Source organism: Protopterus annectens, chromosome 1.part1, assembly GCF_019279795.1.
Source record: "Protopterus annectens isolate FY-2018-M chromosome 1.part1, PAN1.0, whole genome shotgun sequence".
Taxonomy (NCBI): Eukaryota; Metazoa; Chordata; order Ceratodontiformes; family Protopteridae; genus Protopterus; species Protopterus annectens.
In genome coordinates, this window is record NC_056726.1 from 557238470 (window position 1) to 557310558 (window position 72089).

The following is a 72089-nucleotide window of genomic DNA, read 5'->3' on the forward strand; positions in this document are numbered from 1 at the left end:
ATAGTACCACTACACCTCTTTTAACCTTCACTGAGAAGTTAATAAAACAAGAGATAGAGGTTATTTTGTCTCAACCATCTTCCTTGATCTCGATAAACCTTTTGATATTGTCTCTCAGTCCAAACTCTTATCATAACATTCTCTCCTTGGCTCTACCGACAATACTATAATTTTATGATTCTCCATTTATTTATCCAATAGACACCAATATGTTAAATGGGATGCCACTCAATCCCCTTATTTACCTGTCAGCACTGGTGTTCCACAGGGCTTGACTAGGCTCTCTCATTTAACATTTTTATAAACAATCTTGCATTTGCATCCAAACATACTACTCTTATACAATATGCTGACAACTCTACTCTTATCTGCTCCTCTAACAGCCTCTACTTGACTACAAATCTTAACAGAATACATCTTCAACTCCATCAAGAACTGTCTTACCAACAACCAACTCTTACTAAATCCCAAGAAGACAAAATTCCTTCTATTTTTTTTCCTAAACAACATTCTCTATACAAGTTAAACTTTAAAATAACATCATTAAACAATACAAAAATCAAAGTTGTTCCTCTTTCTATACTATTAGGTGTCACAATAGACAACAATCTCAAATCTGATCTGCACATAAATAATACCATCAAACTAACCCATCAAAAACTAGGCATGTTATATAGGGCCAAACTAACTCTTCTAAAACTAAACTTGCTGCAGCTTACCTCTTACCTTCCCTTCTTTATGCCTCCCCTATTCCAACTGAACTAAATTCCTCCCTTATAAACAAATTAAGTCAGTGTTTCACAAAATTGCAAAATTTGTTACGGAACAACCTTGCAAGGCAAACCACTGCCTATCCATTGAAAACTAAACTGGCTTGAATTTCCCCACCAAATTATCATGAATCAACTACTACTAAATCACAAGTTATTTTACAACCCTTTAGTCTCCCTGGCCACCTCTACTCTACTACAACACTGTATTCCCTAGCAAGAACTTTGCTCTTCTGACAAACCACTTTTATACAAAGCACTAAGGTCAAACGACACTCCCTCTTCTCATACTGTGTAGCTAAGACCTGGAATAGCCTGCCAGTGTCTGTCACTCAAGTCTCTCATTACCAAATCTTCAAGACCCTCCTTAAGGAACATCTCTCTAAATCCTGGATATGCTTGGGTTCTTCCCCCACCTAGTCTTTTGTCACTTATTCCTCTAACTATAGTTCAACTACTCCAAAACCTATCTTTAACCTTATTCCCTTTCCTCTTAACTACTACCTTAGTTCTTTAATCTATTTCCAGCTAGCACCTTCCACCTAACAAAATGTATATATATTGTGTTACTTAATTATAACGTTTTACCTTGATGTAAATACTTTACCACTTTTTGTATTTTTCTCTGACATGTTAACTTATCCTTAATTGTAACTTTTGTATGTTTTGTGGTTTTCTGTCTTATTGTTGAGCTTTTCTTCCCCAGGCTTCCTCTGAAAATGGGCAATCTCTGACCAGTCAGACTATCATGGTTACCAAATGTGAAATTAAGTAAATAAATGTTCGAACTGGCACTCCAGCTTCGATCTGACCCTGGATATGCATCACTCTCCCACTGCTGTATGCAGTAAGTCCAGAAATATTGTGATGTCATCTTAATCTGTTGGCTGCATGAAGAATCATGTCTAAGCAGCATAATTTACAGGCATCATGGGATCAGTTGTAACCTCCAACTGCAGTTATCATGTTGATGAGTTCAGTCCAGATTTTATGACTCCAAAGTGTATTGTCAGAATGGCCAAGGAGTATATGTCCATGTTGCTGGAGAGCATCAATTATGATTTAATTTTCCTGGGGGGAGAATCTGTCAACCCTAGGATAGTTGGCTATCTGAAAGACAGTGGTATGCACATGATAGTATTCCTGTGAGCCCATTTATCCAGTTGAGTCTGTGGACAGCATATGTCAACATAAACAGTATGCATTCCTGTGCAATACAAACGTCTTTATGACACTGTGACAAATATTAACATGACATATACAAAGTAACAACAATGTCTTCATGCATAACATTTGTAAAATGAACACAACTTGTAATATCTTTACAGGTCATGAGTGGGATTAGAACCCTTACACTACATATAAGTAGAAAGGAGGTCCAATGGCAACAGCATCATGCCACAGGAGTCTAAAAAAGACTGGCAAGAAAATACTAAAGAAGGTAACAATTGAACAACTTACAGAAAGCATAGGTAAACCTCAGGATCCATTGAAAGGCCACAGACAGTATGGATCTGTTAATATTGAGCCTGTAGTGAGAACACCTTTGTTTAGAAGCATCATTGAAAAAACATTGGTAACAACAACAGCATATATTTTAACAGTTTTGTTAAGAAACATAAATTAAGAAATATCCATAATATCAACATAACATAGTATATACGGATAGTTTCTAAATCCATAGGTTTCCAAAGTTACACAACAGATTGCAAGGAATTACCAGTAAGAATTGCAGATTATCCGTAAATCTGCTATTAAATACTGTTCACATTTGCAGTGTAAATTTGTTTATACAACTGCATATGGGACTGAAATTAATTATTAAAATAGTAACACCTGTATGCATACATTTCAATCAAACATAAGTCCAGTAACTTCTGTTAAAGGCCACATTTTGAATAAAAATTAACTTAAATGGGTATCTTTGGAAATGACTGAATGGAACAGATGTAATAATCACCAAAACAGAAATGCTACCTGTGATGCCCCACCACTGGCCCAGTAATCATGGAGCCCCAATCCTCCCAACTATTACCAGTGGGGGACACACATTGGGAGGATGAGAGGTACAAACACAATATTTCCAGATGCAGCTTTCTGCATCAACTGCAACTTCCCTTAAGAGCACATAGAGACCACAGTCAGTCTGGGGCTGGTTTCTCCCTCTTTCTCCAGCTACCTAATAGGACTCCCCACTGGCACAGATATAGATTTGAGATCTCAGCTGAGTAGCCAAGCCAAGACCCCCAGCACCCTTTCTGTCCAACCAGTGCTTCATTTCCCCTGCCCAAGTAGCTGATGCACACACTCTCTGAGGTTTGATTTATAAACATACACAAACACACACACATACACGTGGGAAAGGCTGGCACAGGTTTAATAGCTATGCCCCCTTTTGCCCAGACTATAAGGAAGTTATAACTGCCTCCAGCCAGCTCTTTATCAGCTACTTTAAGGCCCTTAACAAAGGGTGTCCAATCTTACTGTGTAATTTTACTATCAATACAAATGGTAATCTGACCAAGAGAAAGGCTATTATGACTGGCCTACACAGTATCACCAAATAAATATGCAAGTACTCTCAGAACTTAAATATCTCTAGATAGACCAGCCACAATGAAAGTTTTAAATATATCTAATAATAAATAATAAATGAACCAGACCATACTAAATATATATATATATATATATATATATATATATATATATATATATATTAAAACAACAGAGCTCAAAATCACAGGCAATATTTAAAACAACATTGCAGGACAGTCTCAAATAAAGAAAAACATCTAAATTAAGCTTTTTTCTATTCCTGACTATATCTAAGAGAATTACTATACCCTAGTACACTTACTTAATTAGAGCAGCAAGGCAGATGTGCGATGAATGGATCTTGTCTGGTCCAAGACAGAATACAGAATGCAGAGTCTCTCTCTCTCTCTCTCTCTCTCTCAGAGACCTCTCAAATTAATATCTCAAGTATTACTGCTGGGATAGCTTACAAAATGACATAATTTATTGTCATCTGAGTCTATCCCAGGTATAACCCCACTGCTGAAAGCTAGCAGTATTTAGCATCTACCTCTTAAAATACATACACAAGGGCTTTTCCTCAGATCTTGGTAGTTGATGGAAGTCATAAAACAGTAAAACACTTCCAAGACAATACAGAGAGTTCCATAATTCTAGACATTGTGTCTGTTACTGCACTGAATCTAAAAGATAATGGGAGAATTCAATAAAGCCTGGATGGATTAATTTTTCATGTAGGCAAAGTGGCACAGAGCATACATGGAAGTACGCAGCCATGTGATCCAGTAAGTGGAGCTGAGGGGTGTGTACGATTGTGCTAACACAGGAGTGTCCATGACAAGTAAATCACCTCATATACAGGTGAATTGCATGCAAATGAGGGTATTGGAGTGATCCAGTAAGCAGACAGGTAGTCCTGCAGACTCCATGTTGGTGTCTGAAGTGTACATGGAAAAATTCTGTGTACATGAGATAAAAAAGTGTATAGGGGCTGTAAAAGCCCAGTTAGAAGGACAAAAATAGAATAGCAGACAGAAATATGTGCAAAATTATGCCCTGTGTGCCCAAAAAGTAATGGAAAATAATTTTAAATAATTATTTTTTTAATACTCATATTATGTTTCTGAGGTGCTCAGCAGTGTACAAACATGCTATTATGCAGCAAACATGCTGTTATGCAAAAATAAAATATTTAACAGTGTAAAAAATGAAAAAAAAAAAACAAAATGTGACAATAATGCATTATAGGGCCTTGCATGGAGTATGTACAATAGTAGATGTTTGTGGTTGCTAAGGAGGCAGGGTCTGGAATAGTGTAGTTTCCTGGTTGTGTGCACAGATCTGTATGCAAATGAGCTGGGGTTACTGAATAGCAAAAAGAGGTATCCATGCCTGCAGATCACATCTGTGTAGCCCCAGAACCATGTTGCTGTCCACAGAAGAGGTAGCTGGCATCTAAAGGGGGTGTGTCAGTAATTCTTTAAGCACATTGGAGCTCAGTGGTGCCTGTTGGCATGCCACACCACTAAGCTGAGCAGGGGGTGTGTCCAGTGCCTGCTAAGCTTTGTTTAACTTTGGGACATGTGTTTTAGCTAGTTTGAGTCCATTTGTGTAAAACAACACAGTGCTTAGCAGGAAAGGCTGTTTAAAAAAAAATTACTTATGACCCCTGTACCACTTAAACTGGGCCATTAAAATACTGATAATGATGTACTTTGCAAGTGGAAGGCATCATAGGTAGCCACTCACACAGGCTGTAACTACAGCAGAGCATTAAAAAAGTTGCATACAATCTGATTTCACCCACATGCTGTGCACCAGTGGAGTACAAACATGGGATTTTTAACTAAAGCAATGCTAGGGGCTGCTGCAGCTCTGCTACATCTGTATGTGCAAGATGCTGAAATCAGTGGTAACTTTCCAGGAGCTACATGAGCTGGAGGTTGTATAGTGCTACAGGGTGGGCAGGGACATACTACAAAACCTCACTGAGCTCTGCCGCCCTCAACTCAGACCCAGAGCCAACAGAGGGAAATCTAGTCCAGTGGAAACAAAGGTTTATGTAGCCCTTAGGATACTAGCTAGAGGTATTTTCCAAAGACCAGCTGGGGACATGATGGGGTTCTCAGAGGCATCAGCATCCAGGGTACTTCAGTTTCTGGATGGCATGCTAACACATGTCAGTGAGCACATTTATTTACCCCGCACCCTGAGGAGAGGGCTAGCAGTATGCAACTCTTCTACCATGTAGCACCCTACCCTGAGGTACTGGGTGCCATAGACTGTACTCATGTACACATCAAAGCACTGCCCAGTGAGAAGGGTAGAGTTTACTTCAACCACAAGGGGGTATCACTCTATCAACTGCCAGGTCGGGTGCAATGCCCAGGGCATTATCATGAATGTGTGTGCTGGCAGCCCTGTCAGTTATCATGACTCCCTTATCTGGAATGCATCACAGCTGTACCAGATGTTTGCCAGGGGGACATCCCATACAGCTATCTACTGGGGGATGCTGGCTATTCACTGGAACAGTGGATGATGAAACCCATCAGGAATGCACACACACCCACTGAAGAATGCCATTATGAGGCAAACGCACAAACTAGAAACATCATAGAGTGTGTGTTTAGGCTGCTCAAGTCACAGTTCAGTGCCTAGATATATCTGGTGGAGCCCTGCATTATTCTCCAGCCACATGTGCACAGATGTTCACAGTATGTTCCATGTTACACAATATGATCCTGTGGAAAAAAGCTGCTGCAGGATCATCAGCGGGAAGGGATACACAGCCCCCCTCCACCAGTGCCTAGGTCTCCACAGCCACACCCACAAGGGGACTTGGAGGAACACCCCGCTGAGGCTGTCCATGTAAGCAGACATAGGCATGCCCAGTATGCCCTAGCCTTGGCCAACAGATAATGCATAGCACATGCACTGACAACCTAGGGTCCTAGGGACTAACACCTTACTCCGACTCACATACATAGTAAAAAGGAAGCCAGCCAGACCACACAACCTGTACCTAACCATGTATTGGTTGTGTACTGCATGCATCAGAGAGAGTCAGCTCTGCAACACAGATCTCTCAACCACTGTCTTCACAAGGTAAGTCACTATCCTATACAACAAATGTACAGGATACTAGACTATGGTAGCGTATGTATGGACCTGCTGCATGTATGCAAGGGAATAAAATGAGATACTGGGCTATTTGCTGAGAACTAACAGCTACTTGGGACAACAGGCACTCTGTTCAATACTGGGTGCCCCATAATATGCATTAGGCCACATGGCAGGAAACCCCACTGCATTATGCAAGGGAAATGCCAAACAGTGGGATTATAGGACAGATGCACGATTGCCAATGCCAGAGTTTCCTACCCCCAACACACCAGTATTCCCCTACAACAGCAGTAACAGTAGGTTTGCAAGGATATATCATCAAACCACACAATTTCAGGGCTGTCCCAAAGAACCTGGCCACATGTATTTTCCACAAAATGCAGAGGTCACAGCAGGGGTCAAGTGTATGCCTGTATGTTGTTGACAGTGTGAGGAATTAAACCTCACTTTCTGGAAGCTGGTATGGCTCACTGGAAAGGCCATTAGCATGGTTGATGGTGTTGATGGTTCAAAGCTGGCCGCACCTACAACTTTTCCATGTGAGTTACTCATATGGTAGCAGTCCCACGGAGACTGTCATAACACCATAATCTGTTACTGCAAGGAAGCTGGACACAGCCAGAGAAAATGGGGCAACAGAGGTCCAAACCTAGAGATATTATACATGCTCTGAGTAACCTAGAATGTGGTTAATATGACAGCAGGTTGAAACAGATCAGATTAGCCGCAGTATGTAAAGGCCATCGCATAACTGTGTCAGTACTTACAACAATTCAGTGGACTGCATTTTGTAGTATATTACCGGATAAACTAACTGTATGAGGAACAGAGCAGACATATGGAGCAGAATGCTGGACATTCTGCAAAATACAGTGGCAGGTTTGAAGACAACAATTCAGTGGACTACATTTTGCAGTATATTACCAGATAAACACAACTGTATGAGGAACAGAGCAGACATTTGGGGCGGAATGTGGGACATTCTGCAAAATACAGTGAAAGGTTTGAAGACTGCCACCCTGTGTGTGGTGTTACATCATGTATTTGAGTCATATCATACCTCTCAATCTCTTAGATCAGGGACTCTGGACAAAGCCATAAACAATAGTGGGACAAAGGCCCAAATATAAGGAAAAGGATTAACTACTGGCCAGACAAATGTGGAAAGTTAATAGAATAACAGGTCTTGCATTGGCATGAATCCCCTGATGTGTATGGAGTCAGTAACTCAAATGTCTCTCATCATATCCTAAATCAGTCTATAATGTTTTGCCCCTAATATGCCATAGAAATCACAATGCTATGTAAAATGTGCAAAAAATATGATGCAAAACTCTACACATTCCATTATAATCTATACAGTTGATAAGTATGGGTCACATATTGCATTCAGCAAACAGCCGAGGAATGCCTTGGATAAAATATCAGGGAGGTGCTGGACTGTGGAAACAGAGCCAGCAGACAACTGGCTACAGCACACAAAATCCTGGACTAGAGTACAGGTAGGTCTGGCCTGGAGTGTCTGCTGTTCTGCCTTGCCATCCGGTGCTGCTGTACTTCTGCTATATGTCTATAGTTGCACCACTCAGGCTCCCGCGACAAAAACATACACAACTCCATGACACACCTGTTCTTCTGTAACACTACCACCAGTGTGCCATCAGGCAACAAAGATACACAACGATTGATGTGTACTCCTGACATATGCCAGCATACAGTACTTGTTCTGGCTGACGACAACTGCCATGGCATAACACTACTGCACTACACAAACACATGTAAAGTTATATGGTCACCCTGTGCATCAGACACATATATGCAGGTCCCTGCATCAATGGCATGGATGGCATGGATATGACACAGGTATCATCACATGCACAGGGTGTGGTGTGGTGGTAGTGCTGGAAGCCTAGGCTGTGCCAAACATTTGACAACATATGAGTGAGTCAGGAAGAGGTGCTGATGACATGGGTCATGGAGTGGTGCTGTGTCTATCTGTAGGTGTCCTGCATGTGACAGTGGTATTGGAGTGTCTGCATGTACACAGTCAAGCTCAGTGCTAGCCCTACACATGCATATGGTGGACAGCTGTGGACCATACATGGTAGAGTGGACAGTTTACCATCTCCTGTTACAAACATGGGAAATGGCTCATTCATGAGTAGCACAGGCAGCACCATGTCCAAGGTCAGATGCGGTGCTAACACCTGATGGTGACTGCTGCCTGCTGGGCCTGTGCCCCCATAGGACTGCCAAGGACCATGTGCCCATGGCCTGTCATATCATGGTGTGGAGATCACAGATCCCTCTGTAGTGCTGGAGGTGCTGCCACTAGAGGAACGTGAGTGTGCATGGTCACATGGACTACCAGCAGATGGTGTTGTTGGCCTATATTCAAATATCCGATGCCCAACCCCAACCACATGTTCCAGCATAAACAATATGCACTCAAAGACAGACACTGTCTGAGCCCACCATTTGTCCACTACATCAGTGAAACAGTCCATGGCATCACCAATGTAGTGGAGGCAGTCATGGATGTCAGACTGTGCTGTATCCATAACCCTAAGCGTTCATCTGGTGTTGCATTCAGCTTGTGCCCATGCATCCATGACAGCCCGAAACATGTAGTGAGTGACCTGCAGGGAGGTGCTGGACTGTGGAAACAGAGCCAGGACAAGTAGACACCTGCCCCAGGAAGTGGATGGGCAGCAGTCATACTTTGAGCACCCCTGTCAATCTGCCTGTGTGGGACTTCACCAACTGTCTGGCTATGGCCAGTGTCTACACTCACTAACACCATAGTTCTCACACACAGATCCATTATCATCAGAGCAGTACATTACCACCTGCTCTATTATGTATGGTAATCCGTACCACTGCTTCTCATAACTATAAGTGCAAACATGTAATTTTTGTACCCAAAATGGAATATACAATTATTCTACTCTAGATAAACAGAACACTTGTGCAAAAGGCAAAATGGCAGCCTTTCCTGCTCATAGGTCCTGTTCTGTTGGCCAATATTAACAGGGAACACATTGCAGGAACAGATATGTGGATGTCCACTATGTACATAACCTGCACAACCAAATGTTATGTCCTGTGCTGTGTGCTGTGTTGTATGTCTCCACACCCATCATTACAGTCTACTGTGGTGTGTCACCTATGGGCAAAGTCCCATTACTATGTCATACACCCACTGTCGGACAAATAGCTGTGTGCTATTACAACAACTGTATCAGGACAGTCCAGCAACACCAGTGTGCCACAATGACAGATAGCAATGCAGTCCTGCTGTAGTATATCTTGGTTGTTGTCAGAATATAGACAATCTAGCTGTCACATGCCAGACCCTTCAGAAAACACTTATGCTACAGTAATATCTGTTAGCATTTTCATAATCTTACTTTGCATGCTTTACAAATTGACAACTATTTTAATTACTGTCAATATGTCTAACGTACTACAGGCCTACTGTATTTTGACCAGAACCTCTGCTGCAAACAAACAAAACTGTTGTCTGCTAAAGTAGTAAGTAGACCTGTTCCCCATAAGTAAGCCATCAGTTTTTCATTTTGTAGGTAATCATATTAAGGTGTGATTGTATGCACCACCAGTCTGTGGTTCAGACTTGCTAGTTACATCCAAAACAGATTGGTTGCACTTTTATTATTCAATGACATGGCACCACAGTATACAGACTACAGCATTAGACAGAGGATAGTATACTGTCCATTCCATTGTTGAGATTTATAAGGTATGTCCACAATTTTGTATAATATGTTTGGCCATTGTCACATGACATTGTGATAATCTGGCAGTTCAGTGGTAAACATTGTGGGCTGTGGTCTTGTTTGCATCCATCATTATGTGTATGGCTTTCAAAGGCGGTTGCTCTGCAGCAGGGTCCTAGTTGTACACATGTACTCTGCCACTGCTGCCTTAGCAGTTGTGTTTAAAGATGTTGCTGATAAAAGTGCACATTTACATGCTAGCCCAGGCCTCATGTACATCCATTATTATTTATTTGGCTGTGTAGTGGTGTACTTTTTGCATCAGAGTCCCAGGGACACTTCCATGTTTTCCCAGTAGTATTTGTATTTTATTTATATTGTATTTGCAGTCTGTCAGTGGCAATCAGTATATTTTGCTGGAAACACCTACTTAATTAAGAGCTGAGTGGCCTTGTGGGCTAATGCACTATGCTGCAGCTAATAGGGGCTTGGGTTTGAGACATGGCAGGGGTAAATATTTTTTATATGTGCCTAACACTGTGAGAAACACATAAGATCATTAAGGTACATTAAAGCACATTAAGAGGGTTTGAGTGGGTTTGCACGACTAGCAGCATCACAAGACTTGGCAGGGGTGATTATACTGTATATGTGTCTTACACTGTGAGAAACACATAAGATCATTAAGGCACATTAAAGCACTTTTAGGCAGGTTTGAGCATGTTTGCGCGACCTGCCGCATCACACCGCACCTCTTAGCTCTGAGCAAACCTGCGAAAATATTTAAAAAGAAAGGAAAAAAGGGATGATAGGACAGTGGTGAAATGGGGGTAAGCAGGGGGAAACATACTGAAAGGCAAGTAGTGATGTGCAGGACAGGTGTAGGTAAGAACCATAGCTTTCCATTTCTTGTACAGCAACAGCTACAGCTACGCAATTTTACAGATTTTGTGGATGAATTTGGACTCTCAAACGCCAGAAATTGGGGTGAGGACAACATAATTGTGTTGTCAAGCCAATTGGACCAAATTAGTTGTGTCCAGTAGACATGTGTTCAAAATGGAGAGCTATGTATGGGGAGATACTTTTTTTGCAGGACAGGTGCCCTTTTATTAAGAAGAGAGTGGAATGTTGGGGAAGGAATATAAGTACATGCAGGGAGGTAAGTTGGGTAGGAAAGGATGTAATTGCAGACAGACAAGACAGCAGACAGGGGTGGTGTGTGACACATGAGGGGTGTAAATACCTTGGATGAGGAGAGTGCTGTGGAATCTGAGAAGCATGTGCCTCCAGCCAGCAGCAGCAGTGTGACTGAGCTCCCTAACCATGAGCAGTTAGCAATGCTCCTTCACCGCCCCAAAGGTGGCTATGCTGGAGGCTGGGAACCATGTCCAGCAGGCCCCACCAGGTTGTCAAGTGTGCCCTCAATCTAGCGCAGGCATCATTCATAACTCCTATGAACTATCTTGCGCACCATGGCCAGTAGTTGATCTTAGGTAACTGGCGCCCCTCCACCACTGCTCTTGGAGAAGGATGTCCCCTGAGGTGGTTCCACCCGAACGTAGTGCAGGGCAAGTGGAGGGGGCACCACCAGCCTGGGTCCCAGATGCACTGCTACCCGGTGCCATGGCTGGCTGAGGTAGGATAGGCAGATCATCATGAACTGGCCTACCCTGTAGTGCTGTGGTGATATAGCAATGCGTACAGGTTAGATATGAACAACACAATTTGTTAGTAATAACAGCATGCCAGAACATTGGAAATAACCCAATCACATTTCAATGCATATCATATGGAACACAACAATAAATAACATAACAGTCAGTATATTAACAGCATGCCAGTAACAATTTATGGCATAAGGCCAACAACATAGGTATTTAACAAGATAAATTAATATCCAACCATTATAATACATAACAAAAGTAAAACACATGCCCCAAAATAAAGTTTAATGTAACAACAGATGTTAATAGTAAACCACAATCAATGGATAACAATAATAAATGAATGAAAATAAGGGGTGGGGAGAGAGACAAATTAACACTCCATTAATACCATTATAGTCTATTTCATGGAGAACAGTACTGCTATCTACTCTACAGGTCTGTCCTTTATTTATGTTTGCAAGTGGACTATAGCTGCTGTAGCATGTACATGCCTCTCAAGCTATACACATGGAGCAGTATGGGCCAATCCGTAACAATTGCAGATAGTAAACTACACAGAACACTTGCACATTAGGTGGATCTATATAACTACCAAGATGTACTGTGGGCTGATGTAGTGATACATTCCTGCTATGATACTCATGTTGATGGTAAATATGTGACAGATGGATTTAGCACTACTAATTACATTCTGTGACAGCATGACACTTGAGAGACATGTATGTGTACAGTACAAAAACTATGCTATTATCATGCCTTGCTTGACAAGTATGAGGATAGAACCCAATAGCAGTGGCTGCAGAGGACATCTGCTTTGAATGCATTAATTGACTGCAGCAACCTTTAACAGACACCCCAGGCATACAGCCATATCAATGGTTGCACATTTTATTTTTTTTATTTTATTTTATTAGTATTATATTTATTTCCTTTATTTTATGCTGTATATTCACATACCTGATAATGATTTTAATAGCCTGTGACATCTAAGCACACAATTATTTACCCACACTATGGCCTAACCCACCTATTTCCTGCAGTTCCTGTGGAGAGAAAATCTGTAATCATTTTGTGACTGTTACTATAATATATAGTGCTACAGAGCACTGGATTCGAACCCTGAACTGTGTGTGGCAATATATGACCTGGTATTAGTGGTACTGTTTTATAATAGACTGCAGTGATAGTTGAACACACAGGCATGAAATTCAACCATGATAGAGATACTACATAACCTATACATTACTATAGAATGCAGGTGTACACAATATATTGTAAGTGGGTTGAAATATCCGTGAAGTCTACAAACCATATCATATTATTGGGGTTGACTAGTTCACCTGTATACATTTGCAGACAGTATATTTGCAGTCTACAGCTATTACACTATTATACTTGCCTGCAGTACCGTACCTCAGATCCTGAATGTATATTGCTGAAATGCAATGGTTAACAAAAGACATTCCTGATATACACAATATACCTTGGGTGTTATTGCTATTTCTTCATGCGTTATTGCAGAAGAGGTGTCATAATTAATTTTTTTGTAAAGCAGCTATGAATCTACACTTATTGAACAACACGCTTTATTAGATAAACCTTGAGACAGAAACTAGTATTGTTCAATCAATTTCATACAAAACAGCCATAATTCCACAACACGGTTTTATTAGAGGTACCTTCATGCAGTTACTGGTAAAGTTTCATGTTTTTATTGCACAGCAGTTGCTGTAATGCAGGTGTTGCAATACAGATGTAATTCCACAGTTATTGCAGTAGAAACTTTATTTCATTTACTTTAAAATAGTTAATATTTTACTCTTCCCTGTTTATTGCACTACAGCTGGCAGTAGTCACTTATTGAAGTACAGGTTTAAGTCCACATTCATTGCAATACAATCTTTATTGTATATACCTAATGGCAGGTAATGCCTTACTCTTTCTTGCTTATCTGACTATAGATTGCAAAATACAACTGTACTCATCAAACTCACGGTGCAACCTGGCCAAGTGTCGTGCAAGCGCCTCAACATTGTGAGCCCTGTCCTCTGCAGCTGTTGCATACCAGTTTAGCAGACATTCAAGATTAGGTATTTGTGAAACACAGGTAACGGTACTTAAATACATGTGGGACATTCCCAGTCCAGATTTATTGGACCAGGTGTCCAAGAAAGCCTCCTTCCTTCTTTTCAGGTCATCATGGTGGTGACGACACTGCTCATCTGTGCAGAGGTTACCAATTACACTGGTAAGGTCCTTTACCAGCCATTCCCAGTCCTCCGCCTTGCACTCTGAGCCCTGGTAACCTCCCCGCATTAGCCAGCCATCATGGTTATTCACAAGGAGTCCAACCATGACCCTGGACTCCTGAATGCCCCAACCCTGTGCCAGAAAGTGTGAACACTCTCCAATGCCTGCCATATTGTATTCCTCAGAGAAAGAACAGATTATGCTGTATTCCTGTCTGTTGAGCATAATATAGCCTGTTTTCCTGCCCTTACATGCCATAGCGCAATTTTTAAAAGCTTCGCACGTCACTTGGCACTGTACAAACCAACACAACTGAGCTGAGCAGTGCTTAAACTGGCAATGCTTAGCAGTGCTTACCAGTGCTCAAACCAGCTAAGCACAGCCAGCCAGCACAGCAGATCAGGATTGAAAAATAATCAAAGTCATTTGTCTTTGAAAAAATAAATGCTTAACATTCCTTCCATGTATTCAAACCCTGCACCTACTGCACATAAGTCTATGATTCCAACCACTTGGCTAGATGGACATGTGGAGTACTGCTATCCTTTTACATGTACCACTGAGCTAACTTTAACCACTGCTAAGCACAAAGTCGCACCATGAAAACCCGCTAACCGATGCTTAAACTTGACCTTTGAATCACATAAATGCATCCTGTTTCTATTTTTAGATGTCTGGCATGTGTCAATTGCTGTACTCCTTGGCATGCCACACAAACTTAAAAATAAATAAATCAATCAATTAATCAATCAATCAATCAATCAATTAATTAATTAATTAATTAAATAAAAGTAAATTAAATACATTGATATAATGCACTTGGACAGTGCAGGGGGTGTGTTACTCATCTGCAGACACAGTCAGTCACACACTCCCCACACTGATTCAATAACCGTGTTACATGGCTCACCCTCACCAATGCACCATCACTAATATGCATGGCACACTACTGAGGGGGAACCACATACATGGGCATGGTAACTTCTGTGTAGGCTCTACAGTATGCCTACACAAGTTTTATAAAATCCGGGGGAACATCTTTTTATTGTGTGGCTATAAAGTAACTTAATTTCAGCAATGTTTCTGAAGTTAACCTCCTGTATTCCTATTTCCACTGTTAAAATATATACATCTAAACAGTTACAATAGTGCAGGTACATTTCTGTTCTATTCCAGTAGGGCATGCTGTCGTCACATTTTAAGCACTTTCCAAAAACCTTTTCAATACACACTTCTGAACCAGCAGTTTGATATACACCTGACATACAGTTCTAATACATTTGTAACACAAGTATCGTGTATGAATCATGTTGATATTCACAAATGACATATATTTATTTACAAAATTCCTGATAGCTGGGCTGGCAGTATCGCTTTTTGTTACACTTCTATATAAATCATGTTAATATTCACAAATAACATAATTATTTACAGAATTCCAGCTAGCTGCGCTGGCAGTACCTCCTTTGTCACACTACCATTTGCCAATGCACCCCTTCATCCGAGTCACAGAAACAAAGTGCACCTAATGTGCACCTACCTTTAAGTAACGTTTGCAGCATACATAAGTAATGAGGTTCATTAAAATTCAAGTTTTTGAATTGCATTTGTGCATCTCCATGCAAACTGGCTTCATGCACTGTAACACCCAGGTGTACTGTGTAAATATCCAGTAGGTATCGATAAACAGTACCATGTGTGGCACCTGCCCATTATCTGACAATGATCTGATGATATGACATCAGCACCACTTTTAAATACTGACTTGGATACATTTACAGATCAGGCCATTGCTAACTGTAAATTGAGTGGTACCTCAGTGAGCTTTTCTCTGTTTTTGTATTTTTCAGGTTTTTTCCATTTGAAGATTATGATGGCTACTCTGAGGAGGCTGAGACATGTCTGTGTACCCATCTGGACTGACAAAGAGATCACTGAGATGTTGACTGTGTATGCTGGAGTGGAGCAGTGAATGAGGGCCAGGGCCAGGAACTTTGCCGTAACAGATGTATGGAACCGGATTGTGAGGGAGCACTGAAGATGAACTGGGATCTACTGCAATGGAGTGCAGATTCACCACTGCTATGAAGACTAGCATCAGAGGGACACACAGGGGATTTGAAGAGGGGGACCAAGGTGTGGAGGAAGCCCATAGATCCTTACCAATTGAGTGACTATCCTATGTATACCTGAGTATTCCTATAGAACTAATTTATAGATATAGATCTCTGTCCCATATATATCAGATCTATAAGCATAGAGTAGCTGCTGTGAAAATTAGCTAATGGGGATAATTAAGTGGGTATAGTAACTGTTGTCCTTATAAGTGTGTGTTCAATTCCCATGCTATAATTTATTTAATAGTATTTATAATATCCATAAGTATGACCTTTCAAAATGTATGTATGTTTTATAACATATAATAACATTTCATACATTTACCATTCTTCTGCATCACAGACACTTATAGCACATTGGCTGCAGATAACTGCACACTTCATAGTTTTCTGTTATAGTACCACAGTATTGGTTACTGCTTTGTTATATGTCAGAACAAAAACTCATACATAACTTCTTCAGTTCAGTAATCCTGATAAAGTTAACAGTCATGTTTATTTAAGACAAAACAGAATACCTGTCAACCATTTACACATATGTTATACATTATGTGTTGATAGCTGTTATTTCTTTACAATAAACTGTCCAATGTTTGTAGTTTCCATATAGGGTTGCCACCATTTAAGCTGGCCAAAGTGGGACATGGGGGTGTAACCAATATGACAATGGCCACACCCTCTACCATGACATCACCACAGGAGTGCTGAAGGAGATGCTCTTATTTGTACAATGGTTCCCTGCTGGAGTGGCTGGCTAGCTGGCTCGCTGGCTGCTGGAGTAGTTGGCTAGCTGGCTGGCTAGATGCTGGATTGGATGGCTAGCTGGCTGGCTTGCTCCTGGAGTGGCTGGCTAGCTGGCTGCTGGAGTGAATGGCTAGCTGTCTGGCTAGCTGCTGGAATGGCTGGCTAGCTGGCTGGCTGCTGGAGTGGCTAGCTGGTTGGTGGGAGTAGCAGCTGGATGGATGAATCGATGGACGGATGGCTTAATGGCTGGATGGGTGAATGGATGGACAAATGGCTTAATGGCTGGATGGATGGCTTACAATGAGCATCAGAGTGTACTGTGAAATGGCATAACAGGAAAGCTCCACAGAAGAGTGGAGAATGATGATATTACTTTTTTTGATTGATGTGGAGGACTGAAAGCATGATCTCATAGAAACTATGCAGCCATGTGTCTCTGTTACAAGATAACACATATAATTTTCCTGCTGTAGATGAGGGATTGTAAAATGGAAAGCATCTTGAATGAGGCTGGGAATATAAAACATATGCAGGTCTGTGCTGTGTATATTAATCTTGAATTTTTACATTGTCTTAAATCACACAACCTCATAGTCTGTTTACAGACTAATATTCAATTTTTACATTTCTCTTCATACTGTCTTGTAATTGTGGCAATTGTTAAAATGTTTTATCAGATGAAAACAAAATTTTGCTCCTAAGTTATGAATTGAAGCTTAGGTAATTAAATAGAGTAGAATGCTCATCAATTGCATTCAGAAATGCCTTTAAGGTATAAACAAACAAATAAACATAAAAATATATCATTTAATGTTAGCCAGCATTCATTGACTAGTGACAATATTCCATATTGTTCCACTTTTGCATACCTAGAAAGAAACATCAATCACAGACTGCCAGATAGGTCTGTTGAAAGATAACTTGCCAACTCTGCTTTGAATAGCTGTATGTCTTAAAAAAACAAACTTTTGAATAGTGGAATTCTCCACAGCTCTTTATGTAGGAAGAGCCCCCTCCATTTAAACATAACTGAATTCAGAGCAGCTGTACTAGGGTTTGGGTTCTATTTCCATGATTTCATTGTAATAGACACTGAACTGTTTCAGTAGAAAAGAATCATTGAATTGGTTTCATCAAACCCAACAGGGCATCCATCATTCTGTCCAAATAATCAAAGATATATGTGTCAAATCAAATAGCTGAATCATCGTCTAAAGCTACTTGTGATGCAGATACTGATTTTGCTCCAAAGTGGAGTAACCTTGGGATTGATCTTAATATGTCTGATGCTGAAGTGGGCAAGACGTCTGTATAAGGGATATGAATGGGACTGTTACACCCCCAAAAGGAACATACCATCTGCTTTTATCAAAACCCATGTCAGATCCATCCATCCACGGCCTCTTTTCCCATGTTTTGCACATGGGTCAGCATGTCACTTCAACAGTGGCAAGCATCTAGAGCCAAGGTTTACACAGCTGGGTGCCTAGCCATGCCACAGTAATTCTTCCACACAAAGACACGGCCAGTTTAGAGTGTCAAATCTACCTACTGCATGATTTTGGGAGGAAAGCAGAGCACCCGAAGGAAACCAACACAAATGCAAAGAGGACATGCAAACTTCACACAGAAGGAACCACAGCCGAGGATTGAACCAGGGAGCCTCTTGCTGTGAGGCAACAGCACTATCTGCTACACCATTTCAGATATCTTTCCTTTATTCAAGTGCTTTCTGTAAAGGCATCTTTGATGACTAGAATAGGAGCTGTAATAACATAACTTTTAAGATGAGCAAGTAGGTTTCAGCCTGATAAGCATCCATTAGAATAGGCAATTGCTTGTTCTGCTCTAACTTTCTCATGCTCCAAGTTCACCCCTGAAACTAAGTGGATTTGTTTTCCTAATTTGCCTCTTCTAAATAACAAAATAAAAATAATTAATTAAATATGGATAATTCAGTGGGAAATAATGATGCGAGCAGCTCTTTTTAAATACAAGTGCTATTTATCTGGAAATATACCAATGTGAATTTCAGTGTTTGCGGCTGAAACAATTTGATATGACAAGAGTCAGAAATTACATTCCATAAGGCCTGCAGCACATGGAATATGTTTCAGTACATCTAGTCTCTCATTTATGGTGAACATTTAGATTAATTAGTTAAGTGCTGGCAATAAGAGTAAAGTAAAACTTCTCACATCCATATCTAATTTACATTTGGGAAAGTAATTACATAGGAAAAAAGGATTTAGGAGGCAATGGTGATGTTAAACATTTATAATATTATAAATGGATTTTATATCTCTGAACCACCCACGTTTCTGAACACAAGGGGTGGGAAGAAGAGAAAAGCAGACATGCTGTTTAACATGAAAGCCAGATCGATGTCTATAAATTTAATTTGTTCTGTCTGTTTGCAATTATCCAACATCATTCCTGCAGCTCAGCCTAGAGTTTATAACTTCATGATCTGCAAACACACATTAAAGCTGTTTATTTCACAGAGTATTTTGTTTTGCAAAGTACTGTAGTTATGCACCTGCAAAGCAAGTTCAACACCTTGTGGCAAAGGATTTTAATGTGGCAGGGAAACTGCTGACAAATATATTATGTGAGAAAAATATGTGATGTTTAATGAAAGTAACAGAAGTGCTCGTGGATAGATTTGTGGCATTATGTTGCCACCTAGTGGTTAGAAATCCTAGCACAAGTAGCTAAAGAATACAGGCATCACAGGACTTCCTCTACCTTTTTTATGTACTTGGCAGAGCTACAAGGAAAGTGAAATAAATAGCCACTCATTCTTATTTACATTTTAATGAGTTTTTATACTTTACAAAATAAAAGTAAGAGGCATTCACTGCAAATAAAAGCAATACAATTTTGTTTTAAACCATATCAATTTAAGTTTCTTTGAAGTTTTTAATAAAAATAAAATGCAATCTACAACAAAGCTGTTAATTTTATCACATTAAGTGACTAGCTATCTTGCAATAGTTCTCTGAGTGCATTACTACAAGACATTGCAGAAATATGGTAGGTAGTTGGTGCACAGGACTAAAGTAAGCTCTGAGCTGTTAATGACCTTCCTGCGTCCAGGATAGAGAGTTTGTTTCCTCCCACTTTCACTTGCCTGTTGTGAGCAAGTCACTGCCAGGATGCCCTTGAAACAGGGGTGTAGCCACTGAATTCCATTTTGTACTCACAGTTGCTTATTGTTACCCAATTTACCTGGCATTTAAAAAAATGGTGATATCACTTGAGCTGTTGCTCTCCCAAACTTAATGTGTGTAACATTTTTAACTCCTCAGTAAAAATATATTAGACGTATTGCTTTTAGATTTGCAATTCTCTCTGTAAATAAGCTGTATGCATGTTTTTGGGGCATTTATCTAGATGGTTATAGACATAATATGCCTTGATGAAGCCCTAATGTTTGTATCATGTTCAGAAAAAAATGAGCTCAGTGGGCTTATCCAGTTAACAAATAAGTAAAATAATACATTCGTGAATAGAGTGATGTAAATAGAGGTAACCATTTGATATGTCGGGACTCAAAGACTGAATGGCCAAAAGAACAGACTTGTATATACCAAATCCAAGATGACATTTCTCAGAATATTCCCTTTTCTCTGAGGTAGGCATTCTTGGAGTTGGTATATATAAGTTTGGGAGGCGAGGGGCTTACCTCCCCACATAGAGGGAGGTGGGGGGATGTTGACCCCTGCAAAAGCAAGTTTTAAGGAGAAGAGTGATTTCTGAGATTTGCTTTTCTCCTGTGTATTCTGTCTTTTTTTGGGATTTTTGGCACTTAGCATTTTGTGTACTGACATTTCGAAAGGGAGCCACAAATAGATGTTCCTGCTTTCTCCTCTTTTTCAGCAGTCTACTTGGATACTGTTTTCTGCCTCATAGGACCCACGGTGGTGGTGCTGCGGTAGCATTGTCGCCTCACAGTAAGACGCTGTCTGGTTCGATTCTCAGCTAGAACGTCGTCTGCATGGAGACATGCGTGAATGGGCGTACCTTCGTTGAAGGTTGTGCGTCAGGCCTGGCAAGCTGGTACGTAAAAATCAACTGCAAATCATTAGCAGACCAGGGTTCCGCTGTGGCGACCTCTAACCGGGAAAAGCCGAAAGACACAAACAAATTCTGTTATCAATATGAAGGGATAATTTTATGTCTTTATTTGTTTGCTTGATTAATTTTTTAGAAGAAAATAAGACCATATCATTCACTCATTGTACTAGAAGGCAGGACTCCCAAATCTATTCATCTCAGCTACTATGGTGCTTTATCAAAAAACACAGGAGAAAGTCATACAAGAAAATGTTACATAAAAGCTAGAAAAAGCATAATACATAATCAGTAAAATAACATTTTGACATGTATAGTAAAAACTGTCTTGAAATACAAATTAGAAAAATACAGGTACCATGATAAAAGAAGTTATTTTATTGAATCAGAATTTGGAAACTTCTTCAGGGAGGGTGCTACACAGAGAGTACTCAGGCAAAAACATTTGCTTCACTGTGGTGCAGTAGAATATATGAAGGACTCCATAGTGCAATGTGACTCCTAGGTTCGTAGCTACTTATTAGGTCTGACATCACACCAAAAGTCAGAAAAAATGGCTAATAGTAAATCAGCACAACCACATTACAGACATCAGACTTACTATAAAATAGTGATGAAGGGGATGCACTACTACAAATCACGTGAGAGTTGTCACAAGAAGGGTAAGTAAGGATGTGTGAAGTAATGTGTGATCACACATGCAAAAATACATCTCAATGCTGAAACTCAGGCACCATAGAGAGGATATAAAAGGTCAGTGCAGCAAAGTACCAACACCAATCATCATGTAAATGAGAGAAAATGGACAGAAAACAAAAGCAGAAAGGGGGGAATAGGAAGCAGAGGAATGCAGACAAGGGCAAATATAATGAATGGTAGGCATGTGGGTGGAGAAGAACATTTTTTTGGGCAGGCTGCCATTTTATATATTTGAAATTGGCTAGATGAAGAAGTTAAAAAGTTGCTTCTGTGGAATAGATAGATGGGGTAAGAAAAGTGGCAGGGGAAGACAATCAAACATAAAATGCATATTCATAGTCAAGCAAGGTGGTATGGACACATAAGGTGAGCATGGAACACAAACTTAAAATGGTAGGATAAATCATGATAAGGAGGTTTGAACTACAAACAGGGTGTAGTGAATGGTATGTAAGCGAGAAGAACTGGAGGATGAGAGATACTGGGTACTAAGGCTGAGGTCACGGGCAGGCTTTGGCTTTGGTAACGCAATGGTTATGGCCACCTGCTCACTCGACTGGTGAATGCTTCATAATACTGAGACAGGTATCCAACTTCATTCCAATGTACCTTGCATACAGGCAGCACATGCATGCTAATTGCAGGCGACCACAGTGGTGTCCACTGGGTCACTTTCAGAAAAGGAACCAACTTCCCAAAAATTTGGCATCAGAGGATACTAGTGTGTCCTGCATGTCAGCTTTTGGTGTCTCCCTGACAAGAGCTATAGGTTCATAGGTTCATGGTATGATACTAGGCTACTGACCCAGAGGTCCATGTAAGCCTAATCAAGAATTTTGTCCATGTTTCCACAAAGTAAGCACCTGTTTCCCCTGTCCAGTAGGGACACAGGTGGGATCCCAGGTATGTATTTTCTGTTTCCCATTCAGTCATCCAGGTTCCTATTTTAGAGGGCTAGAGAGGTACCCTGCTTAACATGGAGAGGGAGTCTATTCCACAGATGGGGGAGTCTCTGGAACACAAATTTATTCTGCCAACAAGTTCTATTAATGTCAATGACCAGGTTTACGCCTTGTGTGTGGGTTGCCTGAGTAGATTTTGACTTATGGATATGTAGCAACTCCATCAAGGCTAGGTCTGACATGGCCTTGCATGCCAGACACAGGTCACCTCTGAGCAGTCTGTATGAGACTGAGTAGATGGACAGGGCTTTTAGCCTATCTGTATAGGACAGGTGCTTGAGACCCTGGATTTTCCTGGTCAGGAACCTCTGTGGTACGTCGAGCTGCTGCATGTGCTTGGCAAGGTACATGCTGAAGGGGGCATTGTACTCAATAGTGGGTGTGACAAGAGGATACAGTGATGTTATGACCTCATTGTTCCTGGATGAAATACCCTTACTTATGAGGTAAGCCATGTAAAAAGCCTTCCGTACAACGGAGGCAATGTGGTGGTCAAAAGTCATGTTGCTATCAACCTGGGTGCCCAAGTCCCTCATGACTGCTTGCATGCTTAGTATATTTATTTATTTATTTATTTTTATTTAACATTTGTTGACCGGGAAAGTCCAACTAGGCTCCCCAGAGCCTATTTTCAGTGGAGACCTGAGGAGAAATGCTCCAGACAGGTCTTTAGAATGTGGGAGGAAACTGGAGTACCTGGAGGAAACCCACACGAATGCAGGGAGAACATGCAAACTCTGCACAGAAGGCACCCCAGCTGAGAATTGAACTGGAGAACCTCTTGCTATGAGGTGACAACATTAACCGCTGCACCACTGTGCCGCCCTATTGTTATTAATGTGATAATTAGTGGGGACATAATTTTCCCCAAAGGAGATGATGAAGCATTTCTTGGCATTCAGTTTGATACCATGATCCTGGCACCAATCATTAGTTTGGGTATGCTGTTTCTGGTAACCACTGGTAAACCAGCACTAGGCATGTAATCTACTGCTGGCCCAGGTGACTGTTGTTACTCCTCAATCTACACAACAGCAGATCCTGTAGAAGAAAAAAAAAACAGAAGGAGAAAAAAATAAAACACAATAGTAGAATAGTATGTTACAGATACAACTCCAGTTGCACAGTGTCATCATTGACTCTATACATGCCCATAGGGGCTTCCCTGTTGAACTTATGATCCTTGGTTGCTGTAAAAGACAGTAGGTACAATTTAATATACTGTGAACCTACTAAAAGGAGGCAGTGAAGCAAACAGACAAAATTACAAGTATACAGTGCTTGAATAACAAATTATGTAGTCAATTCCATTTTTTCTGCCTCCTACTGATAGATCAGTTCAGTGTTATGACATAACAGGTTTCTGTAGTGGTAGCTGCACTGGTTACCAGAATGGGTAATGCCAATATCATGCACTTTATGTAACGGGTGCATTATAATAGGTTCATAGGTTCATACTAGGCTATCTGCCCTAGGGCATTTATAAGCCTAGCCAGAGTGTGTTTGGCTTTCGCCACCCATTTTAAATTAATTTTGCTATGCCCTTTTTCGAGGTTAGTATACTGTGCCTCTGTCTAACAGTGACACAGAAGTGATACCCGGGGTAAACCTACGATCTCCCATCCACTCATCAAGCTTCCTCTTGAAGAGAGTCAATGAGGGACTCTGCCTAACCTGGACTGGTATTTTATTCCAGAGTGAAGGGAGCCTCTGGGTTATGAATCTGTCCCTCCATCATGTCCTATTTATTTCAGTGCTGAGGTTCAAGTCTCTCGAGCACGTAGCTCGATGGGATTTGGATTTTCTGAGGTGCAGCATGTCCATTAATTCCAGGTTGGACATGACTTTATACGTCAGGCACAGATCGCCTCTGAGCAGGCGGTATGCCACTGAGTAGAGCTGGAGTTTCTTTAACCGGGCAGCATATGGCATCTGTTTGAGCCCTTTGATCTTCTTGGTGAGGTACTTTTGGGGTCTTTCCAGTTGCTGCAGGTGTCTGGTAAGGTACATCCCAAAAGGGGCATTGTACTCAATTATGGGCCTGATGAGGGATGAGTAAAGAGACACGATGACCTCCCCTGATTTAGATGTGAATCCCTTCATGATTAGGTGGGCTATATAAAATGTTTTTCTAACCACTTTGGCCACGTGATTGTCAAATGAGAGATTGCTATCAACTTGGGTCCCCAGGTCCCTAATTACTTCTTCTGTACTTAATGGATTACCACCTATGTGGTCATTTGTGGGCACTTTGTTTTGCCAAAGGGGATGACTATACACTTTTTGGCATTTAGCTTGAGGCCATGGCTCTGGCACCAGTTGTCTGTTTCTATGAGGCCCTTTTGGAGGATGCTTGTGTCGGCTGGAGAGTCGATTATGGTGCCCAGTTTGCAGTCATCTGCGAACTTGGTCAGCCACAGTCCTTCCGTGTTGGCGTGTACCTCCGAGAAATATATACCGAACAAGAGAGGTCCCAGGACTGAGCCTTGTGGGACACCACTTGTAACTGGTTTGGAGTCTGACATGGCTCCAGCAATTCTAACCATGTGGGTTCTGTCCTTGAGCCAGTTTGCAACCCATCTAGTGACATAGGGGTTTATATTTAAGCTGGTGAGCTTATCTATAATGCCCGAGTGGGGTATTGTATGGAAGGCTTTATGAGGTCCAGGTAGGCTGTGTGGACCACCTTCCCCTCGTCAATGGCCTTGGTGACTGTTTCAAAGAAATCGACCAGGTTTAAGAGGCAGGCTCTGCCCTTAACAAAGCCGAAGTGGGTAGGATCCAGTGTCTGTAGGTCCCCAATATCTTTATTTATGAGGTCCATGATGATCCTTTCCATAGCTTTGCAGACCAAGCTAGTTAGGCTTATGGGGCGATAGTTTCCAGAATCCTTTGAGGCACCACCTTTGTGGAGAGGGACCACTGATGCTGTACGCCACTCTTTGGGTACATATCCAATAGTAAGGCTGAGATTGAACAGTAGTTTTATGTTTGGGTTTAGCTCTTCTTGGAATTCATGTAGAATGCAGCCCGGGACACTGTCTGGTCCCATTGATGTTATGTTTTTGCGTTGGAGAGGGCGGCTCTTACCTGAGCATCTGAGATGTCAGGGGGCAGCACTCTGCTGGGATAGATATTTGCCCTTTTGGTGAGGAGGGGGGGTGGAGTTTGTGCTGAACCTGTCAGCTAGGATGTTGGCAATGTCTGTGGGTTCAATGTATTTTTTGTCATTTTGGACTAATTCTGAGCATATCTGGGAATTCCCACCCAGGTTCCTAACATAACTAAAGAAAGCCTTGTGATTATCCTTAGTGTCCTGTGCAATTTTTCTCTTGAAGCTGGCCTTAGACGATTTTATGAGTGCCCGTAGTTTTTTGCTAATACTGATCAGAGATGCCTTCCCTTTTTGGGATTTTGCTCTATCATGTAGTAGCTTCCTCCTTCTATTGTATAGTTTGTTTATGGCTAGGGTCCACCAGACAGGACGTCTGCCTTTGGAGGATTGGGTCTTGGTTTTATTTGGGATTGCATGATCCATGCATTCCTGAAGGTGTTCATATAATGCGTTTATAAAGGATTCTGCTGTCTGGGCCGTATTTTCCACAGGCTCGGGGGCTTTGAAGGATTCCACCTTGGTTTTGAGAAATGTGAAATTTGCTTTAGAGAAGTTTTTCACTGTGGTTTTCTGGGCAGGGGGTGGAGTTGGGATTTGAATACCCAGTGAGATTAGTCTATGGTCTGATCTTACCAGTGAGGGATACACTTCTGGTCTGGAGCATAGAGTCCCCATGTTGGTGATGATCAGGTCCAGTATGTTTTCCCCTCTTGTGGGAGTGGTAACAAGTTGTTCCATAGCATTTGAGTTTATAAATTCTAGGAACCTTTGGGCTAGGGTGTTGGAGCTAGAGTAATGCTCCCAGTCTATGTTTGGGTAGTTGAAGTCGCCCAATATAATGGTGTTTGGAGAGACCTTCATATTTTCCAGTGTTCTCAGGAAGGCCGAGTGGGGTTCCTGGGTTTGGGAGGGTGGTCTGTAGCAGGCTATAAACTGGAAGGCAGTTTTACCCACTGTTAGTTGCACATGGATAGTCTCTGATGCTTCGTGCTGTGCCACCAACCTGGAGGTGTGGGTATCTTTGACGAATATTGATACTCCCCCTCCTTTTGTGGTTCGGTCCAAGTTTTGGGGCCGAAAAGCATGGTATGAGGTATAACCTGGTAGTGCTGGGGTGCTCTCAGGAGCCTTAAACCAGGTTTCTGTTACTGCACAGATATCGATGTTCTCCATGCTAAGGAGAGTTTGAGTGGCATCTTGAGGTTTAGACTTCTGGCATTGAGTAGCATTACTCTTAGTTTCTTATCCCTTGTGATACCTATGGAGGTGGGTTTGTCTTTTGAGCCTTGCCTAAAAAAGGCACTATGGGGGAAGCAAGAGCCTTTGCCAATATCCGAAAACCCAGGGGTGACAGGTGCAAGCCGTCCCTAGCGAAGCGTCATGGCTTGTCGAGCATGTCATCCCAGGCTGACAGGCATTAGATCCCCTTTGAATGACACCAATACTTAAGCCAATTGTTGAAATTTATCATCTTGTCTTCATATTGTGGCATAATTCTTGGTGAGGGTAAGATGCTACTCAAGGTCAGGGTCATACCGGCCTGGGCTACATGCTCAGAGAGCTCCTCTATGTCTCTTTTTATGTAGTCCAGGGAGGTACGTCTCAGGTCATTCACATCAGCATGGACAATGACCGAGTCATATTTGTACTTGCCTTGGAGTGACCTGAGTGCTTGTGTTATGTGGTGGATCCTAGCGCCCGACAGGCAGCTCACCATGACCTTCTCCTTGTTCAGCCTGGTGAGCGGGACGTCAGTGTGCCTGACGATAGAGTCACCTATTACAAGTGTATCAGGTGTGTTGTTTAGCCTTAAGGGCTGTGACTGTTTGGCACACAGGCTTTGTAAGCTATGTGTTGCACGTGTTTTGTTTTGGGGTAGCGGTTGCTTGGGTGTCTGCTTTGGAGGTCTCTGCTGCTTAGGCAGATTTTTATTTAGAGCCTCCAAGTATGTTTTTGTGTGTTTATGTGTTTGGTTTGCTGTCGTAGTAGGTCTATATGAGACTGGAATTGTAGTGAGTGTGGTTTCCTTCTCCTCCTGACTGGTTACACCAGTACTGAGTTGAGAGAGCTTAGCCTCCAGTTTGGCTATATGGTTGCATCTCTCACATGTGTTGGAATTTGTTGGGAGGAGGAGAGGGTTGTCTGTGTACATGAGGCAGTTGTAACATTGCCTCAAGATTCCAAGATTCACCAGCTGGACCGGAGAGGAGATTGACAACTGACCTTTGGACATGCTAGAATAGTATTGGGAATTCCTTTATAATTGAAAAAAAGGGCCAATGGGGAACAAGGTACTCAAGGGGAGTTTGTGAGGGTGTAGTGCTTTTAATTTTTAGTGCTGACTTATATAATTGCTTTAGTGAGCAAGTGCCAGGTAACTTAAATGCAATGTGTTACAGGTAACTTAAATGCAAAAATGACAAACAGTAACTTTCTTTCAAGTGAAACAAGGAAATAAGTACAGTAAGCAATGCAGATATCACTAGAGATCCACAGAAGCACTGGAAAGCCATGTTTTAGGTGGAATTAGCATTTCAGGGAAATAACAAGCAAACAAACAACAAGCATACAAACAAAGCTAGATTCAGCAGGCCTGGATCTAGTCTATGCTACAGCAAACAAGGTGTACCAATTTCAGTAAGAAACAGTTCAAATATGCAGGCACTATAAGCCTTTAACCAGAAATTCCCAGCTCAGAAGGGCAGAGTCCAGCCTCTCCTCCCACAAGAGTGCAGACCACAAACCTTCTTAATGTAAAATAACTGGCCTGAAGCCCAAGTGCTTAAACCAGAACTAATACACTTTTAGAATAACAGACACTGAGCCCTCAATCAGCAGTTCCCAACTTAGAAGAATGTAAACTACCTGTCCTGCCACCACAGTGCAGGCCACAAACCTTCCTAATGTAAAACAACTGGTCTGAAGCCCAAGTGATTAATCCAAAAGACTTAGAATGATAGCTACACTTTAATCAAGTTACTACCAAGCAGTAATAAATACAATTGAATACTTTAAAGAATGCCTGGATTAGTGCTCAAGTTATACAAACAAAGCTAGATTCAGCAGGCCTGGATCTAGTCTATGCTACAGCAAACAAGGTGTACCAATTTCAGTAAGAAGCAGTTCAAATATGCAGGCACTATAAGCCTTTAACCAGAAATTCCCAGCTCAGAAGGGCAGAGTCCAGCCTCTCCTCCCACAAGAGTGCAGACCACGAACCCTCTTAATGCAAAATAACTGGCCTGAAGCCCAAGTGCTTAAACCAGAATTAATACACTTTTAGAATAGCAGACACTGAGCCCTCAGTCAGCAGTTCACAACTTAGAAGGATGTAAGCTACCTGTTCTGCCACTACAATGCAGACCACAAACCTTCTTAATGTAAAACAACTGGTTTGAAGCCCAACTGCTTAAACTAAAAGACTTAAAATGAGTTACACCAAGCAGTAATAAATACAATTGAGTACTATTAAGATGACGCAAAAGCAAAATAAAGTAGGAAGAAACACAAATACAGTAAAAGCAGATAATTTTTTTTTTGAGTGAGCAAATGAGATGGGCCCAGGAGTTACAGGACAGAAACAAGTGCAAATGCAAGCCTTCAAATCAGAAAGTTGAGAGAGATGGAAGACCACCCAAATGGCCAATAACTACAAATTCTGGGCCAGAACCACTCCTTATGTGGTAGACAGGTTACCCAATGCTTACCACTCCCACTGATAAGCTAGAAGGCTTCCCTCCAACACAGAAAGGCTTGGGGGGGCTCAGAAGCTTACAAACAGTCCTGGATACAGCAAATCTGTATCTGAAACACTAATTATAGGAAAGGTAGGAAACAGGCTTACAATTTTTTTTTTTTTTTTTCAGAAAAGTATCAAAAACAGTAGTAAAAACAATTCACATGCAGTGCAAGCTGGCACACTTGAGTATGTAGCAATATTAGTCCACACACAGTTTGAAAAAATGTAATTAAATTAAAAAGGACTAAAAGCAAGTGCAGAAAGGGTTTATTAGGTAGAATGCGGTAAAGAGATGGGACTGGGGGAGTGTCCTAGAGCAAATCTACAATGGGGCGGGCACTGCAAAAGCCATCAAATTTGAGATGTGAGGAATCACAGTGCAAATTATAAAACCAGACAAATATATACTGATCTCTGTATATAAAGGAATTTCAAAGCAGTCTAACAACTTTCAGTGAGCTCAGATGGCTAACTGCAGAGATTGAGACACACACAATATTTACTGAATCCAAGACACACAATATTTACTCACTCAAATCTTAAATAAGTGCAGAAAATATACTTAAATCAGCTTATGTCCAGTTGATATATGCAGACAAGTCTCAGTAGCCAGCAACTCGATTTAAAATGATTACTAGAAATGTAACCAACACAGATTTTAAAGCTAGCAGAAACCCCCAAGCTAATTGACAGTAACAAAGGAATTTCAAAGCAGTCTAACAACTTTCAGTGAGCTCAGATGGCTAACTGCAGAGATTCAGAGACACACACAATATTTACTGAATCCAAGACATGCAATATTTACTCACTCAAATCGTAAATAAGTGCAGAAAATATACTTAATACAGCTTATGTCCAGTTGATATATGCAGAGAAGTGTCAGTAGCCAGCAACTCGATTTAAAATGATTACTAGAAATGTAACCAACACAGATTTTAATGCTAGCAGAAACCCCCAAGCTAATTAACACTAACAAAGGAATTTCAAAGCAGTCTAACAACTTTCAGTGAGCTCAGATGGCTAACTGCAGAGATTCAGAGACACACACAATATTTACTGAATCCAAGACACACAATATTTACTCACTCAAATCTTAAATAAGTGCAGAAAATATACTTAAATCAGCTTATGTCCAGTTGATATATGCAGACAAGTCTCAGTAGCCAGCAACTCAATTTAAAATGAATAATGGCCCCCAACAACTTCTCCTGATAGCTGCTGTACAGCAGATACAGGAAAATCTTGGTCTCACATTCATGCCAGACAGAACTTTGCTGAAGTAAGTACCTGAAGAAGCCATGACCAATTTAATTGTCCTCATATGGAGCAAAATGGTAGCCCTGTATACATGGGAGCACATTTGTGCATCATGTGACAGACATTGTTCGGTAACAATGTTGCTCTAGAGAAAGTATCACTCGGACAGAGTCATAATGCTGTGGACTTTCCTGACTCCATGCATGAACACAGTGTGCACCTATCCCAATAGATAAAAAGACAGTCAGAAGTGAGAATTTTAGCTCTAACTCGATATAACAGCCACAGCTGTAGCTAGGATGGAAAGACCAAAGTGGCTATTCTGGGAACAAGCTGCTGGGTGGCACAATCTGCACTGTGCTGATCAGTCCCTTTAGTAACCCAATAGTGCATCACAGCATGTACTACAAGTGCTGATCAGTAGATGAGGGTGAGGTAACCTAACATAATGACACAACAGGTATTTGTTCCATGAGAGGGAAGTCACAGAGAAAGACAACACAGAATAGGGACAGAACTTCTACATGTCTTACTGGTGCAAAGGCTCTTTGTGATAGAGAACACAGAGCAAGGCTGTGACAGGTATATGTCCAAGTAGGTAGGGGTCACCACAACAGGGAGCAAAGCACAATAACATGCCAGTTTAACATTAATCTGTGAGAGGGCACCATAACATAGAACAAAGCATAAGGGCTTGACAGGTACATGACCAAGCTAGTGCAGCATACTGTGACAGGAAACACAGCATAAGGGAATGGCAGGTACAGGTCCACCTGGAGGTGTCCACACTTTGGCTTATGTGTAGCGTGAAAGGCCTGCTACATGGGACAGAGAGGCTACTGTATATATGTCATGCCATGGCTATGTATATAAAAGGTGGTAAGAAACACAGGAAGACACATGCTACTGTGCATATGTTATGCCATGGCTATGCATATAAAAGGTGGGAAGAAGCACAGGATGACACAGAGGCTACTGTGCATATGCCATGCCATAGCTATGCACATAAAAGGTGGGAAAAAGCACAGGATGTGCATAGCACTGTGTGTCAGTTATTATCGAAGTGATGCAAGAAGGGGTTCAGTATAACATGGCTCTCTACTGAAGTGTCAAAACTAATGCCAAGTGCTGACAGAAAAAAAAAAGATCAAAAATCCAGGAGAAGACTGAAGTTTGAACATTGTTCTTCATCTTTAAACTTCTTTTTTGCAGAGGAGCAAACCCTCCTGCACCCTGTCCCCCTAAAACTTATATATACCAACATTGAGATCATCATACATTGGATAAAATAGAATACTCTGAGAAATGAACATCTTGGACTTGGTATATGCTAATGCCAAGTGCTGACAGAAGAAAAAGATAAAATATCCAGGAGAAGACTGAAGTTTGAACATTGTTCTTCATCTTTAAACTTTTTTTTTTGCAGAGGGGCAAAGCCCCCTGCACCCTGTCCCTTTAAAACTTATATATACCAACACTGAGATCATCATACACTGGATAAAATAGAATACTCTCAGAAATGAACATCTTGGACTTGGTATATGTAAACCAAAGGGTAAAAAGGTCATACAGATAAATAACTTGGGACAAATAGCAAGAAAACACCAGCCAAGTTAGAGTTTTTAGTATGTGATACATTTTATGCTCAACTTGTGAGAGACTTGCTTAGCTACAAAAATCTGCATTAGAAGCTGAAGTTAAGTAAAACTTGCAGTAGTGTATTTTAGTCTTCTGTTAAGTACAAACTTGCAGTTTTAAAAGTACTGTATTTTCATTTTTTCTGTTTCCTTATTGTGTGTTTCATTGAACAGTGTGCTGTGTGCCTCTCTGCTATAAGAGGGGGTGGTGTTATCACTTTCTTGTTATCAGATATTTAATAACCTAGAGGGATTCCTCTCTACTTTAAGTGCTAGCCACAAAGTTTGAGAAATCATTTTATGCTCAACTTCTGAGAGACTTGCTTGGCTACAAACATCTGCATTAGAAGTGGAAGTTAAGTAAAACTTGCAGTAGTGCATTTTAGTCTTCTGTTTAGTACAAACTTGCAGTTTTAAAGGTACTGTATTTTTATTTTTTCTGTTTCCTAACTGTGTGTTTTGTTGAACAGTGTACTGTGTGTATCTCTGCTATAAGAGGGGTTGGTCTTATGCTTCTTTGTTATCTGATATTTAATAGCCTAGAGGGATTCCTCTGTACTTTAAGTGCTAGACTCAAAGTTTGAAAAATCATTTTTATGCTCAACCTCTGAGAGACTTGCTTGGCTACAAACAACTGCATTAGAAGCTGAAGTTTAGTGAAACTTGCAGTAATGTATTTTAGTCCTCTGTTAAGTACAAACTTAAACTTTTAAAAGTACTAGATTTTCATTTTTTCTGTTTCTTGTGTGTTTCTTTGAACAGTGTGCTGTGTGTCTCTCTGCTATAAGAGGGGGTGGTGGTCTTATCACTTCTTTGTTATCTGATATTTAATAGCTTAGAAGGATTCCTCTATACTGTAAGTGCTAGCCACAAAGTTTGAGAAATCATTTTATTCTCAACTTCTGAGAGACTTGCTTGGCTACAAACATCTGCATTAGAAGCTGAAGTTAAGTAAAACTTGCAGTAGTGTATTTTAGTCTTCTGTTAAGCACAAACTTGCAGTTTTAAAAGTACTAGATTTTCATTTTTTTCTGTTTCCTAATTGTGTGTTTCATTGAACAGTGTGCTGTGTGTCTGTCTGATATATGAAGGGATGATGTTATCAATTTTTGTTATCTGATATTTAATAGCCTAGATGGATTCCTCTCTACTTTAAGTGCTAGCCACAAAGTTTGAGAAATCATATTATGCTCAACTTCTGACAGACGTGCTTGGCTACAAACATCTACATTAGAAGCTGAAGTTCAGTGAAACTTGCAGTAGTGTATTTTAGTCTTTTGTTAAGTGCAAACTTGCAGTTTTAAAATTACTATATTTTCATTTTTTCTGTTTCCTAATTGTGTGTTTCATTGAACAGTGTGCTGTATTTCTCTCTGCAGTTAGTTCACCACCCACCCTCACTGTTCTTGTGTTGGTATTAGTGTTGATGGCTCTGGAATTGCCCGCCCCTCCTGTAAGTCTGTATTAGAACACTCCTCCTGGGTCCATCTCATTTTTTCACTTAATCGAGTACAGTGAGATCATATTCTGAGTCTAGTGTTCAATCTACTAATACAGAGAGAAGATTTGAGAAGGCCAACCCAACTAGGTTCTTCCTTCCTCTCTTCTTGCACTTAAAAAACAAATTGCACTTTATTCTTCTGCTTTTACTGTATTTGTGTTTCCTCCTATTTTATTTTGCTTATCTTAAAAGTACTCAATTGTATTTATTCTGCTGCATTTATTACTGCTTGGTAGTAGCCTGATTAAATTGTAACTGTTATTCTAAGTCTTTTGGTTTAAGCACTTGGGCTTCATACAGGCTGTTTTACACTAAGAAGCTTTGTTGTCTGCACTGTTGTGGCAGGAAAGGTAGCTTACATCCTTCTAAGCTGGGAATTGCTGATTGTAGGCCCAGTGTCTGCTATTCTAAAAGTGTATTAGTTCTGGCCTAAGCAATTGGGCTTCCGGACAGTTATCTACATTAAGAGGGTTTGTGGTCTGCACTCTTGTGGGAGGAGAGGCTGGATTCTGCCCTTCTGAGCTGGGAATTTCTGGTCAGAGGCTTATTGCGCCTGCTTATTTGAACTGTTTCTTTCTGAAAGTGGTGTGCCTTGTTGCTGTAGCATAGACTAGATTCAGGCCTGCTGAATCTAGCTTTATTTGTATAACTTGAGCACTGATCCAGGCCATCTTTTTGGAGAAGATTTTGCTGCACCCTAGTAGCAGGAGTGTGCAGTTAGAACTTGTCTGATTGAAGACTGCTGGAACAGAGCTCAGTTTTGAGCTTTTTTTCTGGTTAATTGGGTAACTTGTTTAAATCAGTTTGTTCTTTTTCTATTGTTTTATATATATATATATATATATATATATATATATATATATAAAATTGCACTTTATTCATTTGCTTTTACTGTATTTATGTTTCTTCCTACTTTATTACTAGGGGCATTGACTACAACTCTGATCTACGATATATAACAATAAGTATCCTTTTCTGTGCATTTAAACAGTTTTTTTACTGTATCTGCTTTATTTTCTGAAAAAAAAAAAAACAAAACAAAAAATATATATATACCTGCTTCCCACCTTCCTAAGCTATAATAGTCCAGTTTTCAGGTTAGTGCTGAATTCAGGGCTGTATTACAAATATTTGTGTTTGCCCATACCTTACTGGGATAGAAGGAAGTATCTCTGTTCACCTGTGAGAGAGGGGAGGAGTGTTTTCAGCCCAGAAATTAGTAGTTTATTGGCCATTTTGGGCTAATTTCTGTCTCTTTCATTTCCCTGCTATAAATACTGCATTTGCTCAGTTTTGCATGCCGGGCAGTGCCAGTTAGCTATGGTAAAACTATTCCCAGCTCCACAAAGTCCCCTCTTCAATTTTTCCCTTGGAACTAGACAAACTTTCAACTTAACCACTCAAGCCATTCATTTCTCAGCCTGACACTTGCTCAAAACTTAAAGCAAGCACTTATAAACGCTAGTTGTTCTGTACAGGAGGACAAGGCTCTCTATTCGACCTTACCAGCCATCCAGTAAAACAGTTCACTGTACCTATCCAGGCATGTCCAAAGGGCAGTTTCAGGTGTACTCTCCATTCCAACTGGTGAATCTGGGCATTTTGAGGCATGTTACAACTGCCTCATGTACACAGACAACCCTCTCCTCCTATCTCCAATCACTAATACATGAGAGAGATGCAATTATACAGCCAAACTGGAGGCTAAGCTCTCTCAACCCAAGACTGGATCAGACAGTCAAGAGGAGAAGGGAAATACTTGCATCACACCACCAGTCTCACATTGACCCATTAAACCAGCACCGGCAAAAAACACACATAAATAAATGAAAACATACTTGGAGGCTCTAAATAAAAATCTGCAAAACTGACAGAGACCTCCAAAGCAAACATCCAAGCAACCTCCACCTCCCAACACAAACCATGAAACACATACTTCACAAAACCAGTGTGCCATGCAATCACAGCCCTTAAGGGAAAATAACATACCCAGCATACTAGTAATAGATGACTCTATAGTCAGGCACACTAACATCCCACTCACTAAGCTGAATAAGGAGAAGGTTACTGTTAGCTGTCTGTCGGGTGCCAGGATCTGCCACATAACGCAAGCACTCAGGTCACTCCGAAACAAGTACAAATATGACTCTGTCATTGTCCATGTTGGTGTGAATGACCTGAGCCGTACCTCCCTGAACTACATGAAAAGAGACATGGAAGAGCTCTCTGATCACGTAGCCCAGGCCGGTATGACCCTAACCCTGAGTAGCATCCTGCCCTCACCAAGAATGATACCACAGCATAAAGAAAAAATTCTTGATTTCAACAATTGGCTAAGTTTCTGGTGTCATTCAAAGAGGATCCAGTGTCTGTCCACCTGGGATGACATGCTCAACAAGCCACGCTGCTCAATTACTCAAACATTAACTGGGAGAACTACTCAAGTACTAACTACCTTGCCCACCTTTTCCTAGAATTTATATACTCAAATGCCCTGGTTCAACTGGTTTCTAAAGTATAACCAAGCAACACACTTATTCTATGAAGAAGAGATTAGTAAAAAGGCTGAAACATGCAGGTGACTCAATATTCAAACAATGTAGCTAAACTATGGAACCACAGCCTACTATCACTGAAATCCATTTGGAATGCAAGCTTATATAAAACATAACTAAAACTTCACCTATCACATCAAAGGACCTGTTCCTGTATATCTGCAGGATAGTTGCCGCTGTTATCTTCTGCTTGCCATATCATCAAATCATTTCCCTTCATTCAGAATCCTATGCTCCGCAGCCAATCTTCACCAATACCTGAGTAGCTTTACTAACATCTCCCAGCTATGTACATGGATTTGTAACACTGCTCACCCCTCACCCTCTATATTTCTAATATAAACCTTATGGAAGCCATATCTATCTAATTGGCTCTGAACCTACATTATAACCAACCTCGTAACTACAATGTTAACATTTCCTGCCCTAAATTATTCCTTCCCTCGCTACCATTTCTTTGAATTTCTAAGCACTAATCACATAATTTATTATCTATTAAAACAAACAACAATAATATGCCTCTTCAAATGCGCAAAGTTCAACATCTACTAAACATAATTATATTTCATACTGAAAACGTTCCTTTATTCTATATGAATATAATCTAATTAGCAAATGTATATAGGTTCATAGGTTCATAGGTTCATACTAGGCTATCTGCCCTAGGGCATTTATAAGCCTAGCCAGAATGTGTTTGGCTTTCGCCACACATTTTAAATTTATTTTGCTATGCCCTTTTTCGAGGTTAGTATACTGTGCCTAACAGTGACACAGAAGTGATACCCGGGGTAAACCTACGATCTCCCATCCACTCATCAAGATTCCTCTTGAAGAGAGTCAATGAGGGACTCTGCCTAACCTGGACTGGGATTTTATTCCAGAGTGAAGGGAGCCTCTGGGTTATGAATCTGTCCCTCCAGCATGTCCTATTTATTTCAGTGCTGAGGTTCAAGTCTCTCGAGCGCATAGCTCGATGGGATTTGGATTTTCTGAGGTGCAGCATGTCCATTAATTCTGGGTTGGACATGGCTTTATATGTCAGGCACAGATCGCCTCTGAACAGGCGGTATGCCACTGAGTAGAGCTGGTGTTTCTTTAACCGTGCAGCATATGGCATCTGTTTGAGCCCTTTGATCCTCTTGGTGAGGCACTTTTGGGGTATTTCCAGTTGCTGCAGGTGTCTGGTAAGGTACATCCCAAAAGGGGCATTGTACTCAATTATGGGCCTGATGAGGGATGAGTAAAGAGGCAAGATGACGTCCCCTGATCTAGATGTGAATCCCTTCATGATTAGGTGGGCTATATAAAATGTTTTTCTAACCACTTTGGCCACGTGATTGTCAAATGAGAGATTGCTATCAACTTGGGTCCCCAGGTCCCTAATCACTTCTTCTATACTTAATGGATTACCACCTATGTGGTAATTTGTGGGCACTTTGTTTTTGCCAAAGGGGATGACTATACACTTTTTGGCATTTAGCTTGAGGCCATGGCTCTGGCACCAGTTGTCTGTTTCTATGAGGCCCTTTTGGAGGATGCTTGTGTCGGCTGGAGAGTCGATTATGGCGCCCAGTTTGCAGTCATGTGCGAACTTGGTCAGCCACAGTCCTTCCGTGTTGGCCTGCACCTCTGAGAAATATATACCGAACAAGAGAGGTCCCAGGACTGAGTCTTGTGGGACACCACTTGTAACTGGTTTGGAGTCTGACATGGCTCCAGCAATTCTAACCATGTGGGTTCTGTCCTTGAGCCAATTTGCAATCCATCTAGTGACATAGGGGTTTATATTTAAGCTGGTGAGCTTATCTAAAATGCCCGAGTGGGGTATTGTATCGAAGGCTTTTGCGAGGTCCAGGTAGGCTGTGTGGACCACCTTCCCCTCGTCAATGGCCTTGGTGACTGTTTCAAAGAAATCAACCAGGTTTTAAGAGGCAGGATCTGCCCTTAACAAAGCCAAACTGGGTAGGATCCAGTGTTTGTAGGTCCCCAATATCTTTATTTATGAGGTCCATGATGATCCTTTCCATAGCTTTGCAGACCAAGCTAGTCAGGCTTATGGAGCAATAGTTTCCAGGATCCGTTGAGGCACCACCTTTATGGAGAGGGACCACTGTTGCTGTACACCACTCTTTGGGCACATATCCTGTAGTAAGGCTGAGATTGAACAGTAGGTTTATGTTTGGGTTTAGCTCTTCTTGGAGTTCATGTAGGATGCAGCCCGGGACACCGTCTGGTCCCATTGATGCTGTGTTTTTTGCTTTGGAGAGGGCGGCTCTTACCTGAGCATCTGAGATGTCAGGGGGGCAGCACTCTGCTGGGATAGATATTTGCCCTTTTGGTGGGGAGGGGGGGAGAAGTTTGCGCTCAACCTCTCAGCTAGGATGTTGGCAATGTCTGTGGGTTCGGTGTATTTTTTGTCATTTTGGACTAATTCTGAGCATATCTGGGAATTACCACCCAGGTTCCTAACATAACTAAAGAAAGCCTTGTGATTATCCTTAGTGTCCTGTGCAATTTTTCTCTCGAAGCTGGCCTTAGACAATTTTATGTGTGCCCGTAGTTTTTTGCTAATACTTATCAGTGATGTCTTCCCTTTTCTTTTTGGGATTTTGATCTATCATTTAGTAGCTTCCTCCTTCTATTGTATAGTTTGTTTATGGCTGGGGTCCACCAGACAGGACGTCTGCCTTTGGAGGATTGGGTCTTGGTTTTATTTGGGATCGCATGATCCATGCATTCCTGAAGGTGTTCATAGAATGCGTTTATAAAGGATTCTGAGGTCTGGGCCGTATTTTCCACAGGCCCGGGGGCTTTGAAGGATTCCACCTCAGTTTTGAGGAGTGTGAAATTTGCTTTAGAGAAGTTTTTCACTGTGGTTTTCTGGGCAGGGGGTGGGATCGGGATGTGAATATCCAGTGAGATTAGTTTATGGTCTGATCTTACCAGTGAGGGATACACTTCTGGTCTAGAGCATAGAGTCCCCATGTTGGTGATGATCAGGTCCAGTATGTTTTCCCTTCTTGTGGGAGTGGTAACAAGTTGTTCCATAGCATTTGAGTTTATAAATTCTAGGAACCTTTGGGCTAGGGTGTTGGAGCTAGAGTAATGCTCCCAGTCTATGTTTGGGTAGTTGAAGTCGCCCAATATAATGGTGTTTGGAGAGACCTTCATATTTTCCAGTGTTCTCAGGAAGGCCGAGTGGGGTTCCTGGGTTTGGGAGGGTGGTCTGTAGCAGGCTATAAACTGGAAGGCAGTTTTACCCACTGTTAGTTGCACATGGATAGTCTCTGATGCTTCGTGCTTTGCCACCAACCTGGAGATGTGGGTATCTTTGATGAATATTGATACTCCCCCTCCTTTTGTGGTTCAGTCCAAGTTTTGGGGCTGAAAAGCATGGTATGAGGTATAACCTGGTAGTGCTGGGGTGCTCTCAGGAGCCCTGAACCAGGTTTCTGTTACTGTACAGATATCGATGTTTTCCATGCTAAGGAGAGTTTCGAAAAGTGCATCTTGAGGTTTAGACTTCTGATGTTGAGTAGCATTACTCTTAGTTTCTTATCCCTTGTGATACCTATGGAGGTGGGTTTGTCTTTTGAGCCTTGCCTAAAAAAGGCACTATGGGGGTAGCAAGAGCCTTTGCCAATATCCGAAAGCCCAGGGGTGACAGGTGCAAGCCATCCCTAGCGAAGCATCGTGGCTTGTCGAGCATATCATCCCAAGCTGACAGGCATTGGATCCCCTTTGAATGACACCAGTACTTAAGCCAATTGTTGAAATTGATCATCTTGTCTTCATATTGTGGCATCATTCTTGGTGAGGGTAAGATGCTACTCAAGGTCAGGGTCATACATGCTCAGAGAGCTCCTTTATGTCTCTTTTCATGTAGTCCAGGGAGGTACGTCTCAGGTCATTCACACCAGCATGGACAATGACTGAGTCATATTTGTACTTGCCTTGGAGTGACCTGAGTGCTTGTGTTATGTGGCGGATCCTAGCGCCCGACAGGCTGCTCACCGTGACCCTCTCCTTGTTCAGCCTGGTGAGCGGGACGTCAGTGTGCCTGACGATAGAGTCACCTATTACAAGTGTATCAGCTGTGTTGTTTAGTCTTAAGGGCTGTGACTGTTCGGCACACTGGCTTTGTGAGATATGTGTTGCACGTGTTTTGTTTTGGGGTAGCGGCTGCTTGGGTGTCTGCTTTGGAGGTCTCTGCTGCTTCGGCAGATATTTATTTAGAGCCTCCGAGTATGTTTTTGTGTGATTATGTGTTTGGTTTGCTGTCGTGGTAGGTCTATGTGAGACTGGAATTGTAGTGAGTGTGGTTTCCTTCTCCTCCTGACTGGTTATGCCTGTACTGAGTTGAGAGAGCTTAGCCTCCAGTTTGGCTATATGGTTGCATCTCTCACATGTGTTGGAATTTGTCGGGAGGAGGAGAGGGTTGTCTGTGTACATGAGGCAGTTGTAACATTGCCTCAAGATTCCCAGATTCACCAGCTGGACCGGAGAGGAGATTGACAACTCACCTTTGGACATGCTAGAATAATATTGGGAATTCCTTAATAATTGAAAACCAGGGCCAGTGGGGAGTGAGGGTGTAGTGCTTTTAATTTTTAGTGCAGACTTATATAATTGCTTTAGTGAGCAAGTGCCAGGTAACTTAAGTGCAATGTGTTACAGGTAACTTAAATGCAAAAATGACAAACAGTAACTTTCTTTCAAGTGAAACAAGGAAATAAGTACAGTAAACAATGCAGATATCACTAGTGATCCACAGAAGCACTGAGAAGCCGCGTATTAGGTGGAATTAGCGTTCTAGGGAAATAACAAGCAAACAAACAACAAGCATATAAACAAAGCTAGATTCAGCAGGCCTGGATCTAGTCTATGCTACAGCAAACAAGGTGTACCAATTTCAGTAAGATACAGTTCAAATATTCAGGCACTATAAACCTTTAACCAGAAATTCCCAGCTCAGAAGGGCAGAGTCCAGCCTCTTCTCCCACAAGAGTGCAGACCACAAACCTTCTTAATGTAGAATAACTGGCCTGAAGCCCAAGTGCTTAAACCAGAACTAAGACAGATAATATGTAATTGTCAATGTATATTACTTAAATTCTGTTCATGTATATTACTGAATGTCTGTTCAAAAATGTTTGTAATATTTAATATTTGTTTACTGGGAAAGTCCGACTTGGAACAAAGACAATTTTCAGTGGAGGCCTGGGGAGAAATGCTCAAGATGCATGTCTTTGTTACATGGGAGAAAACCCACATGGATGTAGGGAGGACATGCAGACTCCAGAAAGAGGGCACTCTAGCTGAGAATTGAACTGGAGAATCTCTTTCTGTGAGATGACAATGCTACCACTGCACCACTGTACCATCTGCAGTATGTTGGAGAGTTTCTCCCCAGCCTCCTCTGAAAAAGGGTTTTTGACTAAACCCAGTCAGACAAATTTGATAAACAAAAGCAAAATAAAATAAAAAAGAAACTGCATGCAAGACTGAGACACAGGACATCTCCAAGGAGAGCCACACCACAGGAGATGGACTAATAGCACAGACATATCTCATAGAGGTGGAAGCATTTCTGGAACCCCTTGCCAGAGTGGGTGACAGACCTTTACAGCTTGGACATGCAAGCCAGGTTGGTAACTGTTAGGTATTAGTGAATAGGTTGCCTTATATTGTCATATAGTGCTTATCTGTCTCAGTATTGTAACTATGGTGGGGCAAGAGGGGTAACTCTCCTGGGAGCAAAGTGTTGGAGGGTGTGATTAGCCGATCCTGATCTCTCTCATTAATGCAACACCGGCATTAAAATAAAAAATATATATTTTTTAAACTAAAACATGAGTGCTGCAGCACTTTGTGCAGGAAAGTTATAACTGTAGCAACTGTTTGCTACATTTGTAGCCACCACAGATGTGATGCCACTATGCAATCATTTGCATACCATGAATGCCATGATATTTCTCCTGTAGCACACTCACTCTACTTGTTTCTCTTAATCTCCCTCAGCTACTCACCATTCATCAAGATATTTCACTTAGCACTATGCACTAAATGTTTCTCAATAGCCTCATAGGTTCATAGGTTCATAGGTTGGTACTAGGCTGTCAGATGTAGGGCCTATACAAGCCTAGCCATTACAATTCTCTGGCTATTTCTTCCCAGAATATTTACTTCCCTGGCCCCCTGTCTAGCAGGGTGACTGACATGATATCCGGGTTGAATTTCCAATCTCCCATCCAATCATCAAGGTTCCTTTTTAAGAGGGCCAAAGAGGTGCTCAGCTTGACATGTATGGGAAATCTATTCTAGAGTATGAGGAGTCTCTGGGTCAGTAACCTATTCCTCCAGCATGTTTTGTTCATTGTGATGACCAGGTTTAGATCCCTGGAGTGTGTGGCTCTGAGGGATTGGGATTTCTTTAAGTGTAGCATGTCCAACAGCTCTGGGTTTGACATGGCCTGGTATGTTAAGCAGAGATCGCCTCTGAGTTGGCAATATGCAACAGAGTATAGCTGGAGTTTTTTTAGATGGTCCAGATCGGGCATCTGCTTTAGGCTTGTGATTCTTTTAGTGAGGTATTTCTGTGGCCATTCCAGTTGTTGCAGATGTCTTGTGAGGTACATACCAAATGGGCATTGTACTCTATAATTGGTCTAATGAGGGATGAGTACAGTGGGACAATGACCTCCTTTTTTCTGGATGAAAAGCCCTTAGTGATGAGGTGTGCCACAGAGAAGGATTTCCTGACTGTTGTGGCGATGCAGTTATCGAAGGTGAGACCACTGTCCATCTGTGTCCCTAAGACCCTTATCACACTTTCGGTGTTTAGTGTACTGTCACTTACATGGTAATTCATGGGTACATGATTTTTCCCAAAGGGGATAACTATACATTTCTTGGCATTGAGCTTGAGCCCATGTCTCTGGCACCAAGCATCTGTTTCTGTAAGCCCCTTTTGTACAATATCCAGGTCATCTGGGGATTCAGTAATGGCTCCCAGTTTGTAGTCAACTGCGAACTTTGTTAGCCAGAGTCCCTTAGTGCTGGCCTGTACTTCATTGAAGTAGATGCCAAACAAGAGCAGTCCCAGGACTGAACCCTGAGGTACTCCACTTGCCACTTGTCTGGACCTGGATTTTGAGTCGGCTACTTTTGCAGTGTGGGTTCTGTCAGTAAGCCAGTTGGCAACCCATCGAGTGATGTAGGGATTAATGCCCAGCTTAGTAAGTTTATCTATGATTCCAGAGTGGGAGATGGTGTTGAAGGCCTTGGCAAGGTCCATATAGGCTGTGTGGACTGCCTTGCCCTCATCCACGGCTCTGGAGACTGATTTGAAGAAGTCAATCAGGTTGAGGAGACATGATCGGCCCTTTATGAAACCAAACTGGGTGGTGTTTAGTGTTTGAAGGTTGACAATGTCTTTGTTTATACGTTCCATGATAATGCATTCCATGGATTTGCACATCAGGCTCATCAGACTGATGGGACGATAGTTCCTGGGATGCAAGGTGGGTCCCCCCTTGTGGAGTGGGATAACTGTAGCTGTGTGCCACTCATTGGGCACAAAGCCTGAGGTGAGGCTATAATTAAACATGGCATTTAGGTGAGGTGCCAGTTCATTTTGTAGTTCATGTAGTGCACAGCCCGGGATGTCGTCTGGTCTCATGGATGCTGTATTCTTAGCTTTGGAGAGTGCATTTTTTACCTGTGTGGCTGTGATTACCATAATTTAGCAATCTTTTGCTATTGAGATGGGCCCTTTAGGGGGTGAGAGGGGGGTGAAGTTGGCACTGAATCGATCTGCCAGGATCTTGACAATATCCTTGAGATCAGTATATTTAATGCCATTCTGTTGTAGCTCAGAGCAGTTCTGAGAATTGCCATTTAGATTCTTGCCATAACTATAGAATCCATTATATTATCCATTAGTTCTGTATTAAAACTGAAATCAGCTTTTTTATGTGATTTTATTCAAGATCTGTGTTTTAAATCATACTTCAATACACAATACATTTATGTCTATGTGGTTGGTAGGTGGCAATTGGTGTGTTGTAGTGGGCAGTTACTGTGATTATGTGTTACTGTCTTTTTAAACTGCTTAATTATTTTACAGGAAATTATGTTTACTTTGCAACCAATGGCTGTAAGGGTTAGGGTATTTAAATATGGCATTTTCTGTTTGTTCTTGTTCTGATGAAGTCTTGTGATTTTGACGAAAGCGCTTAACTTTTTTCAATACATTTTCTGGATTTAGTGCTGCAGTGTTCCTTTGGTGATCCTCTTCATATATATTTTACTTGGTTTTTGGTGTTTGTTGTTTATAACTATAGAATGCCTTGTAGTTGTCCTTGGAATCTTTGCCAATTTTATTTTCATAACTAGGTTTGGAGGATTTTATGAGGGATCTTAGCTTCTAACTGAGGCTAGTAAGGGAGTATTTTGCATCCTGGGATTTTCCTCTTTTCTGCAACAGTTTCTTCCTTCTGTTGTATACTTTGTTTATGGCAGAGGACCACCAGATTGGCTTCTTTTTTTTTTGAGGAGAGCATCTTGGTTCTATTTGGAATAGCATAATTCATGCACAAGTGGATGTCCTCGTACAGTACCTTAGTATAGGATTCAGCAGTCGAATTTTCAGTTCCCATCTGCATGGGTGTCATTGTCATTTCTGACTTGAGTAGCATGAAGTTAGCTTTGGAGAAGTTTTTTATTGAGGTTTCCCTACTGTGGGTGAGGGTTGAGATGTGGACATCAAGGGTGATTAGCTTATGGTCAGACCTGACCAATGAGGGAGTGACCACTGGTGTGGAGCATAAATCTCCCATGTTGGTAATGACCAGACCTAGGATATTTGAGCCCCTGGTGGGACTATGGGTTAGTTGATCCAGGGCATTGGAATTTATGAATTCCAAGAACCATTGGGCAAAGGTGCTGGTACCTGAGTAGTTTTCCCAATTAATTGCAGGGTAGTTGAAATCACCCAGTATTAGGGTGTTTGGTTGTATCTTAATATTTTCCAGTATGTTTAGAAAGGTGTAGTGAGAATCTTGGGGCATGGTGGGGGATCTGTAGCAAGCTACAATTTGGATTGCAGTCTTATCTAGTGTTAGTTAAACCTCTAGAATTTCAGATGCATTGTGTTGGCAACTAGCCTGGAGGTGTGAATATCCTTGGTGAATATGAACACTCCTCAGCCTTTAGTGTTTTGGTCCTGGCTTGGTGGCCAAAAAGTGTGGTAAGTGTGGTAAGTGTGGGGTGCTCTCTGGAACCTTGAACCAGGTTTCAGTTACTGCACAGATATCAATGTTCTCCATTTTTAGGAGTGCCTCAAGAGAGTGCATTTTGAGGTTTAGACTTCTAGCATTGAGTAGCATTACCTTCAGATATTGTATGCTTATATCTGTTACAGTGGTGGTTTTGTCCTTTGAGCCTTGCCAAAAAAAGGCACTATAGGGATGGCAAGAGCCTTAACTAGTAACCTGAATCCCAGGGGCAACAGGTGCAGACCGTCTCTGGCAAATCATTGTGGTTTGTTGATCATGTTGTCCCAGGCAGACAGATACTGGATCCCCTTTGAATGACACCAGAAATTTAGCCAATTGTTGAAGTCAATTATTTTGTCCTTATACTGTGGTATCATTCTGGGTGAAGGCAGGATGCTACTCAGGGCTAGGGTCATACCTGCCTTGGCCACATAATCTGAGAGCTCTTCCATGTCTCTTTTCATGTAGTCCAGTGACTTTAATCTCAAGTCATTCACTCCAACATGGACAATGACAGAGTCATATTTGCACTTGTTGTGGAGTAACTTGAGTGCATACGTGATGTGGTGGATCCTGGCACCCGACAGGCAGATGACTGTAATTTTCTCCTTGTTCAGCCTGGTGATTGGGACATCAGTGTGCCTGACTATAGCGTCACCTATGACTAAAGTGTTGGGTACGTTATCTTGCCTTAGGGGCTGTTGTTGGGTGGCACACTGTTGTGAGCTATGTAACACTTTTGTGGTGATTTGCGTCTGTTTGTGTTTCAGATTCAGAGGTCCTTGTTGCTTGGGCAAGTTAATGTTAAGGGCCTCCACATAAGCGGGTTTAGTGTTACTATGTGTGGATGTTGGTGGTGTGAGTTTTGAAGGGCTATGTGTTGCTTGAGGTGTACTGCAGATGTTAACCTTCTCCTCTTGACTGTCTAGCATAATCTTGGGTGGAGAGAGCTTTGCTTCCAGTTTGGCTTTGTAAGTCAATCTCTCGCAAGTTGTAGTGTTGGGTGGTAGGAGGAGAGGGTTGTCTGTGTACATGAGGCAATTGCTGCATTGCCCCAGTGTGCCCAGATTCACCAGGTGGACAGGAGAAATCACCGTAAGCTGACCCTTGGACATGCCTGGTTCTGTGTTTCTTTTGTAAAGTACAAGAGCTATTTTCCCTTACCTTGGCAAGGTACTTTGCAATTATAGGCTGTTTAGTGCCTATAATTAATTTTTCCTTATTAACAAGGAGAGTTGAGTGGTTGTATCAGTTTAAGGCTCCCTTGTGCTTTCCAGCAGGTTTTAGAGCAAGTGCTAGTCACAGGGATTCAGCTTTTAGTGTTCTTACTGAGAAACCAGCTAGTTTTAAGGGAAAGTTTGAAGAGCAGACTTTCTGGCACCAGGAATAGTTTAAAGTGCTAGACTAATAATCTAATAAAAGTGCAGGAGAGCAGACAACTAGCAGATCTAAGGGAAAAAATTGAAGAGCACCACTTAGAGGCTTACAAAAAGTCCTGGATACAGCAAATCTGTATCTGGGCTATACTAATGCCAGGAAAGGTAGGAAATAGTTTTGTTTAAGCCCTCCAGTGGCTTAAACTGCTCTTGCAGGAAAGCAAAGCAATATGGCATAAGAGGAAAATAATGTAGGCATATATTATTGTGCTGAAATTATATAAAAGAGCCCCAGCCAAAACAGTATGGCTGAACTGCAGACAGCTCCAGGATACCATGTGTGTGTAAATAATTATTTGTCCCTAAAGACCCTTCCTTCTCCTCAGCTTACAACTCACAGGGTACCAAATCTCTGTTTCTGGTGTTCACCTTCTTTACATGCAGATTATTACAACTATACACTTTACATTAATAAACTTCAAGTTTTTCATCCCTCTATGTCAAGATTCAACATATCATCTTGTCCTTCCTATTTTTCTGTTTTGGCCAAATCAATGATCTTAAGTGTTCTTTAAGAGTACACATGTATGCAATTAAGTCCATTCTGCTAAAACTCTCATCATCATCATCTTCTTTCGGCTGTTCCCATTAGGGGTCGCCACAGCGGATCTTCTGTTTCCATTTCTTCCTGTCCTCTGCATCATGCTCTTTCACACCAACCGCCTGCATGTCCTCTCTCACCACATCCATAAACCTTAGCTTAGGCCTTCCTCTTTTCCTCTTACCTGGCAGCTCCATCCTTAGCATCCTTTTCCCAATATACCCAGCATCCCGCCTTAGCACATGTCCAAACAAACGTAGTCTCGCCTCTCTTGCTTTGTCTCCAAACTGTCCAACCTGAGCTGACCCTCTAATATACTGATTCCTAATCCTGTCCATTCTAGTCACACCCAGTGCAAATCTTAACATCTTTAATTCTGCCACATTCAGCTCTGACTCCTGCTTTTTCGTCAATGCCACCGTCTCCAACCCATATAACATAGCTGGTCTCACTACCCTCTTTTAGACCTTCCCTTTCATTCTTACTGGTATCCGTCTGTCACAAATCACTCCTGACGCTCTTCTCCACCCATTCCACCCTGCCTGTACTCTCTTCTGCACCTCTCCTCCACTCTCACCATTACTCTGAACTGTTGATCCCAAGTACTTAAACTCATCCACCTTTACCAACTCTACTCCCTACATCCTCACCATTCCTCTACCCTCAGTCACATTTACACACATATATTCTGTTTTAGCCCTGCTGACTTTCATTCCTCTCCTCTCTAAAGCATATCTCCACCTCTCCAGGGTCTCCTCAACCTGGTCCCTACTCTCACTACATATCACAATGTCATCTGCAAACATCATAGTCCACGGGGCCTCCTGTCTGATCTCATCTGTCAACCTGTCCATCACCACTGCAAATAAGAAAGGGCTCAGAGCTGATCCTTGATGTAATCCCACCTCCACCTTAAACATATCTGTCACTCCCACTGCAGTCCTCATCAATGTCACACTACCCTCGTACATATCCTGTACCACTTTTACATACTTCTCTGCCATTCCTGACTTCCTCATACAATTCCACAACTCCTCTCTAGGCACCCTGTCATATATTTTCTCTAAGTCCACAAAGACACAATGCAACTCCTTCTGACCTTCTCTGTATTTCTCCAACAACACCCTTAGAGCAAATATTGCATCTATATTGCTCTTTCCTGGCATGAAACCATACTGCTGATCACTAATCATCACCTCCATTCTTAACCTAGCTTCCACTACACTTTCCCATAACTTCAAGCTGTGACTGATCAGTTTTATCCCTCTGTAGTTACTGCAGCTCTGCACATTACCCTTATTCTTAAAGATAGGTACCAAAACACTTTTTTCTCCACTCCTCAGACATCCTCTGACTTTCCAAAATTTCATTAAACAATCTGGTTTAAAATTCCACTGCCATTTCACCTAAACACCTCCATGCTTCCACTGGTATGTCATCTGGGCCAACAGCCTTTCCATTCTTCATCCTCTTCATAGCTGTCCTTAATTCCTCCTTGCTAATCTGTTTCACTTCCTGATTCACTATCCCCACATCATCCAACCTTCTTTCTCTCTCATTCTCTTCATTCATCAGCCCTTCAAAGTACTCTTTCCATCTACTCAACACACTCTCCTCACTTGTGAGTATGTTTTCCTCACCATCCTTTATCACCCTTACCTGCTGCACATCTTTCCCAGCTCTGTCCCTCTGTCTAGCCAATTGGTACAGGTCCTTTTCTCCCTGTTTAGTGTCCAGTCTCTCATACAACTCTCCATATGCCTTATCCTTAGCCTTCGCCACCTCTCTCTTTGCCATGCATCTCATCTGCTTATACTCATGTCTACTTCTTCATCTCTTTGACAATCCCACTTCTTCTTCACCAGCCTCTTCCTCGGTATGCTCTCCTGTACTTCCTCATTCCACCACCATGTCTCCTTGTCCTTCATCCTCTGTCCAGATGTCACACCAAGCACCTTTCTAGCAGTCTCCCTTACTAGCTCTGCTGTAGTTACCCAGCTATTCGGTAACTCTTCACTGCCTCCCAGTGCCTGTCTTAACTCTTCCCTGAACTCAACCTCACAATCACCCTTTTTAAACTTCCACCATTTAATCCTTGGCACTGCTTTCACACTCCTTCTCTTCTTCTTGATCACCAACATCTTCCTACAGACCACCATTCTATGCTGCTTAACTACACTTTCCCCTGTCACCACTTTACATTCTCCAATCTCCTTCAGACTGGCCCTCCTACATAGGATATAATCCACCTGTGTGCATCTTTCTCCACTCTTGTACATCACCCTATGCTCCTCCCTCTTCTTAAAATACGTATTCACCACAGCCATGTCCATCCTTTTCGCAAAATCCACAATCATTTGACCTTCTGCATTCCTCTCCTTAACAACATACCTACCCATCACTTCCTCATCCCCTCTGTTCATTTCACCAACATGCCCATTGAGGTCCACTCCAATCACTAGTCTCTCACCCTTGGGTACACTCACCTTAATTTTCTGAGATGTTTGTGTCAATAAGCCAGATTTCCACTACATGAGCAGTAGAGAATTCAGTGTCAGTAACACTGAAACATAACTTTAGAAAATATATTTTACTTCTTTGCAGAAGCTTTTGCATGGCAAAGTGGGTATAAGTTTTTTTCTGCACTACCTGAAGAGTTTAGGAATGCTAAATTGTATACAAAGTGCTAGCTGCATTTCCTGATTTTAGCCTCCTATATTACTTGGCCACATATGTGCATTCTACATTGTTCCGGTAAACAGGTGTGTCATGGGTTGGATAACAGAATATTGCATGAAGGGGGCGGAGCCTAGATGGCCAAATGAGAGCAGGGAATTTTGAGAGCTCCATACACTAGTATAATAATATACAAAAATAACAAATATAGAGATGTCTCTAAATGACATTGAAGGGAGACTCAAAGAGGAAGAATTCCAAAAAGAATTTCTGCTTAAACTGAATACATGGCTGCTTAACAAAATATATGACTTAGAAAACAGGAAAAGGAGAAACAACATAAGGATCTTTGGTCTGCCTGAAAACACTGAAGAAGAAGACGTTATTTCATTCTTAACAACCTGGATTCCTGAATTTTTAGACTTGAAAGAGGGACTTTCATTTGGAACTGAAAGGGTGCATAGAGCACTGAGGAAACCTGCTTCTAACTCAACAAATACTCCACCTAAATCCATAATTATAAAAGTTCTTTCATTTCTGGACAAGGAACTAATATTAAAATCTGCTTGGAGAAAATCACCCTTAAAATACAATCAAAGCCTGATAAGGTTTGAGAATGATTATTCTTCCAGAATACTAGAACAAAGGAAAAACGTCTAGCCAATAACAAAAATGTTGAAACAAAACAACAGTAAAGCACAACTGGCCTTTCCAGCCAAGATAAAAATACTTTTTGCCATGAGATGACAATCTTTAATGACTTAGAAGAAGCTACTATATTCGTCAAAAACAACATAGTTTATCCCGAAGAAATGGAATGGATGGCCCCTACTCTTAAAAGAATAAAAGAAACAAATCCTTGGACTAATGCTAGAAAGAAGAAACAAAAAACTGAGTTCAAGATAGCTGTCCCAAAAAATAACTCTTACAACTGCATCTGTCAAAGTATCAACTAATATGCTACATCACTTGTCATCTGTTTTTATTTAAAAAAGGAGGGTTTCTTAAACAACTGAGAAACAGTAATGATTTATTCAGAATGTTCAAAGAGCCCAATAATTCTTCACAAAGGTAAGTCAAGATGGGTTACTATTTACATTATATATATAAGCCAAGCAAAGCAAAATATTAGACAAACATAGAAGTTTCTATTTCCCTGCTTGAACTCAGTGAACACTTATCTTGTTCATTTTTCATTGATTTTACTTAGAATAATTTAAGTAATTGATTAACTAATTCAGCAAAGTACCATTCATCAGCATTCAGACTCAAAAGTAACAAATTAACATCATATATAATAGCAGTAACAGTAGAGTGTAGAGTGTAATGCCTTCTTCAGTTAAAGTATGATTTAGAAGGATCTATATTATATTATCGAAAGTTTAATTCAGAAAACGCTCACATGAGCGATAATGGTGTAAATCAAACTTCTTATTGTGGGGGGCTGTGCCCCCCCCACGTTAACTATATTTTCTAACTCCGAGATTGCACTACAGTGAGGAAAGGGAAAATATTCCACTCCTCACTGTACCACGACCCCACAAACACCCTTTCGATTTCCAGTGTTCATGCTGATGTGAGCGTTCGCTGAATTAAACTTTTGATAATATAATATAAACCTGATTTAGAAATGTCATGTATATCCTGGTTAAATAAAAGTACCAAGCTCTTAGTACAAATGTCATCATTATTCTGTCTAAATATAGTTAATATCAATTATGGCAGGTATCACAGCTACGAGTGCTGTTTGATCAATCCTGATATGGTGTGCGTGGATGCAGTTGTGTCTGGCAGCTAGTACAAATGCCATTATAATTCTGTCTAAACATAATTAATATCAGTTATGGCAGGTATCATAGCTTTGAGTGCTGTTTGATCAATCCTGATATGGTGTGTGTGGATGTAGCCGTGTCTCGCAGCTAGTACAAATGTCATTAATATTCTGTCTAAACATAGTTAATATCAATTATGGCAGGTATCATAGATTTGAGACCTGTTTGATTAAGCCTGACATGGTGTGTGTGAACGCAGCTGTGTCTGGCAGCTGTTGCATGTTGCTGTTTTCATCTCCGGGAAGCTGTGGGTTGCAGCTTGTGATCAAGGTTTACTGATGCTTGTGTATTAGGAAGAGACATTTGATGTTTTAGCCTGGATCCAGTAGAAGGGGGTGGATAAAACTGTGATTTGGGATATTTTGGCAGAGAATAGTTTGTTTATACATCTGCTGAGTGAGAGGTGGGAAGGCTGGAAGAATGTGTTATCTCTTGTTGTGGCAGCTTGTTGGGAGTTTTTTTTTTTTTTTTTTGATCTGTTTGCTCTCCGTTCTTTTCCTGGCTGCTCCCTTGCTGAAAGGTAGGGAATTTAGGCTTGAAGCTGCAGTGAAGTGAAGCTTTGCTTCAGGTGCATCGTGAGCCTCTGGTATACAGTACATAGAAACACTAACAGAAACAGATGCTCCCAGGTGGCTATGGTAATCGAGAGAGAGTGACAATAATGCTTAACGGCTCTAAGAAGCCTCTGAGATGATCCTCAACAATAAAGTTTTTGGTTTGAAAAAAAAAAAAAGTATATATATATATATATATATATATATATATATATATATATATATATATATATATATAAAATAAACTGGATGTTTTAAACCACATGTACACATATTGATGGTCTTCCAACACTTCATTTAGCTCATTAAGGTGATTCTTGATAAAAAATAAATAAATAAATAAATAATAAGTGCAATTTTATATTTAAAATGTATTTTGGATCAAACACAATAAGGACTTGCATAAGAGTGGAAGTCTAAGTTATTGTGAATGACTAAGAACACTTGGTCTTGTGCAGTACCCTTTGCAGTGGTCTGGGAGGTGAGCTTGCTTGGACATGTTTGGCATATGGGCTAGTTGATTCTAGGGGTGTTTTGGGTTGCTGAGAAGTGCTAGAGAGTCATCAGATTTCCTTCATGGAAATATTTGTGTGAATGGAAGGTGTGTTGAGTGGTTCATTGGCAGAGTGGCCACTGCATGGAACAGGCTGGTAAAATGGAACAGGACAAATATTGGTTTGGCTATTTTAAGAACAGCCTGGAAACACACCACATGAACTAGTGAATGGTATTCTGTAAAAACTGGATGGGCATTGTAGCCGTGCTTGAAGTACTAATATGTGTGCATGTAAGGATGGAAATATACTGTATGGACTGTATAAACATGCTTGGAAGGAGCTAATACTAAGAATAAGCATTACAGATTGTGGTCTCTCAACTAAGCAAAAGCCAAAAAAAAAAAAAAACACACAATAGTTATGTAATGTATGATTTTAGTAAATCTAGACATAAAATATGTAAGCGTCATATAAGATGAAGCAGTCTACTGCATTTAGATATTAAAGACAGGATTTAATAACATGGGATTGTGTATAATAACACTACTGTCTTAAGTTATCATAAATGACATACACTACATTGAACATCAAGGGGAATCATGACGATTTTCTTAAATAAGTAAATATGCATAAAAAGTCATGTAATTGCTTTAACTTGAATTGTAGTTTTTGTAACCCATCTTGACCATATATGATACTTAATCGGTTACCAAGGTAACTAATGTTTTATACATGACATCAAACTGACAAAGGTGTTCAAGAGAAACAATAGAAGCCTGAACTTGAAATGTCACAGAATGTAACAATCATGTTCCGAACAAATAGTATTAAATTGACAATGGACACAGTTTAATAGCATGGGCTTGTATATAATAAATCTACTGTTTTAAGTATTAAATTGACAATAGATAATCAGTTTAATAACATGGACTTGTGTATAATAACAATACAGTTTAACTTGTCATAAATGACATACACTATATTGAACATCAAGGGGAAGCATGATGATTTTTTCATATAAGTAAATGTGCATAGCAAGTCATATAATTGCTTTAACTTGAATTGTGGTTCTGTAACCCATCTTGGCCATACATGATACTTAAGCTGTTACCAAGGTAACTGTTTTATACATGACATCAAACTGACAAAGTTGTTAAGGGAAACAATAGAAGCCTGAACTAGGAATGTCACAGAATGTAACAATCACATTCTGAACAAATAATACTAAATTGACAATAATCACTCAGTTTAACCTTTGCTGATTATAATAAATAGAATGTTGCCATTTAAATCTAAAAACTTTCAGTACTTGCCATAAAATGGCAATTTATGAATATGGAAAGGGAACTCGTAATCATTAATCACAATAAGTGAATTTGTTGTTTTTAACCTATAATTTCACTCATTTTATAATAGGAAATGACAGGGATGAAAATCATTATGTGTAGGAAATGCGGGGAAGAGGAATGAACTGATAATTAAAATGCAGTAACTTTCATCAATGTTCACATAAACCAAACTTGATGCTTTAAGTAAGTTAGCAACAAACAAAGTGATTACTTAAATGCTGGCAAACAATGAAATATAACTTCTGATATATCCAGTAAAATACATTATATTATAAACATTAGGTACAAATATTATTACCATCCTATTCATATTAAGTAATATGTTTTGAAAGACTTCATCAGTAAGGGTGAATATGTTAAATATCTGTGTGTTATAATCTTTTACTGAGGTTTTATATACGATACATCCTACTTTACTATGATTGAATTGTTTGTCACCTATCTTTCATCTAAATGTTAATTGCTTATGCAATAAGTAGACATTTATATTGTATTAGTATTCTGTCTAATCACCAATAGTACTATATCTGTTCAAAATAATATAAATAATGCTTATTCCTATTACAAATATTCTCCATATGATAATTCAATTAATGGAGCTCAGATGTTCTGGATTGTCAAGGTATGAGTGATAATCTGATGGACTTAAGTTTATCCATCAGATTAGGAATGATTTTCATTCCGTGTCTAGTGCAGATTTAAGTTTTGCTAACATTTATTAATTTAAATTTGTTATTTCACAAAAGCATTTTTAGTATTCCTGACCAAAACATTACTTTATTGGTAAACACTCAAAGTATAAAACTGATAATTTCCTTTAAAAGCTCAAACATATACTTTATAGTTATCAGAGAAAAATGTTTAATAGCCACAATAAAACAAAAAAATACATAGTTTAAATAACCTAAGATGGATTTAACTTTATTATCTTTAAATATCAATGGCTTAAACAATCCTAGCAAGAGATTAAATCTACTGAAATATTTAAAACTGAACAAAGCACAAATTGTCTTCCTTGAAGAAACTAATTTCAAAACAAATGACAATTACAAATGGAATCCTAAGGAATATATGATTGGCACAATCCACTTATAAGACAAAGACAAAAGGGGTAACAATTTTATGGAAAACAAATGTGATTAACCCAGAAATCATTTATAAGTATGAAGATAAAGAAGGCCTTGTGACATTAGTAATAGTTAAATATAATAGCAGAATATGGACCCTAGCCAATCTATACTGGTTCCCAGGCATTGGAGCAGGAACTGTTAAAAACACTTGGATTTCATTTCCAATAATTATAAAGGCAACTTAATATTAGGAGGAGATTTTAACTATATATTTGATATTTCTGAAACTATAAATAAAAGACTGCTGCGTACATCTGCTGTATCAAAAGCTTTAAACAAGTGGGTAGAATCATTTAATCCTGTAGATACTTTCAAATTTAAAGAAGATAAATCTTTGTTGTTTCCCCATCAAGATCACATATTTGGTATCCAAACTAGAATAGATAAAATATTTACTGCCCATGACTTACACTCTAAAATCATTAATTTCTCAATCACTCCCTGCCCCTTTTCAGACCACAATTCATTGATACTAAAACTTCAAAATGGGTACAAACCATTAATCTTTCACTCCAGAATTGAATCATATATAACTAAAATTAAAGAGTTAAAACCCTGGTTATTATCTGAATTACAATTCTTCTTAGATATTAATTACATCACTGGGATAAACAAAATAATGATATGGGACTCATTAAAAGCTTACATATATTGTAAAACCCTAACTTGGTATAAAAAAAAACAGAGACTGGGTTTCTGAATTATTAGATCTACAATCCAAAACTTTTGTCAGTAAAAGATGAAAAAAATCAAAATCATTTGGAGATGAAAAAGAAAGTATAAGTATTAAACAATAAATACAATGAAATTCTAACACATAAAACTAGTTTAGCTTTAGAAAAAGTAAAAATTAATACATTGGCCACTTCTCCCAAATATCTACATAATTTATCCACAAGAATCAAAATAAAATCAAAAGCTAATAACATTAAAAGTATCTTCCATGAGAAGAAAGGGAAAATTGTCTTGGATATAGGTGACATTCTTGATGCCTATAGAAATCACTATATGGAACATTTCCAAAAAGAAAATATACATATCAATCAATTAAATCTAGATGAAAATGTTCTAATATAAAAAACATACCAGAAAAATGAAAACTAGATCTGTAAGCACCCATATCCTGCAAAGAAATTACAGATACAATAAAAGAGGGTGAAAATAATAAGGATCCAGGTATAGATGGCATAATTATAGAAATATATAAACATTTTCCTTCAAAGATACTATCCCTCTTCCATAAAACTCTATTAGAAATTCAGTCACAAGCTTTAATACCACCCTCTCTGAGATATTCCTTAATCACACCAATCCTAAAGGAAAACAAATCTCCAAACCTCTTTACCTCATATAGACCTGTATCATTATTAAATAATGACTATACGATGTTTAAGAAAATATTAACTAACAGAGTAAAAATACCACTATCAAAAACAATAAATAATGATCGAACTGGATGTATATATCATAGACACTCACATGACAATATTAAAAGGATAATTTCTCTTACAGATTATGTTAATAAAGAAAATAAAGAAACACTCATAATTGGCTTAGATATAGAGAAAACATTTGATTCCCTAAACCGGGACTATTTATTCAAAATCCTAAAGCTATTTGAATTTCCTGCATCCTTTGTTCATTTCCTAAAGAATATATATATATATAAAATAATTTAGCATATGGTAAGTTAGGTCCTTTTATCTTTGAATCTATACAAATAACAAAAGGCACTAAACAAGGATGTCCCATGTCATTGATTCAATTTACTCTGGCTATTGAAATATTGGCAGATTCAATTTTTAGCAATATAAAAATTAAAGGAATAGATGTTTATGAACAATGCAATTCTAAAGTAATGCTATTTGCTGATGACATATTACTAACAGTATCTAATATAAAAGAGATGAAAGAAAGCAACGGATCCAAACAAGGACTCACCAGGCGTATAATTTCCTTAACGCAAATTTTTTAATTTTTGTTACAAGACAAAGCAGCGTTTTTGCTACACACAAATGGTAGCTTCTTCAGAGTAAATAAATTCAAAATTGAAACACACTCTTAAGAAGGCAGCGAAGTGTTACAAAAATTTCATCACTTCCTGGCTATATTTAGTTTTAAAGTGCTAGTGACATCATAAAAGCTCAAGAGTAAACTCTATATGTAAAAAATGAAAACAACATCATAGGCTAAAAGACATAGCTCAATAAAAGCAGCAAGTGCTTGACTCATTAAGTCAGTATATATTCGTCAAGCCACTGGATAAAAGACACCATAATCAGGATAAAAAGTGTATTAATACTAACAAGCTAGCAGGAACTGTTTTAAACAAAGACAGGATACAAGTTCTATTTAAAATATATAAAGTTAAGCCAAAATGCAATTTGTATAACTCAAACAATCTGAAAAAATTCATAAGAAAAGTACCTATTTTTATAAATTAATATGTTTTCATAAAACGCCCTAGAAGCACTAATATGTATTGGAACCATCTTGAAAGTAAAGAGCAAGAAGGGTCAAAACAAATGAACTAGACAATATGGGTTCATATACAGTCTATTGAATTTCAACCCTCCAAAAGGAAGGGTAAACTCAGGTGATGTTCTGGATTGTCAAGGTATGAGTGATAATCTGATGGACTTAAGTTTATCCATCAGATTAGGAATGATTTTCATTCCGTGTCTAGTGTAGATTTAAGTTTTGCTAACATTTATTAATTTAAATTTGTTATTTCACAAAAGCATTTTTAGTATTCCTGACCAAAACATTACTTTATTGGTAAACACTCAAAGTATAAAACTGATAATTTCCTTTAAAAGCTCAAACATATACTTTATAGTTATCAGAGAAAAATGTTTAATAGCCACAATAAAACAAAAAAATACATAGTTTAAATAACCTAAGATGGATTTAACTTTATTATCTTTAAATACCAATGGCTTAAACAATCCTAGCAAGAGATTAAATCTACTGAAATATTTAAAACTGAACAAAGCACAAATTGTCTTCCTTGAAGAAACTAATTTCAAAACAAATGACAATTACAAATGGAATCCTAAGGAATATATGATTGGCACAATCCACTTATAAGACAAAGACAAAAGGGGTAACAATTTTATGGAAAACAAATGTGATTAACCCAGAAATCATTTATAAGTATGAAGATAAAGAAGGCCTTGTGACATTAGTAATAGTTAAATATAATAGCAGAATATGGACCCTAGCCAATCTATACTGGTTCCCAGGCATTGGAGCAGGAACTGTTAAAAACACTTGGATTTCATTTCCAATAATTATAAAGGCAACTTAATATTAGGAGGAGATTTTAACTATATATTTGATATTTCTGAAACTATAAATAAAAGACTGCTGCGTACATCTGCTGTATCAAAAGCTTTAAACAAGTGGGTAGAATAATTTAATCCTGTAGATACTTTCAAATTTAAAGAAGATAAATCTTTGTTGTTTCCCCATCAAGATCACATATTTGGTACCCAAACTAGAATAGATATAATATTTACTGCCCATGACTTACACTCTAAAATCATTAATTTCTCAATCACTCCCTGCCCCTTTTCAAACCACAATTCATTGATACTAAAACTTCAAAATGGGTACAAACCATTAATCTTTCACTCCAGAATTGAATCATATATAACTAAAATTAAAGAGTTAAAACCCTGGTTATTATCTGAATTACAATTCTTCTTAGATATTAATTACATGACTGGGATAAACAAAATAATGATATGGGACTCATTAAAAGCTTACATATATTGTAAAACCCTAACTTGGTATAAAAAAAAACATAGACTGGGTTTCTGAATTATTAGATCTACAATCCAAAACTTTTGTCAGTAAAAGATGAAAAAAATCAAAATCATTTGGAGATGAAAAAGAAAGTATAAGTATTAAACAATAAATACAATGAAATTCTAACACATAAAACTAGTTTAGCTTTAGAAAAAGTAAAAATTAATACCTTGGCCACTTCTCCCAAATATCTACATAATTTATCCACAAGAATCAAAATAAAATCAAAAGCTAATAACATTAAAAGTATCTTCCATGAGAAGAAAGGGAAAATTGTCTTGGATATAGGTGACATTCTTGATGCCTATAGAAATCACTATATGGAACATTTCCAAAAAGAAATATACATATCAATCAATTAAATCTAGATGAAAATGTTCTAATATAAAAACATACCAGAAAAATGAAAACTAGATCTGTAAGCACCCATACCCTGCAAAGAAATTACAGATACAATAAAAGAGGGTGAAAATAATAAGGATCCAGGTATAGATGGCATAATTATAGAAATATATAAACATTTTCCTTCAAAGATACTATCCCTCTTCCATAAAACTCTATTAGAAATTCAGTCACAAGCTTTAATACCACCCTCTCTGAGATATTCCTTAATCACACCAATCCTAAAGGAAAACAAATCTCCAAACCTCTTTACCTCATATAGACCTGTATCATTATTAAATAATGACTATACAATGTTTAAGAAAATATTAACTAACAGAGTAAAAATACCACTATCCAAAACAATAAATAATGATCGAACTGGATGTATATATCATAGACACTCACATGACAATATTAAAAGGATAATTTCTCTTACAGATGATGTTAATAAAGAAAATAAAGAAACACTCATAATTGGCTTAGATATAGAGAAAACATTTGATTCCCTAAATCGGGACTATTTATTCAAAATCCTAAAGCTATTTGAATTTCCTGCATCCTTTGTTCATTTCCTAAAGAATCTATATATATAAAATAATTTAGCGTATGGTAAGTTAGGTCCTTTTATCTTTGAATCTATACAAATAACAAAAGGCACTAAACAAGGATGTCCCGTGTCATTGATTCAATTTACTCTGGCTATTGAAATATTGGCAGATTCAATTTTTAGCAATATAAAAATCAAAGGAATAGATGTTTATGAACAATACAATTCTAAAGTAATGCTATTTGCTGATGACATATTACTAACAGTATCTAATATAAAAGAGACATTAGAATTATTAGATATATTGATTGACAAATTTCACATGACTTCAGGACTACATTTCAATAAATCAAAAGCATTTTTTTTTTAAATAAATAAATAAAAAGAACTGCATACTAAGGGGGATCACATCATAGGGAAACAAGAATCTACCTTAAAATATCTAGGAATTGAGTTATGCAAGGATAATAATGAATTAGTCTCAAAAAACTACAATAATATCATCAATACAATTAAAATATCTGTGGAAAATTTGAGCAAAATAATATTAACATTTGAAGATAGACTACAGTTAATAAAAATAGTTTTACTGCCCAAGATCCTATATATATAGCTTTGGCAATATAACTATTTCCAGAAAGGAATATACTTAAAGAAATAAATTCATGCCTAATATAATTTTTATGGTTTCCCAAAAGAAACAGAATAGCTTTAATATATCATATCAGACCATGGAAACAGAGAGGATTAAACTTTCCTGATATAGAAACATATATAAAAGCATCAATATCTAAAATAATCTCAGATTGGATAAGTCCAAATTACTCTGAAAATTGGATAGAATTACTAACTGTAATATCAATAAATGAATTTGATTTACAAAAAAAAAATTCAAATAGATAAAAGCAATTTGCCATGGGACATATGTATTAGTATGCAATATAACATATCTAAACCCACTAAAACTTGTATGATTAATTATTACATTGACTCATTTAGGAAAATTATTAATGCAAATATAGATTTAAAAATCTGATTTGATCTTTTAACACCATTTATAGTCACAAAGATCTTTCCACATAAAATATATAGAGAAATTATTAATTCCTAGAAACAGAAAGGATTTGTTTGTTGGCTCCAATGTATCAAAGAACTAAAAGTTTTAGATATGCAAGTAATAAAAACAATATACAAAATTCCACAACAGGACCGGCTAACTTTATAGAATATTATGTCATATTCACAAGATTTAAGTAGAATAATTAATGATTCTTCATTTAAAGAAATACCTAAATTTATGGAATACATATATGAAATCATATATAATGACTCTGACATGGGAAACTGTATTTCAAAATTTTACAAAATATTGATAAACTACAAAACAACACCCAAAACCTCATATTGGAAATATATAACAAAAGGACACTCAATACGGTTAACTGCAGATATTAAAACAAATATCTTATTATTGATAAAATATACATCCTTTATACAGTTTTTTAATTGGAAATGCTTACACAGAGCATTCTTAAAAATTAGTCCTTCCATAAAAGGAATATGTTAGAGATGTGAGCATACACAATGCAGATTGGAACCACATTTTCTTTGATTGTGTTAAAATTAAGCCATTTTGGAATGTTATCAATAACTTTTTACAAGCTTTATTTAATCCATCATTTTATTTAACTAAAGCTCTTGTATTATTAAATTTGAACAAAGGTTCTCATTTGAATAGGTCAAACATGTATCTAGTATGGACTATACCTGCAATTTCAAGGAAGTGTATAACAAGAAGATGGAATACAAACGCAATACCAACTTTGGAAGACTTCTACAGCCTAAGGAAGACCATAGCATTATTGGAAATTAAAGTTAAAGAACCAAGAATTTATCCAAATCCAATTATCAACAACCCTTGGGGAAAAGTCTTATTGATTGACACTATACAATAATTGATGAGACACTCTGATAATTGATTGGACATACTTAAAAAGTAACTGTATACATTAAGATCTGTTATAGTTTCAGGCTAATATAAATAGTGTACATAGTTATTTAAGATGTTATGTATAAATACTATAGAATTCATTCAAATGTATTTGAAAAATAAAATAGAAATTCGAAAAAAAAAGAATATTGAATGAGGAAAGAGAAACAGTGAATTGTGCTTAATTTATATTATTTATATTTTAAAGCAAGTATGAGTAACACAAAGCTTTAGAGTTGGCCATAACCAACTTACCATATATAATATCCGATTAGTTTTTGATGCAAAATGTGTGCTGTTTTCGCATTCTGTTTTGGAGATAAGAACAGCCTCCCTGAAACTATTTTTTTGGAGCTAAAATACCTGACCAGGGTCTATATTATAAGATCGACATTTGAAAACATCGAACAACATATGGTCGACACCATACATCAAACCTTTCTGAATGTATTATTATAAAATAACTGCCTGTTGTTGCCTTCATGCTTATCCTAGAATCTCTGCTTTTCTCTTTTCCTAGTTGAACTCTACAGTTCCCTACAAAATGGAGTCTACAGGACTGCAATCAGTTTCTCTCAGCATTTAAGCAGAGTAGGTTGCACACAAAAAGCATTTGTTAAGCTTTCACTTACAGTGCTGTGTAATTAAGCAGGTCACCATTTTGGTCAGCCATAGGGCTCTTTTTCTACTTGAGTGTTTGCCTCCTTCCCCTGTAACTTAAGTAAACTGACTCTTACATTAAGAACTATAATACTTACCTTATAGCTTTAGGACACCATAGGAAACCTTGTAAACTGCAATAGCCCTGCTACATTCGCCCTCGCTGCACTCGGGCTCTCTTCGCTCCCCTTCCTGCCCCCAATTACCTCCCGCCCCCCGTACCTCTACATTTATAGTACTATAGCCACTCCCCCACTTTTCAGATCTGCTTTCATCTGGGATAATTTCTCTCACCCACATTCTTCTACCTACATTTCAATAGCACCTATTAGCTTTCATCTGGCATTCTCCCATCCCCCTTCCAGTACCTTTACCTCACCACTCTATCTTCTGGTGTTGCATCACCAGGTAAAATAGTTCCTTAACTCACTAGCTGAATCACAGATAATGATATACTCCTCTTTACTACCCCTCTTGTTCACACCATACCTCCTTACCTTGTATGAAAACCAGTTTCTCACGGGATTTCAGGTCCCGAAAGGCAATACTATCACCCCAGTTGCAAATCCTCTCACCTTCAACCATACTTACAGTACCAGGTCCTATCCAACATCTTGTTCAGTCTATCAACATCTCAACCCCAGGCACATTAGCTCTAGATCCAAACACTACCACAAACTAATAAACAAATTCCTGAAGTTCATTACCAAGTATAGACTTAACCTAATACTTGGTGGTGATATTCACCCCAACCCTGGCCCACCCACTTCAGATACACATGCCCCCTCTACTTGCAATCTAAGCTACAAACCTACAATTAATAGGCCAACTAACTCTCTCCTAGCCTGTCATCTCAATATTAGAAGCATTAATAACAAGGTACATGAATTGCGTGCACTTCTGGATGTCCACTCCCCTGAGATTCTCTGTTTATCTGAAACCTGGTTAAAACCTAACACTACAGACAATGAAGTGTTACCACCTGGGTACAACATACACAGGCTGGATGGTCTTGAGGAAGGGGTGGGTAGCTGTACTCTATAAATCTGAGTTGAATGTCACCATAGATGTAATACAACCACCTCAGATTAATAACTTGGAGATTCTTGCCACCAAATTGCAACTTAATAAAAATAAATGCATTAATATAATCTGTATGTACATACCCCCAGGTAACAATATATCTACACCTGAAGATATTCTGCACTGGCTATCATGTCACTACCCCCAAGAAACCCTACTACTTGGAGACTTTAACATAGACTGGGGCACCTGTTCCTCAGAATCCCCAACCACCCATATTACCCTGCATGCATTTACACAAATCATATCCACCCCTACCAGGATAGGTAAACCTAACCAAAAAGAAAGCATACTTGACTGGGTACTCATAAACAGTCACTCTCAACTGTACACCTCTGGTACCCTCCCTGATGGCCTAAGCGATCACCTTCTCACATATGTAATTAAGCACAAAGCCATTAATTCCCAACAACCCTTACTCAGAAAGGTTAGAAACAATATAAACATTGACCCTGCCAAATTCCAACAAGAACTAAACTCATGTAATTTGTCTATTCTAAAACAGCTCCCCTTAGAGGAAGCAGTAGCATACTTTAACAACAAATTCCTTGAGATCCTTGCTTTGCATGCACCTGTTCATTCAAAGAGAGCAAAGGCAAAAACTGCACCATGGCTTTCTAAAGAGTCTAAACTCAAAATTACCCTTAGAAACAAAGCATGGGCTTTATGGCATTCTTCTAAAGACCTCCAAGATCACATTAAATACAAGCAATCCCGGAACGAAACTAAAAAAATCCATTTTACAAGACAAAAAACAATACTACTGTAATTTACAGACAGTAAATCAAAATAACCCTCAGAAGTTTTGGGCAGGTTTAAATAATCTACTACATCCTGGACAAACTCCAACCCCAATCCCTGCTGCTACTATTGATAAAACCCCTGAAGATGTTTCTGACAGTTTTAACCTATTCTTTACTGAGACAATCCAAGCCCTAGCTAGCCAACTACCTCCTAGCTCCCCTGGTCCTGAAAGTAGCACCCCTAGAAACATACTTGCATTCAGCTTCCAACCAGTCACCACTTCACTTATCCATACCTTGATCAAAAAATTAAAACCCACTACACTTTCTGCTGATCACCTCCCTGCCGAGTACCTACAAAGATCAGCTGATGCTATTGCTTACCCTGTCTCAATACTAATCAATCGAACCATAGTAGTAGCTAAAATTCCCACCATCTGGAAAATATCCTGTGTAATCCCACTTCACAAAGGATGCAGCTCTACTGAGTTCTCCAATTATAGACCAATAGCTATACTCTCTCCACTTGCAAAAATTATGGAAAAATGTATTCATAGACAACTCATGCACCACCTAATCCAGAATCACCTTATGGCAGACACTCAGCATGGGCTTCCGTCCTCATCACAGCACTAATTCAGCCCTCCTAGCCTTTAGCAACACCATAAACCATAACCGCAACAATAATTATATGTCCTCAGCCCTCTTCTTGGATCTTTCCAAGGCATTCGATATGGTTGATCACCAACTTTTAATCCACACCCTGCAAACATTCTGTCTAGATACTAGAGCCCTTCAATGGTTTCAATCCTACCTGAATGGTCCACAGCAGGCTGTCCTCTGGCATAACAAACTCTCTAACTTTCTACCTAACACCCTTGGAGTACCACAAGGCTCTATACTAGGGCCCTTGCTGTTCTTCATCTTCATTAACGACCTTTATACTGTCATACCAAAAGCCAGCTGCATCCAATATGCTGATGACTCTACTCTGATTTGCTCGGCCGCATCTCCAATAGAGTTATGGTCAGCTACCTAGACCACCTTTAATACAATAGAAAACTGGCTTTCTGAATGTTGTCTGATCCTAAATACCAAAAAAACTAAAATGCTGTTATTTTCACCAACACGTAGGTCTACAGCTTTCACCTTTACCATAAATTCAAATGATGGCACAATAATCTCCCCTGACCCCTCTACAAAACTATTAGGTGTCATCATAGATAATAATCTAAAATTCAACCTACGTGTTAATCAAACTATCAAAATCATCAATAAAAAACTAGGGTCACTTTACAGAATAAAAGCCTTCCTAACCCCCCCCCAGCTAAAATTGCCATAGCTTGCTCACACCTTCTTTCAACCCTTCTGTATGCATCCCCTCTACTCTCGAATTTAAACAAGACTGTCCTTAACAAACTCTCAATTTGCTACAACCACATTGCCAGGTTTGCCACTGGGCTGCCATTTAGGACACATCATTGCATCAATCTAAGCCAGCTTGGGTGGCTTGAACTACCCAACCTAATCCACTATAACCAACTGATTATGGCCTATAAAATCCTCCATAATCTGGACAATACTCCTGCACTTAAAAATATTATCACCCCCTATAACAATCCTAGACCACTTCGATCCTCTAACAAACTACTAATTCAGACTAGCAAAATTAATAACACAGCCGGTGACTCTCTCTTTGTAAACTCTGTAAGTAGATCCTGGAACTTTCTTCCAGCTGATATTACCTTACTTTCCACCTTAGGTCAATTTAAAACTAAACTCAAACAACATTTTTCACTTAACTGGCTATGTCACTGTATCAAGCCTGGCTAACTCTCTTTAGAATGTATAAAAAATCTGTTAACCATCTTACTGTGTAATTTAATTTAATCCTGACTTACACTCGAGATTAACTCTAACCTGTGGAACTTGTTTAACTTGCTTACTCATGTAATCTCTGTAAATAGTCTGTTTGTAATATGTAATTTTGGTATTATGTAATGCTGCATCTGCTTACCCTTAGAGCTTTTCTCCCAGGCCTCCACTGAAAATGGACATGCATCCAGTCAGACTATCCCGGTCAACAAATGTAAAATAAATAAAAAATAAACAATATGGTCGATGTCTTCAAACATCGACCTTATAAAAAGACAGAAAAAAGAAAAAAGTACCCTAATGGGTTTAAGCAGGGGGGCAAGCCCCCCTGCACCACCAACACCCCTCGCTACTTAAATATACCAACCAAGACTGCACTACATTGCAGTAAACGGAAATCTCCCCTTACAAAGATTTCCATTTACATGCTCAAGATTCTGAGCGTTTGATATTCTCGTGTCGACAATGTCAGATTTGACATTGTCAGCTTTTGAGAATATAGTATAGGGTCTATATTAAATTAGCGAATGCTTAGAAAAGTGAATGCTAATTCATCGACCCCTTTTAAGCAAAAGCGAAGCGAAAATTTCACAGGGAAAAATATCGCTGGTCCACAAAAAAAAAAAAAAAACTTAAAACATTTTATAATGCCCCCCCACACACACCCCCCCCTACTTAAATATATCAAATCCAAGATCGCACCACAGTGGAGGAAATGGCGAACTCCCAGAACTGGCCCAGTGATTTTTTTTTCCCTGTGAAAAAAATTGCTGTTCCGGGTGTTAAGCTTTCCCTTAAAAGGGGTCGACGAATTAGCGTTCGCTTTTCTAAGCATTCGCTAATTTAATATAGACCTTAATATAGACCCCCTCTACTATGACATCATGAAAGACTGAGCCCAGAATGCTCTGTAAACTAATATATAGGTTAATATGTTTCTGTACTATATACATCAATATGAGTTTCTTACTTCCTGTCAATATAAGTTATCAGCCAGATCTTGCAGATGGGGCACCTCACTTTGAAAATGAACATTTGTGATAATGTAGTAGTGAAACCACAATGAAAGTAAGAAGCTGGCTTGCTTAACCATAATGTTATGCAGATGAAATTAAAAAAAACAATCAAAACATACACTATAATATTCATTGTTTTGCAAAATCATTTGCAGCTTTAATGAAAGGTCTATAAATGGGAATGAAGTTGCTTGTAAAACAAATATGCTTCAAAACATGACCAGTACAATTTAAGCACCAAAGGATGAGGAAAATAAGATGCAGAGATATGCCAAAGCAAGTAATGTACTGCAAACAACATGTGTACTGATATGCATGGGTATCAGTGACAATTATGTGATAAATGTCATAGGGAATTTTAATGAGATAACAGATGGCAAAACCTGCATCTACCATTGTGCCTCATGCTATATGTATCCATTTCCTTTCTCATTCCAGTGTCTATTATAATCAAAGCATGTTACATCTCAAATATATTGATAGACTATATTGTGAAAGACCAGCTCCTAAAAGAATACTGTTCCACGGCCTCACTCATTTCATAGGTGAATACTAGGCTAACTGCCCTGAAGAGCCATTTTAAGCCTAGTCAACAACCCAAAATCAGAATCAAACCCTGTACCTCATGATTATGAGCCAAATACTTTAAAAATTATGCCAAACCCAAAGACTGATCTCATTGAAATAGATTTCATCTTATAGATCTTTTTGTAGTATACTATGGTAACTTGGAATTAATGCAATGGTGCCTCAGACCTTGCCTTATCTTCATCTCACTCATTCTAGTCCCTCCTAGATATTCATGCTCATTATATTAGTTAGAATGTAGCAACTTCTTTCATTATAGTTCAAGCATATTTCTACATCATTATTTCTACATTCCCTAATGCTCATACAAATTTCTGCATTTCAATTGGGTTGTTCTACATTATACTTTCCAAGATATGGCACAGTGAAATATAACTTTCAAAATGGCATGCAGTAAAACCAATGTGAGTATGCAGCTAAGTATTTCTGAAACATGATGTTGCATTTCTAAACAGCACATTACTAAGCTACATTTCTGTCTTCCACATCAGTAAAATTTGAAAGATGGATTTATGGTAGTAGAATGCAATTATGAAAAGGCTCATTCCTTACCCACTGCATTTGTAGCTGTCATTATGTGTCAGTCTTGAAGGAGGATGCACACCTACCCTGACTAGAGATCACAGCCACTTCTTGTAGAGATGAAGGTCAGATGGGGAAACTAAATAGATGTGTATCTCTCTGAGAAAGAGAAAGAAGGAAAGAAAGGAAGCTCTCTAGAGAGACACACACGTACTGAAGCCATTACACCATCTTTACAGAGTGAGCAGTTACTATAGCAGCTCACAGGCTGGTGCTCGTAGGGAGTAAAATCATGTATCAAATATTTGTCTTAAAGTTTATTGACCAGAAAAAGACTATTCATGGTAAGACATTTTTGAGAAACTTTTAATACAGTGATTATTCTTACTTCTCATTTTCGGGGAAGTAATTCACTGTAAATAAATAACACCTGAAATGAAGATGCTAATAGCATTTTGTTGGAGAATGCAGGCAAAGTTTCGTCAGATTATAACAAAGTGAACTATATGTTGGCCCTCACATCACTGCCTGCATGAGTTGATTTCTCCACCTGTAGAAAGAGACACTTGTATGTGTGTTTAATGGGGAAGTTTTGTGTATATGTATATGTGTATATATATATATATATATATATATATATATATATATATATATTTTTTTTGTAAAACCTGTAGAAAGAGAGACTTAGATATAGGAATTCCCATATAGATATATATATATATATATATATATATATATATATATATATATATATATATATATATATATATCTATATACATATATATATATATATATATAGATATATATATATATATGTATATATATATATATGCTGTGACAGTGACAAAGAAGAAATTTTACACTGCATTTTTATGTGAATTCTTAATTGAAAGCTGAACTGTCTAAGTGGTTTCTCTTTTGGTATAACCAAAGACACTGAGAGAGAGAGAGAGAGAGAGTGAGAGTAAGAGGGCAGAAAGTAGATGATGGCAGTGAAGTAAGTACAATAATTTGTTAAAATAAATTTAAAAGGAAGTCTGTGGCACATTAAACATAGGCAGAGTGACGGGTACTGGCAGAGTGATAGGAAATAACTGGACGGTTACTTACCAAGGTATGCACAGTGAATGTACTAAGCTATTTGAAGGAATGTTTTAGAAAAAAAATTTTTAAGTATGAATCAAATACTCAAGAAAGAAATTACAAAAGCAAGTGGCAAGCCTGGCAAATCTATGTTAAATTTCAAAACTGCAAAAATTGGCTTACTGGAATCAATGGAGTATAGTAAGTTGTGGATTCCAGTTATCTGTGACACTGTGGGAGTTGTGGAAATTTCCCAGTAAAAACAAAATGAAGAAAACTGAAACACTAATTGGTATACAGAGTGGTAGAAAGGCTTTCTAGCAGTACAAAGGGCAAGATTCCAAAATGTCTTATACTACACTACTCCATCCCTGTGATTCAATAAGCATTTTTTTCCATGCAGGAACAGTGTAGCCACTCCTGCATGGAATATGGCTGCCGAGCGATCCAGTAAACTACTGTTCTGATGTGCACGAGCCTGCTTACCCTATTCCTGCGTGGACACCACTTCATAATGCTAATTATCTCATTTGCTCATGAAAACCATGCAAATGAGGTGAATTAGTGATTCAACAAGCAGGCAGGCATCCATGCAAGAATAGTGTAAGTTGCAGAAATGTATTTGGCCACTAGCCAAATACATTTCTGCAAAAATTAAAATAGAGGCATGACAGCTCAAATAAAAGGATGTATTATAATCTTTAGGCATGCCAATGGCCAAATATATGGCCATTGGCATGAAAAAGTGTTTATTTTTTACAAAAATAAAAGTTTTGTTTTGGCTGATCTTGGCCCTTTAAGCATAGGGCAGCGGCATGCAAATGGGATTGTGCTGAAAAAAAAATAGGAAAACTCGATTTTAAGGGATATCTGCATTTTGCCATTATAGTCTATGGCATGCAGAATCAAAACAATACCAAGGAACAGTGGTTGTTAAGGGGAAAGGCTCTGGGGTAGTGCAGTAACTATGGACTAAGGTAGTGGTGTATGCAAATGAGGGGAAATTTACTGAATCATTAATTATTCCAAGTGGCAAACTGCACCTAACCATGTAGGTGCTATAACATGATTGTGTAAGCAGGAGGAGCAACAGACATGAAAAGGGGGTGTGCCATGCATGGTGTAAGCACATTGGAGCTCTATGGCCCCCAGATAAGCTTCGCTAATCACAGCTAATCAAGGGGGTGTGTCTGAGGCTGTATTGACTTATTCCATGAAATGAAGAGCCTGTTCACGTCCAAGGAGGGCCATTTCTTAGTGTTTACATTAGCTAAACGGGTTTGTGCTGCACTCACTGGGTCTAAAACAAACAAATAAATCCTAGAAATAGTAGGACTGATAATATTTGGGCACCGGGTTTGCGTGGCATGCCTCAGGGCTTAAAAGGGGCAGAAATGGGAAGGGAAAAAAAGTAAAATAGCAGAATAAAAGCAATCAAGAACAAATTACATAGTTAGCAGGTGGAATGCATCACAGTCAGCCAATCATACAGGCAGCATCTGCAGCACAACAGTATAAACTATGGAAACACCTTACAGTCTGTTTTTTCCCACAAACTCTGCACCATTGGTGTACACATGCGGGGGAATTATAACCAGAAAAATATTAGGGGCTGCTATTGCTTTGATCCATCAGTATGTGCTAGAGGCTGAGCGCGGAGAGCAGGATAATGCTGACAACCACCACAGACCGAGGAGGAGGTGAAGAGTGTTCAGACGAGGGGTAACCTACCAGGAGCTACATGCTCTGGAGATAGCAGAGTGCTACAGGGTGGACAGAAACATTCTTCAGCAAATCATCAAGCTGTGCCAGCCTCAACTCAGACCCAGAGCTAACAGAGGGGAATCCATCCCAGTGGATACTAACATATGTGTAGCCTTAAGAATACTAGCTACAGGTACTTTCCAAAGACCTACTGGGGACATCACAGGAGTCTCACAGGCATCTGCATCCAGGGTACTCCAGCAGTTCCTGGATGCCATGCTACCACATGCCTGTGA